At 44.3% G+C, this 61,965-nt stretch overlaps 2 protein-coding genes across 2 annotated transcripts in view; both read right to left on the bottom strand.

The window, feature by feature from the left end:
• Positions 1–3,705: 3,705 nt before the first annotated feature.
• On the bottom strand, positions 3,706–24,802 carry ctsz (cathepsin Z). The gene is made up of 6 exons (XM_033042018.1): positions 24,577–24,802; positions 15,902–16,065; positions 11,361–11,540; positions 9,792–9,942; positions 6,956–7,121; positions 3,706–4,286 (listed from the first exon to the last, which is right to left on the bottom strand). Exons 1-6 carry the CDS (start codon positions 24,678–24,680, stop codon positions 4,176–4,178), a joined length of 876 nt encoding a protein of 291 aa, XP_032897909.1. The 5' UTR covers positions 24,681–24,802; the 3' UTR covers positions 3,706–4,175.
• Positions 24,803–58,547: 33,745 nt separating this feature from the next.
• The window catches only part of sys1 (SYS1 golgi trafficking protein), an 18,174-nt gene continuing 14,756 nt past the window's right edge, over positions 58,548–61,965 (bottom strand). Inside the window, exon 4 of the mRNA XM_033042017.1 lies at positions 58,548–59,602. Within this exon, the coding sequence (XP_032897908.1) occupies positions 59,362–59,602 (241 nt within the window). The 3' untranslated portion in view covers positions 58,548–59,361. The remainder of the gene's footprint in view (positions 59,603–61,965) is intronic.

Below are 61,965 nucleotides of genomic sequence, written 5' to 3'. Positions count from 1 at the left end.
TCCCACTTGGCTCTTTATGTTCTGTGTTTGTAAAGTCATTGCTGCCCCTTCACTGCAGTCAAATAACTTACCCAGATCTTCAGATTTTTGTTTGTAACTAATAGACAGAGGAATTAAAAAAAGACAATCTGAATTTAATTTTAGGTCTCCATGTAGTTGTGAGAAGTAAATGTAATCGCTAATTCCTAGAGACTTCTGAATAACTTCAGGGTGTGGTCCGCTCAGTTGAAAATGACAGCTTCTGTCTCAATGGCGTGTGAATGACTTCCATGTAATACATGCAACCTGAACCTCACCACAAAAAGTTAAACTTCTGCGTTTCACCTAATGCCAAACTGACAAAATTTTCCAGCGGAAGTGAAACAGATTTTGCTGACAGCTGTGTTTAAATATAATTATGTCCAGGAAATAATGCTACTGGAAACCCCCATTCTTTGGCTCTTACCAATTAACTGACATCTTTAGCTTTTCAATTGCACTGTCTGGTTTCCTAAAGGGGAAGCTTCAAAACTCCATTCTGACAGGGGCCAATAATAGGTGCAGGAGTAGGCCATTCAGCCCAGCACCGCCATTTAATGTGATCATCCGCAATCAGTACCCCGTTCCTGTCTTCTCCACATATCTCCTGACTCCACTATCTTTAAGAGCCCTATCTAGCTCTCTCGTGAAAGCATCCAGAGAACCGGCCTCTGAGGCAGAGAATTCCACAGATTCACAACTCTCTGAGAGAAAAAGTGTTTCCTCGTCTCCGTTCGAAATGGCCAACCCCTTATTCTTAAACTGTGTGTGGCCCCTAGTTCTGGACTCCCCCAACATCGGGAACATGTTTCCTGCCTCTAGCGTGTCCAAACCCTTAGTGATCTTATATGTTTCAATAAGATTCCCGCTCATCCTTCTAAACTCCAGAGTGTACAAGCCCAGCCGCTCCATTCTCTCAGCATATGAGAGTCCCTCCATCCCAGGAATTAACCTCGTAAACCTACGCTGCACTCCCTCAATAATAGAATAATAAATAAGGAGGAAAAGCTGAAATATAAACTGAAAATGCTGGGAAAAGTTAGCAAGTCATTCAGCATCCGTGGAGGGAGAAACCATTCATGTCTAACCAGCAGAGGAGTTTGGATACTCTGTCTTTCTGTGTATCTGGGCTGCCACTTTGTTCTTGCCATTTCTCCCTCCCTTTTTCCTTCATTTGGATATTATGGCCTGCTGGATACATCCCATATGACCCGACTATGCAACATCACCCAGAATTCACAACATTAGCAACACACTACACAGGGAAGAGAGCTTAACATCTCACCCAAGATAGACACAAAAAGCTGGAATAACTCAGCGGGTCAGGCAGCATCTCTGGAGAGAAGGAATGGGTGACCTTTCAGGTCGAGACCCCTATCTTCGGTTTAAACCAGCATCTGCAGTTCCTTCTTACACTTAACATCTCACCCTATTGCCGACATTCCCCTTATTCTACCCATTGCCCTCCCCACCTTCTCTGCCACTTAGACTAACTTTCTTTCTTTCTGAAAAGCATATAAGCTACAGGAGTTGGAAATCTGTAATGAATAAAAGGGAAAATGCTGGAAATACTCGGCAGATGAGGCTGGAAATATTCAATGTGTTCCACAGATGAGACTGACCTGCTGAGTATTTCCGGCATTTTATTTTGATTTCTCTCTTTGTCACTTCATATGAAGAGTCTTTAACCTGGAACATTAGCTGTTTCTCTTTCCACAGATGCTGCCTGAGCTGCTTACTTTTTCATCATTTTCTGTTTGTATTGAGGGAGCTAGATAGACCTCTGTGACATCTCACCTTTATGGAAAGTGGGCAGGAAGTAATGTGGTAGAGGATGTCAAGAAGAGAGTGAGTCAGGAAGAATGCTAGAGGAGTTTCGAAGACTATGGAGGCAGTGGAAACTTTGGGGGATTGAGGGATGATCTGTAGCAACAGGCCTCAAAAATGCAGAGGTTTATGTAATTGGTCAATGCTCATAGTCCCATCTCTGGCCGACCATACATTGGTGCTGCAAGAGCTGACAATTACTTCAACTTGTGGTCTTAGATTCATAGAAAGATACAGTGTGGAAACAGGCCCTTCAACCCAACCTGCCCACACCGGCCAATATGTCCCAGCTACACTGGTCCCACCTGCCCGCATTTGGCCCATATCCCTCCAAATTGTCCATGTACCCGTCTAAATGTTTCTGAAACGTTCGGATAGTCCCTACTTCAACTATCATCTCTGGCAGCTTGTTTTGTACACCCACCACCCTTTGTCTTCTGATCTTTTCAGCAAATGGTCTTCCCACTAAACCTTTGAACCACTCTAAAGAATGGAATTGGTTACAAAGCAAAGGGGACTACAGAGGCATGAGGGAGGAGCTGGTCAAAGTTAACTGGAAAGAGACCCTAGAAGGGATGGTGGTGGAACAGCAATGGCAGGAATTTCTGGGAATAAACCGGAAGATGCAGGATCTTCTCAATAATTAAATTGACCCTTTCAATCCCCAAGGATTCAGGTCATAAGGAATAGGAGTAGAATCAGGCCATTTGGCCCATCAAGTCTACGCCATTCAATCATGGCTGTTCTATCTCTCCCTCCTAACCCCATTCTCCTGCCTTCTCCCCATAACCCCTGACACCTGTACTAATCAAGAATTTATCTATCTCTGCCTTAAAAATATCCACTGAATTGGCTTGCACAGATTCACCACGCTCTGACTAAATACATTTCTCTTCATCTCCTTCCGAAAAGAACATTCTTTAATTCTGAGGCTATGACCTCTATGTTCTAGACTCTCTCACTAATGGCCACATCCACTCATCCAAGCCTTTCACTATTCTGTATGTTTTGAAGTACCCCCTCATTCATCTAAACTCCAGCAAGCCCAGTGCATGCCCAGTGCCGACAAACGCTCATCATAGGTTAACCTACTCATTCCTGGGATCATTCTTGTAAACCTCCTCTGGACCCTCTCCAGAGCCAGCACATCCTTCCTCAGATATGGTGCCCAAAATTGCTCACAATATGCCAAATGCAGTCTTATCAACAGCCTCAACATTACATACCTGTTTTTGTATACAAGCCCTCTTGAAATAAATGCTACCAGAGTCAGGGGATATGGAGAGAAGGCAGGAACGGGGTACTGATTGGGGATGATCAGCCATTATCACATTGAATGTTGGTGCTGGCTTGAAGGGCCGAATGGCCTACTCCTGCACCTATTGTCTATCTATTGTCATTGAGTTTGCTTTCATTACTACTGATTTGACTTGCAGATTAACTTTTTGGGAATCCTGCACCAGCACTACTAAGTCCTTTTCCAACTCTGATTTCTGGATTCTCACCCCATTTAGAAAATAGTCTACGCTTTTATTCCTTCTACCAAAATGTATGGCTCCACACTTTTCTACACTATATTCCATCTGCCACTTCTCTGCCCACTCTCCCAACCTGTCCAAGCCCTTCTGCAGAGTCCCTGCTTTCACTACACTACCTGCCCCTCCACCTATTTTCATATCATCCACAAACTTTGCCACAACGCCTTCAATCCCCTCGTCCAAATCATTAATATACAACGCGAAGAGTGGCGGCCCCAGCACCGACCCTTGCGGAACAGTAATACTGTACAGGGGATGTTGTGTTGCTGTCATCTTTTCTGCAAGGTACATTGAGATTAAATACAAACGAGACGGACTCCACTTTAAAGGGTTGTTCTATTTTATAGAGTAGTTGTAGGATCTTTGAACCAAACATCATATTCTCATAGACACAAAAAGCTGGAGTAACTCAGCGGGACAGGCAGCATCCCTGGAGAGAAGGAATGGGTGACGTTTCGGGTTGCGTCTGATGAAGGGTCTCGACCCGAAACGTCACCCATTCCTTCTCTCCAGAGATGCTGCCTGTCCCGCTGAGTTACTCCAGCATTTTGTGTCTATCTTCGGTTTAAACCAGCATCTGCAGTTCCTTCTTACATCATATTCTCATAGTTTCCCTTTGTACTGTTTCATCTTTATTATTTAAAAATCACTCTGCACTCAATGCAGCTTGCATAGTACTAGCACAGCTTGGAAAATTATCTATACACCACATTTGATAATGACTGTAAAAATATATATTTAAAAGCAGTAGAGTAGTCGATTTGCAGTTTGTACCATGCCAAACCCACTCTGCTACAAAATAGCATCTCCATAGATGCAGTCCTCTTCTATTGCCAGGTTGTACAAGTTTCCTTTTCCTCCTTTGTAGGCGCTGGTGACGATCCGCAGCCAACCGCTCTCCCCCTGAAACAGTAACGAAACGTTAATCATAGTGGAGGACAGCTAGCACTCAACCTTACAACTGTATTTAGGAAATAGGTTAACTAGGGAGGCTCCCTAATGCTGACCAAACCTGCAGAATCCAAGTCAAACGACTGAGAAATTTATGCTGTAGGAAGGAACTGCAGATGCTGGTTTCAACCGAAGATAGACACAAAAAGCTGGAGTAACTCAGCGGGTCAGTCAGCATCTCTGGAGAAAAGTAATAGGTGGATGTTTCGGTTTGAGACACTTCTTCAGACTGAGAGCAAGGGGAAATTTATGCTACTGGCAGGTGCAAGGGTTAAATATGTGCACCAAAATGTAGCCTTTATGCAAACAGGGCAAAGTGAGGGTCAGAGCTGACAGCTTAAATATTCCATGATACAGGTGCGATGGGCAAGACAGAGGTGGAGGAAAGAGAAGAGTTGAAATTGCATTTTTGATTGAGGAGAAGATCATGGCAATAATCTGAAATGAAATTACTGAGGAATCATCCAGCAAGGCTTTATGGATGGAGCTGAGAGATAGGAGGGGAAGATCATTGTACTCTTGTACATAGTCAATGGGAATTAGAGAACTAATACACAGAGGGATTTCAGAGAGTTGCAAGAACAACAATATTGTCATGTTAGTGGATATTATTTTTGTAATGTAGACTGGGACTGCTGTAGTGTTCAGGGCTTAGATGGGATAGAATTTGGTGAATGTGTTCAGGAGAGTTCAGGCATTTTATTGAGGGACCTGAGGGAGAGGACAAAGTTTGACCGACTCTTGGGAAATAGGGCAAGTGACTGAGGTCTTAGTGGATGAGCACTTTGGGACCGGTGACCATAGTTCTATTAGTTTTAAGGTGGTTATAGAGCAGGATAGAACTGACACACTAAATAAAGTGCTATTTTGGGTGCATTTTGTGTATTTTGACGATTTTGGAGAGGAGTTTACAAAAGTTGGAGTTAGTTGTTTGTGAGCAGAAGGACGTCCAACAAGTGGGTGGCTTTTAAAAGTGTGACAGTGAGAGTTCAAGGTCTGAGTGTTACTGTTAGAGTGTAGTGCAAGGCTTGCAGCAACAGGGAACCCTAGATGATGGAATGTGGAGGCTCTAGGTCAAACACAAGCAGTGAATTCCAGGAGGACTATAGGGGATGTAGGAGTATGGGAAGGAAATCTAAAAGGGAGCAAGAGCCCTATCCAGCAGATGGGATTAAAGAGAATACAAAGAGATTTTACGTATATTAAGGGAAACAAATATCTGGGTGAGAATAGAGCCCCTCAAAGACTGTGTGTGGAGCTGCACATGGGCTAGGCCCTCAATGAACATTTCTCTTCAGCTTTTTTGTACCATGGAGAAATACATGAAGACCAGGGAAAGTTGGGATAGTCTGCATTACAGTTGAGGTGGTGCTGGTCAACTTAAAACATACAAAGATAGGTAAATTGCCAGGGCCTGTTCAGGTGTATCCAAGAACACTGTAGGAAGCTGGAGGCAAATAGGTGGAAGACCAGGCTGAGATAAATACATTACCATTAACCGTGGGTGAGCTGCCAGAAGAATAGAAACCCATCCAAGGCATGCACCTGTCTAAATGTTTCTTAAATGTTGCGATAGTACCTGCGTCAACTACCTCTTCTGCTCGTTCAATACACCTATCACCGTTTGTGTAAAAGTTAGCCCTCAGGTTCCCCCCCTCACCTTAAACCCATGTGTACTGGTTCTCAATTCCCCTACTCTGGGCAAGAGACTGTGCATTTACCTAGTCTATTCCTCTCATGATTTTGTACACCTCTATAAGATCACCCCTTATCCTCCTGCACTCTAAGGAATAAAGCCCTAGCCTGCTCAACCTCTCTCTGTAGCTCAGGTCCTCAAGTCCTTGCAACATCCTCATAAATCTTCTCTGCAGCCTTTCCAGCTTAACGACACATTTCTTGTAACACGGTGCCTCATCAACATCTTTTATTACTGCAACATGATCTTCCAATTTCTATACTCAACACTCTGGCTGATGAAGGCCAATATACAGAAAGCCTTTTTGACCACCCTATCTACCTGCAACACTACCTTCAAGGAACTATGTACCTGGACTCCTCGATCCCTCTGCTCTACAACACTGTTAGAGGAATATTGGCCAAATTGAACTTATTCAGATGGACATCTAGATCCAAGATATTGGGCCGAAGGATCCGTTTCTGTGTAGCACAACTCATATGAAGGGAGATGAATACCTGCACCTCGACATTTGTGTCCGTGGACCTGGGTCTGTGAGCTGCACCAGATTCACCACCTGAAATTTCCTCTTGCATCCAAACAGAAAGAACACTTTATTTTCCTGCACCGTGTCCACTTCACACCCTGCCCTCTCCACTGACTGTCTGGTCATAAGGTCATAAGGAGAAGAATTAGGCCACTCGGCCCATCAAGTCTACTCCGCCGATCATGGCTGATCTATCTCTCCCTTCTAACCCCATTCTCCTGCCTTCGCCCCATAACCCCGGACCCCCGTACTAATCAAGAATTTATCGATCCCTGCCTTAAAAATATCTACTGACTTGGCCTCCACAGAATCCCAGAATCAGATTCACCACCCTCTGACTAAAGAACCGACCAAAACAAACAAACCAAACCAGGGATGACGACTGTGGGCTGCACTTACCCACGGTGCACCCCAGGAATTGCGCACAATCCAGTATTCAGTTCCATCCTCGTCCACATCCCAGCCTGCCACCGACACAATGTGGTTTATGCTTGACTGCAAGTGGAACTCAGAGTACACTCCCCCGCTGTAGGCGTCCAGCTTTTCCGTAGCCATAATGCCACAGCTATAAGGAATTAAATGAAAATGTTCACCAAACATAGACAACTCAAACAGTCTGAACCCTTAAATAAACATAGGATAAAAATATACACGTATTAAACAGCAGGGCACAGCCACCAGGATAGCTGTGTGTTTAAGAAGGAACTGCAGATGCTGGAAAATCGAAGGTAGACAAAAGTGCTGGAGAAACTCAATGGGTGTGGCAGCATCCATGGAGTCTGAAGAAGGGTTTCAGCCCGAAACGTTGCCTATTCTCTTCGCTCCATAGATGCTGCCGCACCCGCTGACTTTGTCCAGCACTTTTGTCCACTAGGATAGCTAATTAGGTTTGTGTTAAAACTGTCTGTCTTCCAGGTGCCAAAGTGTGATGTCTTCAAGTCACTCCAGCGTCTCATTCTTAGTGATGCGAATTGGTTAGACTAACCAAAGTCATGCCTGCCCTCAAATAATTCTAAAATAACCCACGGCACACTCAAAATAAGTGTTTTTAACCTTAAGGAATAACCAAAAATCAGTTTGTTTTATTCCCTCATTAATTTTGCATTTACTGGGTGCACAGTGTCAGGTCATGTTACAACTGTGCAAGTTGTTGGTGAGACCACTTATGGAGTATTGCGTGCAGTTCTGCTCGCCCAACTAGAGGAAAGGTGTTTTTAAGATGGAAAGATTTACGTCATCGGGATTGCATGGTTTGCGTTTTAAGAGACTGGGACTTTTTTCCCTGAAACATGGGAATTTAAGGGATGACCTTATAGAGCTTTATAAAATAATGAGGGATATAGGTTGGGTGGATGGTCACATACTCTCTCACAGGGTGGGGAAGTCTGTATCTAAAGGGCATAGATTTAAGTTGAGAGGGGAAAGATTTAAAAGAGACCCGAGAGGCAACTTTTTCCACACAGGTCATAGGTACGTGCAATGAGCTGCCAGAAGCAGCTAAAGAGATGAGTACAATTACAATGTTTAAAAGTAATTTAGATAGGTACATGGATAATAAAAGTTTAGAGGGATATGCACCAAATGGAGTTGGCTCAGGTGGCCATCTTGGTCAGCAAAGCCAAGTTGGACCAAAGGGCCTATTTTGATGCTATATACATTTATGAATCAAATATAGTATATTCAACAGTCTTATAATGACCACAAATCAGAAGTGAAAAACACAAAGTGCTGGAGGAACTCAGTGGGTCAGGCAGCATTCCCTTTCTTTCGTACCCTTCCACCTACATCCCATCCTCTGGTCTCCCATATTTCATGCCTCTTCTCACAGCCTTGTGTCTCCTTTTCATTTCTGGCCTTTGATCACTCATCTACCAATCAACCCCTCTCACCTGTATCCACTTATCACTTGCCTGGCTTTCTTCTGCCCTCACCCCTCTTCCAGCTTTTGTCACCCCTCTTGTCACCTGTCCATGTCCTCCAGAGAAGCCTGCTGACTCGCTAAGTTCCTCCAGCATTGTGTGTTCTGCTCCAGACTCGGACATCTGTAGTTCCTTGTATCGACACATTAGAAGTAGATCTCTGCTTGTGCCACTTGGGCCATTGTGTTGTTATGTAGGGTTTAGCAAGCTGTAATGCTGAACTTTCTCTAAAGGAAGCAATATTCCTTGTTTCACTCAATAGATAAGATGTCAAAAACCCCCCATCAAAGATGTCTTCCAAAAGCAGACTGGGCGATCGTCTCGCGGAACACCTTCACTCAGCCCGCCTGAACCTACCTGATCCCCCAGTTGCCGGACACTTTAATTCTCCTTTCCATTCCTACACAGACCTTTCTGTCCTAGGTCTCCTCCATTGTCAGATTGAGGCTAAACGCAGACTGGAGGAACAGCATTTCATATTTCGCTTGGGCAGCTTACAGCCAGTGGTATGAATATTGATTTCTCTCACTTCAGGTAGCCCCGGCACTCCCTCTCTGTCCCCCCCCCACCCAAGTCGCACCAGCTTCTCGTTTTCACCCAACAAACAGCTAACAACGGCCTGTTTCCTTTATCCGTTACTTTTTCGCATATCTTTCATTCGTTGTTCTTTATCTCTCCATATCACCGTCTATATCTCTCGTTTCCCTTATCCCTAACCAGTCTGAAGAAGGGTCTCGACCTGAGACGTTACCCATTCCTTCTCTCCAGAGATGCTGCCTGTCCCGCTGAGTTACTCCAAATTTTTGCGCCTATCTTCGGTTTAAACCAGCATCTGCAGTTCCTTCTTACACATTGTACATGTTGGAGTTTAGAAAGAAGCAGACAATTACAAGATAGATGATCCTGGAGGGTCTTGACAGAATGAATGTGGAGAGATGTTTCCACTTGTGGGAAAAAACTAGGGTTCACTGAATAAAGAGACAATATTACCCATTTAAGGCAGAAACTAAGCTATTTTCTCAGGGGGTGTGAGTCTTTGAAACTCTCCCTCTCAGTCTTGGAATTTAAGTCAGTGAATATTTTTAAGGCAGAAGCAGATGAATTATTGATAATCGGGGGTGGAAGGGAAGGGGTGAAAGGATACTGGGATAAGGCTACAATCAGATCCACCATGATCGTATTGAATGGCAGGGCAGGCGTGGAGCTGAGTGGCCAACTTTGGGTATCGTTTATATCTGCTCACACATTCAGCAGTCTGCTGTTCTCCATTTTGATACCAGGATATTAAAAGATGAAGAGCCTTGCCAAATACACACCTGATTGGACCATTGGCATAGATCTCTGCCATCATCTTCTCTCGGCCATTGACAATGCCGTAGTCGCCCACCTTCCACATCGTGTAATTCTTGATTATATGGCAAGCTCCAAAAGTTGTACAAGTGCCGCACTGGTTAAATAGCAAGCAGCCTAAAAGACAAAAGGAAAATGTAATTGAATTGAATACTTTATTGTCACGTGTGAGAAGTCAGAGTGAAATTCTTTGCTTGTATACCCCTGGTATGCAAAGAGTCACCACGTAAAGGGCGCTTAAATTGTTACAGAATATTCCGCGTGTTCTCCCCCCCCCCCCTGTGCCAGGTCCTCCTTTGTTCCCGGTGGCGCAACTTCCGATTCCGTTCGACGTGCGGTCCGTCGACCCAGGCCCCGGCCATGGGACTCCGCTGCCTCCCGTGCGCGTTCGGCCGCCCTCGTTCCCGTCCGCTCTCTGACATTCCGAGCATTTTGACGGAGCCGAATTAGCTCGGAGCTTGGCAGGATTGGCCGTCGGCCGCGCCTTCAGGGCCTTCAGAGCGGCATCGAGATCGCGGCTTCTCAATACAGGCCTCTGGCCGCGCCCGGCAGGAAGCCCATCAAGCGTATCGACCACTTGCTCATTAAAGTTTTTCTTTCCTTGATGCCATGTTTATAGCAATTATTTCCAATTGTAGAAACAATGAAGTGGCAACTGTGAAGTGATTCATTATTTAAAGCAAATTAAGCAAGTGGCGGCAGTGATAAAAAAAAAAGGTAATAATGGTAAAAACCTCTCCTCTTGCGGCAAACTAAATACGATAAACCAGAGAGAAACTTCAACTGCAAGGCAATCTACAGATGTAAGGAGAATGGTTAAACACAAGATGGAGACCAGCTGAATGACAGTGAGATTGTTAAATGAAGAGAGGTTTGGGGAAGCTCAGGCACTGCATAAATACCAGCACAGATCAAGATGCCAATCACCCTTCATCTGTACTGCAGTTCTATAAGCTCCATACAAGTACTTCATGAAATGGGTTCATTAAGGCACCTAACATGGGTAAACTTAAAAACAAACCGCTAGAGGAACTCTGCAGGTCAAGCAGCATCTGTGGAAACAAACAGATCGTTGATGCTTCAGATTGGACTCTGTAGCAGGCTCTCTGTCTGAAATGTTGACCATGCCTCTCCCTCCACCAATGCTGATCGGCCCGCTGAGTTCTTCCAGTTTGTTTTTGCTCCCGATTCCAATATCTGCAGCCTCCATGGTTTCCACCTTAAAGAGGTGACATACTGTGTATTCTAGGACATCTCAGCTATCTGTAACAGAATGTCAAGGGGAGGAAGAAACTGCAGATGTTGGTTTATACTGAAGATAGACACAAAGTGCTGGAGTCAAAGTGGTCAAAGAGGTAGGAGTGAAAGTGTTCAAGAAGGAACTGCAGATGCTGGAAGATCGAAGGTACACAAAAATGCTGGAGAAACTCAGCAGGTGCAGCAGCATCTATGGAGCGAAGGAAATAGGCGACTTTTCGGGCCGAAACCCTTCTTCAGACTGATTAAGTGTAGTAGACTGTAGGAGTGAAAGTTACCTTGGTCCTTGGCCTGGTAATTATTGCAGGTCTCATCTGGGATTCCGTGCGTGTTGGCATATTTCCACACCCCATAGTGATCGCCACCCTCACAGGACCCAGCGTTGGCACAGTCGATGACATTCTGCACCGACAGGTAAGCTGATGGCCAGGCACCTTTGCGCTTTATATTAATCCTATCTGGAAAAGGAATCATCTGTTAGGCAGTCATGAACTGGTTGACGAGCCTTGTGCCTACCTGGTTCAGTCTGATGGACTTGAACTTACATCTACCAAGTGCAGAGGGATTTCACTTCAAGAGGTTTGCAGGAAATGGATTTAGACAGCAGCATGCAGTGTTCAGTTGCTGGCATCAATCCACACTACAAATGTGCCCCATCACAGCACCAAGCCATCTTTGCTCGCTACCAAACCCCGCAGAGCTTGAAGCACTGCTTGACCACAAGGCATCAATCTTCCACAGCTGGAAGGCAGTTGAGACCAAATTCTAAATTGGTCAACAGGCTGTAAATACCTAGCAGTACCAAACCGAGGGAAACAAATTGAAAAATGGGTGCTTGCTACCACAGGCTGCACAAGAGCCATCCAAAAGTAAACCTCATCCTCTATGCATCTCATAATTCGTGAAAATATCCTCAATAAATACCATATGTTTGATTCATAAAGATATTCTCTCTATCGTACAATTGTCATGGCCTGCGTTTGGGCCAGAGCGCAGGGGATAAAGCTCGCCGCTCAGTTGTTGACAACCTCCTGGAGAACTGTGACATACTATGTATGCAAGAGACATTCTTAGCGAAGCAAGACTTGGACAAACTCAATTCTCTCAATGACAACTTTCATGGGGCTGGGGAGTCTACAACTGACCTTGGCATGGGAATAGTCAGAGGTAGGATACCAGGTGGTGTGGCTATTCTATGGAACAAGAAGCTTGACTCATCAGTAAATGTGATTCGGCTTGATGTTGACTGGTGCATTGCCATACACTTTACTCACAACGACAAGGAATTTGTTATCCTGAATGTATATACACCCTATGAATGCCATCAGAATGAGGATGAATATTTAAATAGACTTGCTTTCATCTATTCTTTCATTCAAAACAATAATTATTGTAGTGTATATGTCATTGGGGATATGAATGCAGATATCTCAGATAGGAACTCATTATTTGCCAATCATATGGCTCAGTTCTGTCAAGATAATAATTTAATATTGTCAAGCAAAGTGCTTTTACCTACAGATAGATATGCTTATATTAGTGAGGCCTGGCACACCACATCATGGCTGGACCACTGTATTAGTACAGCTGATGCACATGCCTCATTGGGGTGTATGAGCATTCTGTACGGGGCAGCAATGACTGATCATATACCTGTTGCTATGACAATAAATGTTGAACACATACCTGTGGCATCCAGGGATAGAAATAGCTTTAATACAGAAAAACTGGTCAACGCTTACAAAGGAAGACATCCTAGCATATTATGCCCATACAGATAAATCCTTAAGCAATATTCATCTACCTAAAGATGCAATAATATGTAGTAATGTTAATTGTAAAGATATGAAGCATAGGAGAGATATCTGCTCCATGTATAATGATATAGTAAGCGCCTTATATCTAGGCAGTAAGCACTACTGCAAGCATAAAAATAAGATACATAACATCAGACCTGGCTGGAATAAGTATGTAGCTGAGTATCATACTGAAGCCCGTGAAGCCACCAAATCATGGGCTACGGCAGGTAGACCCAGACAGGGGCTTGTGTTTGAGCACAAGAAGCTCACTAGGTATAAGTATGCTGTTCGCTTCATCTGTAAAAATGAGCAAGCTATGAGGGCTGATTCCATGGCTAAGAAGCTGCTAAGTAACATTGTTACAGATTTTTGGAAGGAAGTGAGAGCTCTTAGCAGTTGCAAAACATCTCTACCATGACTGTAGATGGAATCTCCGGAATAGCTAATATCGCAGAGTTATGGCGACAACATTATAGCACTTTATTCAACTGTGTCCAAGGTGACTTGTATAGGGTGGACAATATTGAGAGTAATGACTCGATGGTGATTATGTCACATGAGGTGCATCATGCCATGAACAAGCTGTCCAACAACAAAGCAAGTGGCTTGGATCATATCTCTGCTGAACATCTTAAGTATGCGAGTATGAGGATAGCTCCTCTCCTAGCTACTTGTTTTACTGGCTTTATGATTCATGGCTTGTTACCAGACTCAATGTTGTCTGTCCTGTTAGTGCCGGTCATTAAGGACAAAGCTGGTAAAGTAGGCAGCCTAAATAATTACAGGCCCATAGCTTTAGCCAGCATATTGTCAAAAGCCTTAGAAAGAGTTCTGCTGGATAGAATAAATGAGTTTGTTAACTCCACAGATAACCAGTTTGGCTTTAAAGCTAAACATGGCACTGACTTATGCATATATGCCCTAAAGGAGATTGTAAACAAATATAGAGGCAAAAACTCTTCAATCCTTATATGCTTTATTGATGCTTCCAAAGCGTTTGACCGTGTTAATCACAGAAAGCTGTTTGGTAAAATGAGTCAAAGAGGGGTGCCTGAATACATTGTTAGAATTCTGGCCTACAGGCATGCCCACCAGACTATGCAAATAAAATGGGGCAATAGGATCTCAGCCCCATTTGGGGTTAGCAATGGTGTTAGACAAGGGGGATTAATCTATATATTGACGATCTGTCTAAACAATTGAAAGCCTGTAACACTGGGTGCGTGATTGGTAATATTTTAGTGAACCATATTATGTATGCAGATGATCTTGTGGTCTTTACTCCATCTAGCGCTGGTCTCCAGCAGCTCCTTACTATATGTTCTGTGTATGGTGTGGAACATGACATTAAATATAATGCTAGCAAGAGTGCTGTTATGGTCTGTAGAACCAAAGAGGATAAATGCCTAAAATATCCTGATTTTAAATTGTCTGACAACAATCTTAGTGTCTGTAATAAGATAAAATATCTAGGGCATATTATTACAGAACAAATGACAGATGATGAGGCTATTTATAGGCAACGACGCATGCTGTATGCACAGGCGAATATCCTCTTGCGTAAATTTGGTGCGTGCAGATGTGGTGAAGATGTCGCTATTTAGAGCATACTGCACACCACTCCACACTGCGCACCTGTGGTCGAACTATTTAAAGACAAGTATGCAGAGACTAAAGGTGGCATATAACTATGCCATGAGAACACTGCTGAGGCAACCTAGATGGTGTAGTGCCAGTAATATGTTTGTGGCTGCAGGAGTCAGTACTTTAGAAGCTATCGTAAGACACCACATGTATAAATTCATTTGCAGGATAAATGACTCTAAAAATGTGCTTATTGTGGCCTTGACAAACATAAGGGTTAGCACTACACGCTACGAATCCCAGCTGTGGAGACACCGGTATTGTTGTCTCGTTGTAGGACATTGATCATCTTTTAATCTGGATTTTTAACTTAACTATTGTGGGGTTTAAAAAATATATAAATTATGATGTTTTTATGTGATATACCATGATTTTATATATATTTATGATATTTGATATGCAATGCATTTTTAATGTAATGTTGCCCCTTGTCTGGACCTTGAGTCCATAATAAAGTTTATTTTAATTATCATTATTATTATATCATCTTTATCACATTTCAACAACCAGTTAATTTATTGGTCTTCAAAAATTGCAATACTTTGGTGTTCATTGATTTTAAAATATGAATAAACCATGAAGCACAAAGCCCACGCCATTAGTTGGGTCATGGCTAAGCCACATCTCTCTTCACACAACTGTAACCCTGTCACAAATTAATCTAGCTTCACAAAACAATATCATTTCTCAAGAGTTCCAATTATTTAAATGTTCCAGCCCCCCCCCCCCCCCCCCCCTCATTTTTATTAGATTACTGAATAGTCCTCTCATAAACCACGGGTGTAGTCCCAATCTACCTTGTGGTGGCCCTTGCACTTTTCTTTTGATCTGTACTTTCTCTGTAACTCCACTATGTATTGTACTTGTGTACCACACTCATGTTTAGGTATGATTTGACTGGCACACAAAGTTAATTATATCTTGGTCCGTGTGAAAATGATAGCCAATACCAAGCCAAATACCATCCAGCTGTGTAAATATATCGCCATTCCATCACCATCGTTGGGTCAACGTTCATCCTGGAACACTCGCTTACAACATTGTGGCCATTACACACCTCAAGGACCATTAGGAACAGGCAATTAAGTGCTGCTTCAGCCTATGAAGCTCATATTCCTTGGATGAATAAAACAGATATAATTCAGGAGGACAATAAATGGCATCTCGTGCATTTATTAAGCCTATGCTCAACTGTTTAAGATACTGGGAGTGGCAACTTTTCCTGCACAATGTCCTCTGAAATGCTTCCAGATATTTCACATTCCCAGTTTTCTCCACCCACGATTCCCACACTAGCATTAATCACTCGTTTCTATGGGACATTGACTCAGTATATTCAGGGATTGTTAGAGGGTGTTTCTGTACCCTTCATATACCTGCCATGGCACTGGTGCTCCCGTGAGCCCAGCAAGAGCCACAGTACTGTGGAATGTGCTGGTTTCTGGTGGTGCTGACAAAGTTTGTGCCATTGATGTTACGCCAGTCCCAGGCCTTTGGTAGTGCAGCGACAGGCAGGTGTTCATGAGGCCGAGGGTAAGATCTGCGGGAGAAGAACAAACAACAGCTCACAGATCTTTATTCATCAGTGCTGTAACCGGATAACATATTGCAAACCAACTTTGTCACAACAGATTCCCATAGGGAAAAGGAAATGCCATTGTTACCCAAAGAGACCAACAAATGTTCCAATAAATGCAGACTGGTTGAGGCCAGAGGCTACTACGATACGATGTGCAGGAAGGAACTGCAGTTGCTGGTTTGCACCGAAGATAGACTCAAAATACTGGAGTAACTCAGCATGACAGGCAGCATCTCTGGAGCGAAGGAATGGGTGACTTTTCAGGTCGAGAAAGTTCTTCCAGAGATATAGAAAGGTAAGGTGTGAAAACGAGAGATAAAAGGGGACGATGATCACGGACAATGTTTAATGTATCATTGTTAGATATGGGGAAGGTGGATCCGTTCTACATTTTCCTTGATCAGCATCCCCTTTGAGCTCACATTTTCATACCTTACCCTTCCATATCTCTATGTTTCCCTCTCCCCTGACAGTGAAGAAGGGTCTCAATCCAAAACGTCACCCATTCCTTCTCTCCAGAGATGCTGCCTGTCCCGCTGAGTTCCTACGGTACTATGACAACTGTATCCAATTGATGCTCTGAGACAGGTATCTTAGTTGATGAGAAGGGATGTTAAAGTCGTTCCTGGGGTGTGGTCTGGATTTGTTAAGCTTCCCGTTGCAAAATGCACAAGTTCAGGATAATTGTATCGTACAGCTACCCTGTACTAAGAAGTTCCCACATGGCTTCCAATCTCCAGTTGGTCACTTGTCAACAGTTCAACAGCTTCACTTTCAATGGCCGACCTCAGTTCAGAAGAAACAATTCTGGAACTTAAATTGAAAGGCCCTAACACAGTAGGGTCTTTCAACAAACGCAACCAGATCTCGGAGTTGAATCACCATGAATAAATGCAGAATCAGCAAAGGGAAAGGGGATGGGTGGGGGGAAAGAAGTTATATGATAGTGTGAAAAATATACATCTTCTAGATGCGCTGGGACACATCCTCAGTGATGTGATCTGGTGATGGGGTGTTTTGGGTCTCACAACATCAGACACCCTCGCCCAGGCGACTCAGCCGGGGTTGATCAGGCCCCGACTTGCGTCCCAGCAGCAACCGCCCATGGATCAGCCATCTTAATAACTACTCTGCAGGGGTTGGGAGATTCTAATAACAATCATTCTTGCCCTCCATCCAAAAAAACCCAACACCGTGCATGGTAAAAAGTGATACCAGTCAGCTAAAGCAGGGGTCCAGGGAGTTATCATTGGTTATTGAATTTGGACACAGCAATGAAGCAACGCTACAAATGAAAGCCCTGCCTGGTCCAGAGCCAAGTGACTGAATGAAAGTAGTTGTCAATTTCCTTCTATAATAGTGTAGTCAATTAACATGCAGTCAACAAAAAGATCCCTATGGCCATTCCAAATCTGGAAAGATTTATTTAGGAAAAAATATGGAAATACTCAGGTCTGACAGGATCATTGAAGGGAAGCAGAACCAAATCACAAGTCAGTAACCTTTAACATAACAAGGGTTTTTTATTTTAAACAAGCATGGTCATGCGGTCTTTTTCAGAGTACACTTAACGGCCAGCTCTTCAAGATTACCGAACTTGGTCCTATAAACAAAGCTGAAGACAAGCATCTTCATTTTAATCATTTCAAAATATTCAGTGTGCAGCTCTTCTGAAATTTGCCTTCTGACTACATATGGTGGGTGTCCATTATACCTTGTGTCTTTGACATTGAAACTTCTAGTTCTCATATGCAAACTCGGCAGAGGTTGTGAATTAGGTCGTGAAAGTGGGACAGGCCCTTAACATTTCCTCCTATACCTCAGTACATTAGTCCCCACACGACCATATTTTCCACCCAATGCCTCAATTATTGGATGGCAATCTTGATAATAGTTTGATTTTGCTATTATAAAAGATCAGCCCACCTTTGCTTCTTTAATGCACTAGAACATGAAAGGAGGCCGAGTAATAACCCCAGATTTACTCAGGTAAATGTGGTCTTCTGATATCTGACCTTATTTTCCCTGACATTTAAAATATTTTCCCACTTTTGGATTGACAATTCCATTGGATGGCTTCCAGTACATTCAAAGCAGCAATTCAGCATCACCTCAACCTGATTCTACTTTGGAACCAGAGCTTTAGCAACATATAAACTGTAGTTATCTTTGTCCTGTGCAGTGGATGACATTTTTTTTTAATTGCTCAATTTCATCTCAACATACTTCGGAATCTTGCAAACAAGATCATATGTTGGCTTGTGCATTTAATAACTTGCCTGGCCATACACAAAGGCACAGTGTCAGTGCAGATCTTTTTACAAGACACAGTTTTGTCTGACTTCTACTTCCAAGATCTAAATTGACTGAAATTTTCCACAGTTTATGATTGAAATAATCATGCAACTTGTATACCATTTCAATAATCACAACTTGTTTTGTATTCCATAGCAACAGATTCAACAAAATAAATTTGTTTCTGAATCCAGTTTGTTAGAAGAATGGTTTCCAAATTTTTGCACGTGGTATAATTTGAAGAGTCAGAGTCATACAGCATGGAATCAGGTCCTTCGGCCCAACCTGCCCATGCCCATCAAGATGCCCCAGGTAAACTAATCCCACTTGCCAGCATTTGGCCATATCCCTGTAGTCTTTTAAATGTTGTTATGCTACCTGGCTGAACAACCTCCTATAGCAGCACGTTCCGTATACCCACCACCCTCTGAATGAAAAGGTTGCTCCTCAGGTTCTTATTAAATCTTGCCCCTCTCACCAATTTCCATCATGTTGTTTGCTCTGAAAACATTTCCATGTGATCTATCTATAAATAGCATGCATCTGTCTGAAAATCTTTGTGGATATAACTAATAAATCTCCGCAAAGACCGCTCCCTCCGCAACTCCCTTGTCAATTCTTACCTTCCCTCCCGTACCACCCCCTCCCCGGGCACTTTCCGTTGCAACCGCAAGAAATGCAACACCTGTCCCTTCACCTCCCCCCTCGACTCCATTCAAGGACCCAAGCAGTCGTTCCAGGTGTGACAAAGGTTCACCTGTATCTCCTCCAACCTCATCTACTGCATCCGCTGCTCTAGATGTCAGCTGATTTACATCGGGGAGACTAAGCGGAGGTTGGGCGATCGTTTCGCCGAACACCTCCGCTCAGTCCGCAATAACCTACCTGAACTCCCGGTGGCTCAGCACTTCAACTCCCCCTCCCATTCCCAATCCGACCTCTCTGTCCTGGGTCTCCTCCATTGCCAGAGTGAGCAACACCGGAAATTGGAGGAACAGCACCTCATATTCCGCTTGGGTTGCTGGCGTCCGGATGGCATGAACGTTGAATTCTCGCAGTTTTGCTAGCCCTTGCTGTCTCCTCCCCTTCCTTAACCCTCGAGCTGTCTCCTCCCATCCCCCCGCCCTCGGGCTCCTCCTCCTCCCTTTTTCCTTCCTTCTCCCCCCCACCCCCCATCAGTCTGAAGAAGGGTTTCGGCCCAAAACGTCGCCTATTTCCTTCGCTCCATAGATGCTGCTGCACCCGCTGAGTTTCTCCAGCATTTTTGTGTACCTTCGATCTTCCAGCATCTGCAGTTCCTTCTGGAACACATTGTTGTTTGTCTAACTGCAATTGCTCAGAATAATCTTGCATGAGGCCTGATTTACATAACGAACTGTTCATTCATACTGAATTCCAGTCAATAACTACTTTTCCCCTGCCTCCACTATTCTATTCTTTTACACCCGCTGAAATGCATGTGCGCACTTGTGTGTTCTTTATTTCAAAATCGATAGTGAAATGTGTGTAAAAGAACTGATAGTAGGTGCAGAACAGATTTATTTAACACACAATTATGTCAATGTTATGTACATTGACACCAACAGTTAGCTCAAGAACCCATTCATGATTTCAATGATAGGTCATGAAGCCATTAGAATATAAAAGAGCTGCTATGATCAGCAATTAATACCGATCCCACACTACCCTTGGAAGGTGCTAAATTTGCTTTGAACCAAATAGACCCCCAACTAACAGCTTATTGGCCATTTTTAACTGCAGAATAGGCCCGATGTGTTCCTCCCCTACCCGCTGTCAGTGAAATAATTACATTCTTGTGCATTGAAACTAGCTTTTTATTTCAAGCTACTTTTATTAAAACCACTGAGTTCAAAGCCATTGTAACATTAACCATGGGAGCCTGTGGGACTTAACATCGTGGAGCTGGTGGTCCCTTTGCCAAGGATCAACCTCGGATGCTCCAACCGCGGGAGCCTGCGGGACTTAACATCGCGGAGCTCGTGGTCCCTGGTTAGGGACCGACTTCGGGAGCTTCAACCGCAAGAGCTTCGATCGCCCCGACTGCGGATGGTTCGACTGCCCCGACCGCGGGAGAATAAAGAGGGAAGAAGATTAAACTTTATTGCCTTCCATTATAGTGACGAATGTGGGGAATCCACTGTGGTGGATGTTTATGTTAACTTTTATGTAGTTGTGTGTCTTGTTGCATTTTTTAGTATGGCTGTATGGTAAATCGAATCTCACTGTACCTTAACCTTTGAACTAATTCATCAGTAAAGTCATGGATGTTAAACAATGCTGTCAAGCAGCACTTAATAGCTCTGTCTGCAGTTTGTTGGATGACTCGGAGATAGCTAGATTCTTGATTAGTACAGGTGTCAGGGGGTTATGGGGAGAAGGCAGGAGAATGGAGTTAGGAGGAAGAGATAGATCAGCCATGATTGAATGGCAGAGTAGACTTGATGGGCCTAATTCTACTCCTATTCCTCAAGACCTTATGACCATTCAAATCCACTCATTTATAGCCCTAGAGCCAAATTCCAGTTGAGGTGAGAGTAATTAATTTGACCAAGTATGGTGTCAAGTTGCCCAGGTTTAACTAAAGTCAACAGGAATGTTGGGACAATGCCTCAATAACTAGAGCCACGTGTTGCGCAAAGGAAGATGGCTGTAGTTGGATGTCGATTGCCCCGCTCACAAAGGCATCAGCACAAGAGTTCTTGTCCAAGCATCTGCAACTGCTTCAACGACCCTCCATCCAGCACAACGTACAAGCTCATTCACAGCTCAACAAGTGAAGCAGCCCACATCATCATGCAGCAAGACCCTGACAACATTCAGGCTGATAAGCGGCAAGTAATACAAGTGGCAATGGTCATCTACCAACATGGAGGAGTCTAAAATGTGCCTTGAACATTTAGTAGCATTATCACTGATATTGTGGAAGAAGCCATTGACTAGAAGCTTAACAAAACCAATCCCCTATCCAACACATTTGGAAAGAGTTAAAAATCTAATTCAAACATGAAAAACAATTATAATGGCAATAACATTATATTCATCTTTTTTTTTATTTTATTTTTTATTTATTTATTTATATAGCACATTTTTAGTCAACTTGCATTGACCCCAAAGTGCTTCACATAATTACATCCACTCTATGCTGATCATGTCATTGAATGCCATTCAATATACATGATCATACTAGATGTACTGACATAAAGATGAGGAGACAGGGATAATGTATCCTGCCTTTTACCTCTGTACACTGTGGAATTGCAGCTAACTTCAGTGCCATGTGTGGCCAGGGGCAAGATGAGCTGTTTCACCACCACAACCCTCCACACTGTGGCCAGCCAGTGGTTCTCTGTTGAACTGTTGGAGAGCAACGCAACCCAGTGCTTCTCTCGGCCATTGCTGGACACTGAGACAGCAGAGGTTGAGTGGATCAGATCCACCCACTTTCATAGCGAGACTTCCTCAACAATAACCTTAAAGTTTGTCAACTCCAAAACAGATAAATAAAAGAACGTGAAAGCCTGGAGTGTACTTTTAAGACAATCCAGGACTACCAGCTGGTGAGATCTGAAATCCAACTTCCCTTGACGACCATGTGTATTAACTTAGTGCAGTGGTGAACCCCCGAGAAATACATCTTCATGGTCCACATTCAATTAGCCCAAAGAGTCCAAATAGCAGACTAATGGGATCCTCAGCAAAGAGCAAAACTTTCCCCATACTCTTCAGCTTACACCAACTCTCCTCACCACAGTCCCCATCAATATAGTGCGTAAGAAAGAACTGCAGATTGAAGAAGGGTCTCAACCCGAAACATCGCCCATTCCTTCTCTCCAGAGATGCTGCCTCACCCACTGAGTTACTCCAGCATTTTGTGTCTACGGCATCAATATAGGTTCCCATCAATAATGGACAGGCAGATGGAATACAGTACAACTCCGTTAATCTGGCACCCTCGGGACATTTGGCAGTGCCACACAAGTACATTTTCCAAACCATTGGGTGTTAAACACAACTCTATTTTTGCCTTTTTTTTTTGTTGCAAATACCACAGAATAATTCCATTAATTTTCCAGTGAACTAGGGGAGTGTGGGAACGGCGGTCCCGATGAGTCAGACATAAAACCATTGAGACAATGGGTCATCAGATTATTGGAGGTTTACAGTTTAATACAGAAAAATATTAAGTGTTGCACTTTAAAAATGGCAGACTATTTCTTTATAAAATGGTGAGCGTTTGTATGGTGTTGATATCCAAAGGAACTTGAAGATAGGCACAAAAAGCTGGAGTAACTCAGTGGGTCAGACAGCATCACTGGAGAATAGGAATAGGTGACGTTTCGGGACAAACCCCTTCCCCAGGAACTTGAATGCACAAATCAGCAAAAGTTAATTGGAGCAAGCAATTCTCAAAGCAATAAATGCGTGAAGCTTTTCCTCAAAGGAATTTTAGTTACAAGAGTGAAGGCATCTTGCTGCAATTACTCACCTCTGATGAAACCCTCATATTACGTGCAGGTCTGGTCCCCCTACCCAAAGAAGCCAGGTAACGTGAATCTAGTAGTTGGGCTAAACACTAGTGAAGGTAGCTGAAGGTAGGTAGATCACCTGACCAAGGTGGGGTGCAGAGGGAAGGGAGGGCATTACAGAGGCTCTGCCTGTAATCTTCCGACCGTCATTGGACTCAGGTGGTGCCCATGGACTGGGGATTCCAGAGGGAACAGGTAAATCCAGTAACTAACTACACGCTGTGGTGGTGGAAACATTGTGAGAAAAGACCTAGAAATTATAACTGCAACATAATTAATCGAAATTTGGAAAAATGTGAAAGAAGGAACTGCAGATGCTGGGTCGGGTCTGAAGAAGGGTCTCGACCCGAAACGTCACCCATTCCTTCTCTCCAGAGATGCTGCCTGTCCCGCTGAGTTACTCCAGCTTTTTTTGTCTATCTTTGGGGAAATGTGGATTGATTAGGAAATACCACGGAAGATCGATAAGGGAAATGCAGTTGATCTCAAAGGGCATCCGATGTGGCACCACTTAATATGATTGTCATCGTTAAAGTATCGGAATTTTTTAAAAAGGGGCTTTAACTGTGAAAAAAAATCGCTATAGGAAATCGACTTTAACTTGGAAGACAGAACCAAAATGCTGGTGTAACTCAGCGGGTCTGGCAGCGTCTCTGGAGAGAAGGAATGGGTGAAGTTTCTTCAGAATTTGAACTTCATCGCTTCTCCCGACACTGCCCGGCCTGGTTAGTCGGTGAAGGTGCAGGGTTCAAATCGCTGACTGGTAAATTCAGGGGCCAGAGTTCAAAACCTACCCGGGCGTTTGTGAAATTTAAATTCATTAAAAAAAAAAAACTTGCATTAGTCGTCAGTAATGGCCGCAATAATTAAAAAAAATCAAACGACGTGGCTGTAGCGGAGTTTATGGCTGGAGTGGAAACGGGACGCGGGTCTCGACCCGAAACGTCACCCATTCCTTCTCTCCAGAGATGCTGCCTGTCCCGCTGAGTTACGCCAGCATTTTGTATCTGTTAAATCATCGGTTTAAACCAGCATCTGCAGTTCCTTCCCACACACTGGGCTGCGGGGACCGGGACACACTGTCTGGGTGGATGACCGCCGCCGATGGCCTGGCCTGGCCGACTGCCCCCAACACATTGCAAACGCACCCAGCCTTACTTAGTTACTGCTTCTCATGGGGATTTTCAACATCGCCAGACTTGTGTTTGCCCCCGATGCGGTCCTTGCCTGGGATTAAAAACTTGGAAGTTCCTGGCAGGTTGGGAGCAATCTCTTAATAGCTTGAGCTTGATAGCTCAAGGCTAACAAAATCAAGCATATGGGGAGAAAAGCAGGAACGGGGTACTGATTTTGGATGATCAGCTTTAATGGCGGTACAGGCTCGAAGGGCCGAATGGGTTGGTTACTCCTGCAATTGTTTTCTATGTTTCTAATCACTGCCCAGCAGCGGGGCCCTGGCCACGGCCCCGGCTCCAGGAGGGGAATCCTCCCCTGCGGCCTCTTCTCACCACAACAAACTAAACCCGTTTCTGTTGTGTGAGAGGCAACCAGCCAAGCCCGCTAACCGGCCGGCGGAGAGGATCCCGATCCCGGGGCTTGCCCTCGCACCTCACCCCTCGTGGTCTCTTACCTCACCCCTGGTGTCCGCTTGCCCGGCTTGTGGCAGGGCTGCCTGAGGTGGCGGGATGGCGAGACGCAGCCCAGGAGGCAGAGAGCGAGCAGCCAGCGAAGCATGGTCCCGGTCTGTCTGACCGACTGAACCGCAGTGGTTGCTACAGCGAGCGCTCGCCGATGGAGTGGAGGTGGAGCCGGATTAGAGGAAATGTTTCACCCGGGTCGTCCCTTCAGCTCACGTGAGGACGTCCAGTCCCAGTGGGAGTCTGAGTCAGTTGTTTGTCATATCTCCTGGTGAAGCCTGAGTCAGTTGTTTGCCCCGTTTCCTTTATCATCGTCACTTGATTTTTGCATTTCTTTCATTCATTTGTTCTATATCTCTCTACATCGCCGTCTATATATCTCGTTTCCCTTTCCCCTGACTCTAACGTCTGAAGAAGGGTCTCGACCCGAAACGCCACCTATTTCTTTTCTCCAGAGATGCTGCCTGTCCCGCTGATGTACTCCAGCTTTTTGGGTCTATATTCGGTTATTTGTCACAACTCCTGGCCAAGGGGAGGTGAGCCACATTGTCCACAACATGTGCTCAGCAAAGATCCTTGCTATAGGATCTTTGGTGCTCAGTTCCGTGACCTTTGGACAAACTCCTTGAGCATCCTCTCGTGGTCAAGAAGCAAAATAACTATTTTTCCTTCCCCCAATCTGTAAAAACAGGTGTTGTAACTCTGAAAATAGGCACAAAATGCTGGTGTAACTCAGCGGGTCGGGGACCATCTCTGGAGAAAAGGAATGGGTGATGTTTCGGGTCGAGACCCTTCTTCAGGCTCTGCAATGAGATTTGAAAGTGTTGGTAACACTCAGCAGTTGCCTGGTCCGTGGAAGTGGTCCCATCGTTTCTGTTTGTATCCAAGAATTCAATTATATGTAACCGCTGGTTAATTTTGACAATTAAACATTTTGCAAGAACCATTTCCTGGAATTCATACAGTCCCCACCCGAAACTCCACATCAAGAGGAGTCAGAAACTGGATCAACACAGGATTATGTCTTTTAAAACTGGAAGAGTAATTGCGACGCAGAAAGTAGGAAACACCCTGATCGTGCACAGAAGGCAGTGGAGGCCAATTCACTGGATGTTTTCAAGAGAGAGTTAGATTTAGCTCTAAGGGCTAACTGAATCAATGGATATGGGGTGGGGGGGGGGGGGGGGGGGGGTGGGAGCAGGAACAGGGTACCGATTCCGGATGATCAGCCATGATCATATTGAATGGCGGCGCTGGCTCGAAAGGCCTGCACCTATTTTCTATATTTCTATTATCCATTACACAACAGCAAGATGAAGCCATTCGGTCCTTCCAACTTCCACTACTATTCACTTCTTACACCCCCAATTCCCCTTGCTTTATCATCCTCAACACACTGGCAATCTGCAGGGCGATGTTGTATTATGGAGAAAGTACAAGATAGAGAATATAAACTAAAATAGTGACAACATCCACTCATGTTGCCTTTCACTTGCCCACCGTGGCCCGGCCAATGAGAGCTAGCCCCATCAGTTTGAGGTATGCAAATTACAGCTCAGCCAATGAGAATTGCAGGCGCTGCTGTTGCCTGACCAATGAGCATTGAGCACCATATTTAGTGGCGCATTGCTCCAGCCCTGACCAACGTCACTGGGAGGAGAGGAGAGGTCATGTCCATAAGTGACAGGGGCAGAATTAGGCCATTCAAGTCTACTCCGCCATTCAACCAAGGCTGATCTATCTCTCCCTCCTAACCCCATTCTCCTGCCTTCTCCCCATAACCCCTTGACACCCGTATTAATCAAGAATGTATCCATCTCTGCCTTAAAAATATCTACTGACTTGGCCACTCCAGCCTTCTGTGGCAAATAATTCCACAGATTCACCACCCTCTGACTAAAGAAATCCCCCCTCGTCCCCTTTCATTTGTTCACTTCACCACACTTGTCAATAATATTGGTTTCCAAAATAAACTCACGTCACGCACAATGCAAATTACTGCAGAACCACATTTGCAAACCTGGCAGATTTTATTCAAATGCTTCCCTTAGGCTAAGCGATGGTCAGAGCAGAGAGAAGCATAGGCGGATTGGAAAACAATGATTTCTACAGATAATTTCCTTTGAGCTTGAACGGTGATCACTTGGGGAGACTGAGGTTAAGAGAGTGGTTAAAAAATGACCTATGCACCCCAAAGACACAAGCTCCTTGCAATGGCTGTCAAAATTTCCACTTCAATGAGAATTCAGTCACGTATTTTAATTTAGTATAGTTTAAAAATACAGCATGGAAACAGGCCCTTCGGCCCACCGACCACTAGTTCTATGCTATCCACTAGGGGCAATTTACAGAAGCCAATTAAGCTACAAGCCTGCACATTTTTGGAATGTGGGAGGAAATGGGATACTTTTAATATATTGACCTTCATCAGTCAGAGTACTGAGTTTAGAAGTTGGGATGTTGCGTTACAGTTGTACAAGTTACTGGTGAGGCCACATTTGGAGAGTTGTCTATAGTTTTGGTCACCCTGTTATAGGAAATATGTTATTAAGCCGAAAAAGGTGTAGAGAAGATTTCGGGAATGTGACCAGGACTCAAGGGTCTGAGTTATGTGGAGGGGTTGAGCAGGCTAGGACTTTATTCCTTGGTGCGCAGGCGGATGACGGTTGATCATATGGAGGTGTGTAAGATCATGAGGGGTAAATGCCTTTATCCAGAGTAGGGGAATCTAGAAGGTTTAAGTTGAGTGGGGAACGATTTATTAGGGGCTTGAGCGGGATCTTTTTCACACAAAGGATGCTGGGTATATGGAATGAGCTGGCTGAGGAGGCGGTTGAAGCAGGTATTATCTCAACATTGTTGCAAGACATTTTGCACAGACACATGGATGAAAAGGAGGGGGGGGGGGAGAGAGAAGATGAAAAGTCAAAAGAAATGCAAATTCTGAAACCAGGGGAAGGAATATTGCTGGAAGGTGAGGGGGAAGAATGGCCAGATGTGATCCAGGAAAGAGATTGGGGGGGGGGGGGGGAGCAGTGCAGTAGGGGAGTGTGGGAGTGCCACTTTGGATGTGAAACTGCGAGAGTTGCAACAATGCCGTGTTTATACAGACGCCGGCAGTTCTGAAACCACAAAGATTCGGTGCATAGAAACCTGAACGCAGCAATTTTGACAGAAGACTAAGAGATGGAATGGAGTTATTTCTTTGAATGACCCAGATTGGGAAGAAAATTGTGTTTGACACCAGCTCCTTAAAGGGAAATGCCGATGATTCTACTGCAAGCAAGATTGTTGATTGTGCCTGTAGCTCATCATACTTGTACATATACACTCATATATACACTTGACAATACACGCAACTTGAATAAACAACAAGACAGTTAACAAGGGTCTCGACCCGAATCATCACCAATTCCTTCGCTCCATAGATGCTGCCTCACCCGCTGAGTTTCTCCAGCATTTTTGTCTACCTTAGACAGTTTCCCAAAAAGGGAGCATCACAATCGGACCCATTCTCAGAGTCCCCCAGTTAACAAAAACACCATGAAACTGATTTCCTAAAATGATCCTTCTAGTCATTCTGAGAACGTAGATGGCATGATTAGCAAGTTTGCAGATGATACAAAAGTGGGTGATATTGCTGATGGTTGTCAATAATTGCAACGGGATCTTGATCGGTTGGCAGGTGGGCTGAGGAAGCGTTGATGAAATTTAATACAGAGAAATGTGAGGTGTTGTATTTTGCAAAGTCAAACTAGGGCAGGACCTACACAGTGAATGGTACAGCTCTGGGGAGTGTAGTGGAGCAGAGGGATCTAGGAATGCTGTTACATAATTCCTTGAAAATGGCATTGCAGGTAGATAGGATGGGCAAAAAGGCCTTTGGCACTTTGGCCTTCATCAGTCAGGGTATTGACTATAGAAGGTAGACACAAAATGGAGTAACTCAGCGTGACAGGCAGCATCTCTGGAAAGAAGGAATGGGTGACGTTTCAGGTCAAGACCAAAACGTCACCCATTCCTTCTCTCCAGAGATGCTGCCTGTCCCACTGAGTTACTCCAGCATTTTGTGCCTACCTTCAATTTAAACCAGCATCCGCAGTTCTTTCCTACACATATTGAGTATAGAAGTTGAGTGGTCATGTTGCAGTTATATAGGACATTGGTAAGGCTACATCTTGAATATCATGTTCTGTTTTTGGCACCATGTTATAGGAAAGATGTTGTCAGCTGGGAAGCATGCAGTGAAGATTTACGAGGATGTTGCCAGGTCTCGAGGGCCTGAGCTATATGGAGCGGTTGAGCAGGCTAGGACTATTCATTGGAGCGCAGGAGGATGAGCGGTGATCTTATAGAAGTGTACGAAACATTGAGAGGATTAGATTAATGCACAGTCTCTTGACCAGAGAAGGGGAATTGAAAACCAGAGGATATAGGCTTAAGGTGAAGGAGAAATATGTAATAAGGGTAACTGAGGGGTAATGTTTTTAAACAAAATGTGGTGGGTATATGGAACGATAGATAGATAGATAGATAGATAGCCTTTTATTGTCATTCAGACCGAAGTCTGAACGAAATTGAAGCAGTCATACATACAATACAATACAATAAAAAACAACAATAAACACATATTAACATCCACCACAGTGAGTCCACCCAACATCTCCTCACTGTGATGGAGGCAAAAGTCTTAGGTCTCCAGTCTCTTCCCTCCTCTTCTCCCTCTGCGCTGAGGCGATACCCCCCGGGCGATGTTACAACTGTCCCGCGGCTCAAACACCGCGCCCCGGGGTGGTCGAAGCTGCCGCCCACCAGTCCTGCTGACGCAGCCGCTGGCCTGCGGCCGAACCCCGGACTCAGGCCACCGCCGCCAGAACACCGTCCCAGCCACCGGAGCACCGTTCCAGCCCCGAGCCGGATCGCCCTCACGTGAGTGCCGTTACCGTCTCAGCCTCGCGCCAGGCCGCCCCGACTGGGCCCTGCTCCTCCCTCGGGCTGGGCCGCCCCGACTGGGCGCCGCTCCTCCCTCGGGCTGGGAACGCCGTACCTCCCCGAGCTCGGCCACTCCGACGGGAGCACCGTTCCTTCCTCGGGCCGGCCGTCCTCACGGGAGCGTCACAGCCCCTCACGGAAGCCCTGTTCCAGCCCCGAGCCAGGCCGCCCTCACGGGAGCGAGCTCAGTGCGAGTCCTGGCTCCTGAGCCTCGAGGTCGCCAGCTCCGCCATTAGGCCTCAGCGCAGACGGAGGCAGAGAAGGGGAATACGACAAAAAAGTCGCATTCCCCCGCAGGGAGAGACAGCAAGCCCCGTTTCAACCCCCCCCCCCAAACAGAAACTAAAAACCAAAACTAGACTAACCAAAACGAAAATAAACAACCCAAAAAACACAAAACAAACAGGACTGCCGGAGAGCCGCTGCAGCCAGAGCCGCGCCGCCACTAGGAGCTGCTGGATAAGGTAGCTGCTGGATAAGGTAGTTGAGGCAGGTACTATCAAAACATTTAAGAAAATTTAGACAGGAACATGGACAGGATAGGTTTACAGGGATACGAGCCAAATGCAGGCAGGTGGGACGAGTGTAGATGGGACATGTTGGTCAGTGTGGGCAAGTGGTACCGATGGGCCTGACCATGACTATGACTAGTCCAGCCACGGATTTCAGCTTTCTATTATCCTTCCAAGGTCTCATGTTAAAAGTTAATTTTCTTTATTGAGGGTTCTACCAACAAGGAAATAGGGAAAACAGAAACTATCAACTGATTTAATCATCTTAAATTTGTCAATGTAATCATCCATTAATCACCTCTGTCTGCCTCCCCTTCCTTCAGACAGTGTTCACATTCAACCTCTGAACACGTGTAGGAAGGAAGACAAAAATGCTGGAGAAACTCAGCGGGTGCAGCAGCATCTGTGGACTGAAGGAAATAGGCAACATTTCGGGCCAAAACCCTTCTTCAGACTGGACAAGGGTTTCGGCCCAAAACGTTGCCTATTTCCTTCACTCCATAGATGCTGCTGCACCCGCTGAGTTTCTCCAGCATTTTTGTCTACCTTCGATTTTCCAGCATCTGCAGTTCCTTCTTAAACATGTGTAGGAAGGAACTGGTTTAAACCAAAGATTGACACCAAAAGCTGGAGTAACTAAGCAGGTTAGACAGCATCTCTGGAGAAAAAGAATGGGTGTGGTTTTGGGACAAGACCCTTCTTCGACCTGAAACATTACCTATTCCTTTTCAACCTCTGAACGTGTTTGATTTCCCACCTCCTTCTCTTGTCACCATTTATACCTCACGCTGCCTCGACAAGGCCAGCAGCACAATCAAGGATGAGTTGCACCCTGGCCACTCCCTCTTCTCCCTTCTCCCATCAGGCAGAAGGTGTAGAAGTGTGAAAACACACACCACCATATTCAGGAACAGATTCTTCACAGCTGTTATGAGGCAACTGAATCATCCTACCACAACCAGAGAGCAGCGCTGAACTACTATCTACCTCTTTGGTGACCCTCGAACTTTGTTGGCTTTACCTTGCACTAGATGTTATTTCCTTATCATGTATCTACACATTGTAAAAGGATCAATTGTAATCATGTATTGTCTTTCTGCTGACTGGTTAGCACGCAACTAAAGCTTTTCACGTGACAATAAACTAAACTGAAAATAACAGTCAAAGTTGTCAACTTGTTTATACAACATCACCTCCATTACCTGCATTTATTCACAAAGATATCTGGTTGCTGGGTGCAGTCTTTCATATATAAATATTTTCTTGGCATAAGATTGTGCTTTGCCATGAGTCAGTGGCATCAAGGAAGGTGATCTTTAGTTTAAATTGCATTGTTCAAATATTCACCCAATCAACCCTCATGACTTCATGTTTAGACCTGCCGACAATTAAACAAAACTCTACTTGTTATTTCATACTATGTCAAAAATGTCAAACAACAGGAACAAGACATAGTACGTTTTATGGAGACTATATCGCGCATATGGTTACAAGTCATGGAAACTAGTTCACCTACATACTGTAGCTATAAAACCAGATAAAGTACAAACTTGTTAAGGTCACAGCTGAATTGACCTCTCTGTTTGCACCTCAAATTGTAGGTCAGGTTCTAAAAGCCCTATTGGCCACCTTATCCATTCCAACTAAGTCGGTATACTGGGGTGTTTCCATTGCCAGCATTTGGCCCAGAGCCATCTAAACCTTTCCTTTTCAAATATCTGTCCAAATGTCTTTTAAGAGTTATAATTATATCCACTTTCACTGCTTCTGCTAGAATCCTACTAGACTAAGTGGGACCTGTTGGGCCCCCCAATGCAACCCATTCCCCAGTGCAATATTCCATCACTCACCCATGGCCCCCTAACTGCGCAGGCGCGTCTGACGGGTTCCCATTACGATGCCCCTGATCCCCCATCTCCCCTGATCCCCCCACTTGCCCCCCCCCCCCCCGCACTCATTCCATCCCCCTCAACCACCCCATATCCACTCTTAGCGGCTCTTCAGCAGCGCAGCCATTCCCGCCCATTGGGTTCCCATTGTGAAGTAGAACACGCAAGTATTACTGCGCAGGCGCAACTGATGGGCACGGTAAATGGAAAAAGGATTTATTAAAGCTTAAAATATGAATAACTCTTAAAATATAACACTTTAAACGTTAAAGATGAATTTTATTCAGTCCTTTCGTTCTTGTTGCATTCTGCAGCCAGGGAAGGGGGACGGCTTCAGGCGGGGTCAGTCGGGGGGTGGGGGAGCGTCTTGCAGCTGGGGACGGCTTCAGGCGGGGACCGGCAGGAGCATCCTGCAGCCTGGGGAGGGGGATGGCTTCAGGTGTGGGCTGTCGGGGGCCAGTGGGAGTAGGGGGGGAGCATCTGCACTCACCCCATCCCCCCCCTTAACCCCCCTACCATCCACTCTTCGTGGCTCTCTGGCGGTGCAGCTATTCCCGCCCAATGGGTTCCCATTGTGACATAGAACACACAGGTATTACTGCACAGGTGCAGCTGATGGGCACGGCAAGTGGAAAAGGGATTTATTAAAGCTTAATATGTGAGTAACTCTTAAAATAAACGTAAACGTAAAGGGAGATGGCTTCAGGCAGAGCCTGTCAGGGGCCGGTGGGAGGGGAGGGGGGGGGGCGGGGGGAGCGCTGCCATGGCCTACTGCTGCCATGGCCTACCACTGTGTGGCGGGGTGGGTGTGTGGTGGCGAAATCTCCCGCGCCGGGCCGGGCCGTTTCCGGTCCCTCCGAAAATTGTGTCCGGTTGGAAACTTTCGCCGGCCATCCTCAGCTCCCGTAAAGACGCGATGGCGCAGGAAGGGGCGGACCATCCCACAGAGTGACAGGAAAAAAGACCAATCCACGCGGCGCTGAACGGCAGGAGAGGAGATCGATCTGCGCATGCGCGGTTTTTAAGATTTTTAAACCTCGCTGACTTTTACATTAGACCACCGATCGGAACACAACTTGGAGCAATCGCAGCACGGGAGAACGGTGAGTAAGCTGGCGAAAAATTGTAGCACTATCGCATACCGTTTTTGCGCAAATAGAAAGACCGCGCAAACCAGAAGATAACAAGATCAGAGCTTTAGTTATGTATAGATAGAAGATAGATAGATAAATCTTTGGAAAAAGACTGAGTGTTCACTTTAGCCCCTTATGATCAGGCACACCTCACCAAGGTCACCCCTCAGTCTTCGACCAAACGGATCCAGATTCAGTTGTAAACCTAGATATCTTTCCTCACTATCTACTATTCCACCAATTTTGGAGTCATCTGCAAATTTACCAACAATGTTAATTGCATTGTCATCCAGATCATTAATGTATATAATATACATCAGTGAACCAAGTACTAACACCTGCTGCACTCCACAATGCTGAATGGCTGCTTCAACTTAGATTCCAGGCAATCCAGGAAGAAGAAGCCATCACTGCCGGCCCGCGGCCAACTTCTACCGCGGGTGCGGCATGGACTTACCATCACCCCTGGAGGGGAGCTTCGACCGCCGGCCCTGCAGTCTACGGTGCTTCTGGCTGCGGCGGGGACTTTAAATCTCGACCGCCGGCCTGCGACCTACAACAATCTAAAGCCGCGGTCTCCGGTGAGGAAGAGCCGATCCTAGACTGACTGGACTCTGGTCCTGTACACGGGGGGGAAATGGAGGAGGACTGGCAAAATTTTTGTGCCTTCCACCACAGTGATGAATGCTGTGGTGGATGTTTGTGTTACAGTTTTATTGTGTGTTCTTTATTATTGTACTGCTGCTGACAACCCAAATTTCCACCAACCCTGGTTGTGTGGCAATAAATTATATCTATCTATCTATCTATCTATCTATCTATCTATCTATCTATCTATCTATCTATCTATCTATCTATCTATCTATCTATCTATCTATCTATCTCTATCTATATCTATCTATATCTATCTATCTATTTAACCTTCCTGACTAGCCTAACATGCAGGATCTTGTCAAAGGTCTTGCAAAAGTTCATATGAACAACTTTCACTGTCCTCCCCACAATCACCTCCATCAACCTTCCCACCACTGTTGTCAGGCTCACCTGCCTGTAGTTCCCTGGCTTGTCCTTGATTCCCTTCTTAAATAATGATATAACATTAGTCACCCTCCAATCTTCCAGAACTTCACCTGTAGCTGAAGATGATGCAAAAATATCTGCAAGAGCCTCTGCAATTTCTTCACTCACTTATAACTCACTCTCTCCAATGATGAATTTGGTTGGGACCTGCAGATGTATCCACTTTAATGCACTTAAAATGAGAGGTATAGATCGGGTAGTTGCACAGTCTCTTTCCCAGACTAAGTGAATAGAGGACCAGGGGACATAGGTTTAAGATGAAGAGGAAAAGATTTAATAGGAATCTGAGGGGTATCTTTTTCACACAAAGGGTGATGGGTGTATTCAAAAAGCTGCCAGAGGAGGTAATTATAGGCAGGGACTATCCCAATATTTAAAAAAAACAGTTAGACAGGTACATGGATAGGACATATTTGCAGGGATATGGACCAAATGCAAGCAGGTGGGACCAGTGTAGCTGGCACATGTTGGATGGTGTGGGCAAGTTGGGCCGAAGGACCCGTTTCCACACTGTATCACTCTATGACTCCTAAACCACCAACATCTCCCAATATCTCCTCTTTGGTAATCCAGTTCACTAAGCCTGTTCACATTTCCCCCCTGGGTAAAAATGTTAGGGCTATCTACCCTTTCTATGCCTCTCATTATTTTATACTCCTCTGTAAAGTCTGATATTCCAGATAAAACAATCCAAGATTGTCCAATCTCTCTTTATAGGTAATACCCTCTAATTTAGCCAGCATTCTGCACTCTCTCCAAAGCCTCACATCCTCCCTGTCATTAGGCGACTATAACTGCACACAGCACTTAAAATCCGGCCTAACCCAAGTCCTATAAAGCTGCAACATTGTTTCCTGATTTTGATACACAAGAACTCTCTCATGTATCAAAATCAGAAAACAATGTTGCAGCTTTATAGGTCTGTGGTAATGTGGATAGTCACAATCAAAGATCCTCTAGTATCTTTGGTCACAATCTGAGCGGTAATTTCTTTATGCATATGGTATAATTTACATTATGGAAATATGGATTATACTATCTATATACAGTAAGATGGGAACTATCTTTCAGAGGAAGAGGTAGAGGCAGGTACAATTAAAACATTTAAAAGACGTTTGGCTGGATGTGTAGATGGGAAGGATTGAGAGGGATATGGCCACATTCAGGTAAAGGGGACTAGCTGAGGAAGTCACCTTAGTCAGCATGGATGAGTGGGGCAAAGGCCTGTTTTTGTGCTGTATGACCCTATAGGGGGAAAAGGAAGGGAAATGGAAAGAAAGTGTGTGACTCTTTCAGAAGCCACAAGACACACTTTAATCTACATAGTTTCACATAATGACCATGTCATAAAGCCATAGAGGGATATAGTGTGGAAACAGGCCCTTTGGCCCAACTCGCCCACACCGGCCAACATGTCCCAACTACACTAGGTCCACTTGCCGACAATTGGTCCATATTCCTCCAAACAAATCCTATTCATGTACCTGCCTAACTGTTTCTTAAATGTTGGGATGGTCCCTGCCTGAACTACCTCTTCTGACAGCTCGTTCCATACATCTACCACCCTTTGTATGAAAATGTTACCCCTCAGATTCCTATTAAATCTTTTCCCCTTCACCTTGAACCTATGTCCTCTGCTCCTCGATTCACCTACTCTGGGCAAGAAATTCTGTGTATCTACCCGATCTATTCCTCCATTGATCTCATACCCAAAAAGATGAAAAAAACACTCATCTCTCGTTTCCTGATTTATGTCATCATGTGATTATTTGATAAGATATTTATAATAAGACATCACGTGGTTCACATGGCCAAAGAGTCTGTTGGTTAACTGATTGGAATTTCCCCAACTAAGTCAGCTGTTCTGGGAGGAACTGTAGAAAAAGAACATTGTTTCGATCAGTCACAAGAATAACATCCAGATGATGTCACCCGGGTAAAAGAACTACATTTAATTTTAAACAACAGGATTGCTTGAAGAACAGAATTTGACTTCAGAATTTGGTGGCGGCGCGACTCGTTGCAGCGGCTCCTACAGCCTGTCTGTCTTTTTTTTATTTTTGTCTAGTTAAATGTAGTGTTTGTGTTTTTTTTAAGCTTGGTTTTAAATGTGTATATGTGGGGGGCGGGGGGGGGGAGGGGGAAACCGTTTTAAATCTCTTCCCTGTTCGGGAGACCCGACCTTTTCCCTGTCGGATCTCCGTTGTCGTTGGGGCCTAGCACCGTGGAGCGGCCTCCAACCTGAACGACCCGGGGGCTCGGGAGACTGCGAGCTGCGGACTACTCACCATCGTGGGGCTGGCCGGCCTCGGAGCGTGGGGAGCGGTGGTGACTCGCTGCTGTGACTCGACTCCTGGGGCTCGGAGGCTCCAGCAACGCAGCCGCAGGTCCGGTGGACTGGGACATCGGGAGCTCGCGGGTCCGGGGGGAGAGAGAGACCGCTTCCCGGAGCTCCCGCAACGCGACTTCTCCAGCCCGTGTCGCGGGGTTGGAACGACCCGGACCGGGACCGTACATCATCTGGCGCGGCTTCATGGCCGTGGGACTCACCATCGCACGCTGGGGCTCCGACCTTGTACTTTCAGACCGGGAGCGGGGCCGTAAATCGCCCCGCGCGGCCTAAAATGGCCGTGGGACTTATCATCACCCGCCTGGAGCTTGGACATCGGGAGAGAAATTGAGAGCAGGGGAGAGAAAAGACTTTGCCTTCCATCACAGTGGGTTCACTGTGATGGATGTTTGTGTGAACTTAATTGTGTGTATGTCTGTAGGACATTGTTTTTGTTTGTATGGCCGTGGAAACAAAATTTCGTTTGAGTCTCATTGGGGCTCAAATGACAATAAATTTGTATTGTAAATTTGTATTGTATAGAATGGTAACCGCACAGACCAAACCCCCTCAATTCCCAGAAACAGCTGAAACACTTAACACGCTGTCGGTAATGTTTTGGAGTGGGCTCCTGGAGTCATTCTGGGGGCAGCACAGTGGCGCAGCGGTAGAGTTGCAGCCTTACAGCGCCAGAGATCCAGGTTCGATCCTGACTACGGGGTCTGTCTGTATGGAGTTTGTACGTTTTCCCTGCGGTCTTCTCTGGGTACTCCAGTTTCCTCCCACACTATAATGATGTGCAGGTTTGTAGGTCAATTGGCTTTTGTAAAAATTCTCCCTTAGCGTGTAGGTCAGAACGAATGTATGGGTGATTGCTGGTCAGCGTGGACTCGGTGGCCCAAAGGGCTAGTTCGCACACTGTATCTCTAAACTAATTCAAAGTGCTAAGTGCCATTTTTACCAATAATTACTGCTGTGTGAACCAAGCATGATGTTTGAGGTGATGGACTCTGCATTACTGATGTGCCATAACCTGTTCTCCACTGTTATTTAGCCCTTTGCATCTGTTCGTTCACCCACTTTGAACATTGATTGACCTGATTTAAGCACATAAAGTTATGAGAGGCATCAATAGAGTATCGAAGTCAAAAGCTTTTCTCCATACTAGGGTTATCAAAAATCAATTGCATAGATTTAACATAACAGGAAAGGTTTTAAAGGGGATCTGAGGGGATATGGATTTTACACAGAGTGTGACTGAAACTCTATGGTCAGATATCTGGAACTCTATGGTCAGAGGAGGTATCAGATACAAGCACAAGATAGACACATAAAGCTGGAATAACTCAGCGGGTCAGACAGCATCTCTGGAGAAAAGGAATTGGTGACGTTTCAGGTTGAAACCCTTCTTCAGATACAAGCACTATATTTAAAAGGTATTTAGACAGACACAGAATCATCAAAGCAAAGAAGGGTGCAGTTCTAATGAGGGCAAATGGAATTAGAGAAGATGGGGGGAAAAGGTCAACATGAACATGGTGGGTTGAAGGGCCTGTCTCTGTGCTGTCCAACTCTAGACATTTGTTTCTTTTAGAGCTTGAGTTCCAAATGTGGAGCATTCAGATTGCATAAAACAGCTACTCACTGCCAGCAGGAGAGGCAGTTCCTGGCAAGAGAATCAGAATTTATGCTGATGTTAACAGAACAATGTTTTTTATGCAGTGATCAGCCATAACCTTGTATCATAACAACACAGAAAGAGCCACTTAGCCCATCAGGTCGATGTCTGCTCTGAATGGAGTAATTCCATCAGTCCCATCCCCCCCCTATACTTATTGCCCTGAGTGTATGCAGCTTTCTCTCTTCCTATTCGATGGCATGGTGGCACAGCGGTAGAGTTGTTGCCTTACAGCGCTTGCAGCGCCCGAGACCTGGGTTCGATCCCGATCACGGGTGCTGTTTGTACGGAGTTTGTACGTTCTCGCTGTGACCTGCGTGGGTTTTCCCTGATATCTTCAGTTTCCTCCCACAGTCTAAAGACATACAGGTATGTAGGTTAATTGGCTTGGTGTTTGTGCAAATTGTCCCTAGTGTGTTTAGGATAGTGTTAATGTGTGCGGGGATCGCTGGTCAGTGCGGACTCAGTGGACCAAAGGGCCTGATTCCATGCTGTATCTCTAAACTAAACTAAATTAAATTCAAGGGGAACTGACAGGCAACTTTCTCTCTTGCCTATTAGCTCCCCTTGGATTCCTTTGGCTCTTGCATACACCAAATAACATTTTACAGTGGCCAATGTACCTACTGCACACCTTTGGGATGTGGAAGGTAATGGAAGAACCTGGAGGAATCCCTTGCAAATCACAAAGAGAATGTGTGAACTCCAGACAGATAGCACCAGAGGTCAAGATCAAATCCAGGTCACTGTAGTTATGAGGCAGCAGCACTAACTGCTGCACCACCATGCTTTCCCTGACAAGATATTTCTAAACAATAGTTGAAAGCACTTTCAGAAATAACCTTCAACAGGGAGTTTCGATAAATACTTTTAGAGAAACTAATTTGCAGATCTTTGAGGGAATGACAAGAGTGAAATTAGTTGAATTTCTCCGTCAGAAAGCTGGCTCTGGCTGTATATTTTGAGGGCAGGGGGTGAGGTCACTACCGTGGGGACAATCTTTGGTCTTCCCCTATTCTGCTCATCCAGTTTCCATTCTTTTCCTGATCAGAAAAGCCTCCGGGAATATTCTGCCCAACAGTTGCTGGCAAGGAATCAGAAGCAACATCAGTCGACCACAATGACAAGGAGAACTATTTTTGTACAGTGAGTCATCATGATCTAGATTACTTCCAGAAAGGGAAGTAAGTTTGTCTTTATTTTTAATTCCCAGCATATTATGTTTTTTGTTTTTTTTAACTTTTCAACAGTATTAATAATTGTCTGGACAAGCAATTTCAAAGGGGAATTCTGCATAGTTCTGAGAAAATTAATTCACGGTATTAGGCACTTAGCAAAGATAAAACTGACGATAGACACAAAATGCTGGAGTAACTCAATGGGTCAGGCAGCATCTCTGGAGAAAAGGAATAGGTGACGTTTCAGGTTGAGACCCTTCTTCAGACTGAGAGTCAGGGGAAAGGGAGACAAGAGATATAACTGTGTTGAAGTAATCAATTATCTATCTATCTATCCATCCATCCATCTTCTATATATCCATCTATCTTCTATCTATCATCTTCCTATCTTCCTACCTACCTACCTTCCTATATCTATCCATCCATCCATCCATATACGTAACTAAAGCTCTGATCTAGTGCTCTTCCAGTTTGCGTGGTTTTTCTATTTGTGCAAAAACGGTACGCGATAGTGCTATGATTTTTCGCCAGCTCACTCACCGTTCTCCTATCCCCAGAGTGCACCAAGTTTTATTCCAATCGGTGGTCTATTGTAAAAGTTAGCGAGGTTTAAAAATCTTTAAAAATCGATCTCCCATCCTGCCAGTCAGCTCCACGTGGATTGGTCTCTTCTCCTGTCACTCCGTGCGACGGTCTGCCCCTTCCTGTGCCCTCGCGTCTTTACTGGAGCTGAGGTTGGCTGGAGGAGATTTCCAACAAGACACAATTTTCGTAGGGGCCAGAAGTGGCCCGCCGCGGGAGATGTCGCCAAACGGAAAATCTGATCCCGGCGGAGGAGAACGTCCAGCGCCCACTATGAGTCCCAAACACACCACTATCACAATGCCCCGCAGCACCAACCCCTTCCCCTCTGGTCCCCCTCGCTGGCTCCTGCCCCTCCCCCGTGATACCCCCATCTTTTCTCCGAGCTTCCCCCCCCCCCTCCTCCACGCTGGCGTGGCTTTAGCTGCTGGTGCTTCCGGGCCGAGCCGAGGATCCGCGCCGATGGCTGATGCACCTCTGGGGCAAGAAGGGAGAGGAGCGGCAACATCGAGATCCTGAGGAGGGAGAGTGGGGGGGGGGGGGGCAAGAGGGGATAGAGGGAGAAGAGGGGAGAGGAGTTATGGATGGAGGGAGTGACTGGTAGGGGAAAGGCGATGGAGAGAGAGGCGAGGGAGGGATTGGGGGAGGGGCAGAGAGTGCTATGGATGAGGGGAAATGAGCTGCGCCTGTACAGTTGGGGGCTATGGGTGAGTGGTGGAATATTGCGTTGAAGGACCAAGCCTCCTGAGTGACAGGGACCCAACGGGTCCCACTTAGTCGAGTAGTTTATGAAATTGAAAGCTTCACCCAAGACATAGTGGGTCTATAATGGAAAATAACTCAGTTAATCATGCTGCCCATTGAAGAGCCACTGGTACTCAGCTGTGAATATAGTTAGTGCAATCAACATTGATTTGACAACTAGTATTCCCAACGCTCCCACCAGTCAACAGTTCTTCAGACCTGAATGAGACCAAGGATAAGAGAGAAGCAAGTTTCCCTGTCAAACAATTTAAACTAAATACTTGAATCTATTACAGTGCATTTTCAGTATGAAGCCGATACGATACCAAAATTTATCAGATATTTACACAGACATATAAATAGGCAGAGAATAGAAAGATGAAATCAATTACATTGGTACCATAGTCAGTACAAACATGATGGGCTGAAGGGGCAGGTCCTGTGCTTCATTGTTCTATGTTCTATGTTAACATTGCCAAAGAGTGTTATACCATGGAAACAGAGCTTTTAGCTCACTGTCCATGTCTACCACCAAACCCAATTTACAGTATTACTAGACTGTTTCCACTTCAGTCTCCCCATCAACTCACCCATGATTCACATGAGCGTGGAGAGGCATCAGCCATTGAGGAGGCTCCCAGGCAAGATAAGATGCTGCAGCTTCTGAAGCAGGTGATTGAGAGAGGATGGAGGACCACACATCCAAGTTGGTCAGATACATACTCAAGGTGACCTTTTCTTCAGAGGCGAAAGGCCAATTGTTCCTGAGTTACATGGGTACAACATCAATAAATGCATTCAGATTCTCATTTGGGAGTGAACAGTGGACTGGGAGGATCTCCTGACTAGGGATGAATAAAGAGGGATAATGTGCAAGGTGGATTAGGGTGCCACAATGGCACAGCTGTTGGAGCTGCTGCCTCACAGCACTAGAGACCCGGGTGTGATCTAGACCTGGGGCACTGTGTAGATTTTGCACGATCTCCCTGTGAATGTGTACGATTTCTCCCAAGTGCTCAGGATTTCTCCTACATCCTAAAGGTATGTGGGTTTGTAGGTTACTTGGCCTCTGATAATTACACCGAGTGTGTTGGGATTGGATGCAAAAGTGGGATAACATAGAACCAATGTGAACGGGTGATTGATAATTGGCATAGACTCCATGGGCTGAAGGGCCCGTTTCATTGAAACATATAAACATATTTTAGAAACTTCGAGCCAGAACCGCCATTCAATATGATTATGGCTGATCATCCAAAATTAGTGCCCCGTTCTGGCTTTCCCCCCCCCCCATATCCCTTGATTCCCTTAGCCCTAAGAGCTGAATCTAACTCTTTCTTGAACACATCCAGTGAAATGGCCTCCACTGCCTTCTGTGGCAGAGAATTCCACAGATTCACAACTGGGTGAAAAGGTTTTTCCTCATCTCAGTCCTAAATGGCCTACCCCTTATTCTTAAACTGTGACCCCTGGTTCTGGACTCCCCCAACATCGGGAACATTTTTCCTGCATCTACCATGTCCAATCCCCTAAGAATGTTATATGTTTCTATAAGATATCCTCTCATCCTTCTAAATTCCAGCGAATACAAGCCCAGTCGACCCTTTCTTTCATCATACATCAGTCCCGCCATCCCGGGAATTAACCTGCTGAACCTACGCTCAATAGCAATAATGTCCTTCCTCAATTTAAGAGACCAAAATTGTATACAATACTCCAGGTGTGGTCTCACCAGGGCCCTGCACAACTGCAGTAGGACCTCCTTGCTCCTAAACTCAAATCCTCTCGCAATGAAGGCAAACATGCCATTGGCTTTCTTCACTGCCTGCTGTACCTACATGCTTAATTTCAGTGACTGATGTACAAGCACACCCAGGTCTCGTTGCACCTCCCCTTCTCATAATGACACCATTCAGATAATAATCTGCCTTCCTGTTCTTGCACCAAAGTGGACAACCTCACATTTATCCACATTATACTGCATCTTCCATACTTCTGCCCACTCGCCCAATCTATCCAAATCACCCTGCAGCCTCATAGCATCCTCCTCATAGCTCACACTACCACCCAGTATTGTGTTATCTGCAAACATAGAGATGTTACATTCAATTCCCTTTACCTAAATCGTTAATATATATTATAAATAACTGGGGTCCCAGCACCGAGCCTTGCGGCACCCCAATAGTCACTGCCTGCCATTCTGAAAAGGACCCGTTAATTCCTACTCTTTGCTTCCTGTCTGCCAACCAGTTCTCTATCCATGTCAATACCCTACTCCCAATACCATGTGCTCTAATTTTGCACACTAATCTCTTGTGTGAGACTTTGTCAAGGCTTTTTGAAAGTCCAGATACACCACATGCACTGGCTCTCCCTTATCCATTCTACTTGTTACATCCTCAAAAAATTCCAAAAGATTAGTTAAGCATGATTTCCCCTTCATAATCCATGCTGATTTAGACCGATCCCTTCTCTGCTTTCTGTGCACTGCTATAACATCTTTAATAATTGACTCCAGCATCTTCCCCGCTACCGATGTAAGGCTAACTGATCCATAATTCCCCATTTTCTCTCTCCCTCCTTTCTTAAAAAGTGGCTACCCTCCAGTCCACATGAACTGAACGAGAGTCGAGAGAACATTGGAAAATGATCACCAATGCATCCACGATTTCTAGGTCCACCTCCTTGAGTGCTCTGGGATGTAGACCATCAGGCCTTGGAGATTTATCTGCCTTTAGTCCCAACAGTTTACCAAACTTCATTTTCTGACTAATGTGGATTCCCTTCAATTCCTCCCTCCCACTAGATGATCAGTTCCCTAATATTTCCGGAAGATTGTTTGTTTCTTCCTTAATGAAGACGGAAAAAGAGAACTCATTTAACTGTTCTGCCATTTCCTTGTTTCATAGAAACATATAAAATAGGTGCAGGAGTAGGCCTTTCAGCCCTTCGAGCCTGCACCGCCATTCAATATGATCATGGCTGATCATCCAACTCAGTATCCTGTACCTGCCTTCTCTCCATACCCCCTGATCCCTTTAGCCACAAGGGCCACATCATTATTTAGTAAGGGAATAGAGGACAAGCCAGGGAACTACAGGCAGGTGAGCCTGACAGTGGTGGGGAGGTTGATGGAGGTGATTGAAGGTAGACAAAAGTTCTGGAGAAACTCAGCGGGTGCAGCAGCATCTATGGAGCGAAGGAAATAGGCAACGTTTCGGGCCAAAACCCTTTTTCAGACTGATCAGAGGTGATTGTGTGGAGAGCAATGAAAGTTGTTCATATCAACCTTTGCAATACCTTTGACAAGGTCCTGCATTGTAGGCTAGTCAGGAAGGTTAAATTGCATGGAATCCAAGTTGAAGCAGCCAACTGGATTCACCATTGCCTTGGAGGTAACTGTACCTGCCTCTACCTCTTTATAACATCATAAGATCATAAGTGATAGGTGTATTACTTGATTCGAGCCATTCGACCCATCAAGTCTATTCAATCACTGCTGATCTACCTCTCCCTCCAAACCCCATTCTCCTATCTTCTCCCCATAACCTTTGACACCCGCCATCTGGCAGCTCATTCCACACACCCACTTCTCTGTGTGAAAACTTGCAACTCAGGTCCCCTTCAAATCTTTCCTCTCACACTCGTGTGGCATCATTTCAGAATAAGGGGTCATTCATTTGAGATTCAGTACAGGAGGAATTTATACTGTTGGAGCATAGCAACACTCTGGAATTCACCAACAATGGAGTCAGTCACTGAATGTTTCAAAGGTCAAAATCTCTACAAGTCTCATGCTCCAAGTCATGATGTGACCCCACTTAGCGATTCTGGTTGCCTAGCTATAGGAAAGACGTTACTAAACTGGAAGGCGTGCGGAAAAGATTCAAAAGGATTTGAGGGGGATTGGAAAGCTTGGCTCATAAAGAGAGGCAGGATGGGCTGGGACTGTGTCCACTGGTGCATAGCAGGTTGAGGGGTGACCATATAGAGGCTTATAAAACAATGATGGACGTAGATAACTTGGATGGGCACAGATCTTTTGCCAGGATAGAGGAGCCTAAAACTTGAGGGCATAGATTTAAGGTGAGAGGGGAAGGATTTGGAAGGAACCTGAGGAGCAGCCTTTTCACACAGAAGGTATAGTGTGTATGGGATGAGCTGCCAGAGGAAGTGGTAATGGCGGGTACAATTACATTGGACAGGTACATGGAGAGAAAAGGTTTATAGGCATATGGACCAAATGGGAAGTATCTTAGATATACATCTTGGTTGGCACGAATGAGTTGGGGTGACGGACTGTTTTCATGATGAGTAACTCTGACTCTAGAAGGGATTTAGGGTGTATGGGAGAGCAAGGGAAAATGGTGCTGAAGCCAAGATTGGATCCAACAATTCATGATCTTATTGCTCGAGAGACCAAGTCACCTACTGCTGCTCCTGATGTTGGCCTGCAACGCTGTGAAGGACACAGAGAAATGTTGAAGAAGGCTTAAGTCAACACTGTGAGACATATATTTGTACAGACACAAAGAACTGCACAGGGTAGAAACATGATTGGCAGGGGGGTGTGATCTTGTGCAGGACAGAGGCATGTGAGAGGTTAGATGTTGGTATGGAGGGTGGTGAGGGAAAGGTTAGTGGACAGAATAAACAAGTGAAAGGCGGAGAGTGAGGAAGGAGGGTTGGTTTAAACTGCACGTATTTTAATGCAAGGGGCCTGATGGGTAAGGCAGATGAGCTTAGGGCTTGGATAGGTACGAGCAACTGGGACGTTGTAGCCGTGACTGAAACCTGGTTAAGGGAGGGGCAGGACTGGCAGCTCAATGTTCTGCGGTACAGGAGCTTCAGGAGAGACAGGGGTGAGGGAAAAAGAGGAGGGAGTGTTGCATTGTTGGTTAAGGAGGATGTCACGGCTGTGTTCAGAGGTGACATTACTGACGGTTCGTCTAGTGAGGCTATAGGTGGGGCTGAGGAACAAGAAAGGGATGATCACCTTGTTGGGGGTGTACTACAGACCCCCGAATAGTCAACGGGAATTAGAAGACCAAATGTGCCGGGAGATTACAGACAGCTGCAGGTCAAATAAGTTTGTTGTAGTAGCGGATTTTAACTTTCCCAATAAAGACTGGGGAAATCATCGCGTGAAGGGTTTAGATGAGGAGCAATTCCTCAAAAGTTTTCAGGAGAGTTTGCAGTTGTTGCTGCAGATGGGAGCTCCGCCTAGTGGACGTCACTCAGCACTACACCCGCATTCAGCAATTTACATTTACCAGATCAAATCCAGTTCCCACATTTCCATTAAGGCAGACTTGTTTATATCAAACTACATTCATTATACAAACTTTTCTAATTTCAGAAAATGTTGCATTCAAAGGAACAGATAATTACATTATTATCATTGCAGTAAATTTATATAATCACTGATAGAACTGCAATTTTCATAAAATAGCTCTTTTAAAAACCTAACTGAGCTAAATAGAACAGGAACAAGCTGTTTGGTCCACATTGTCTATGCCAAACATGATGCCAAGATAAACTAATCTAATCTGAGCGCACATGATCCATATTCCTCCCATTCACTGCATATCCATGTGGCCATCGAATAGCCTCAAATGCCACTATCGTATCTGCCTCGACCATCAGCAGCGGCAGCACTTTCCAGGCACCCATTTCTCTCTGTGAAAAAAACGTTCCCTACCTGTCTCCTTTAAATTTGCCCAACTCATCTTAAAGGGCCTGTCCCAGTTGGGCGTCATCTGCGCGTCACGCAGATGGCGCTCGAAGTGAGATTTTGAGATGTCGCGTAAATGACGCGCAAATGACGCCCAAGTGGGACAGGCCCTTAAAGCTACGCTCTCTCAGTTCTCCGATCAATCTCCGGCATCCCAGAGAAAACAATCCAAATTGGTCCGACCTCTTATTGCATCCCATATCCCATATTCCAGGCAGCATTCAGGTAACAGAATCAGATTCAAACTTTATTGTCATTGTGCAGTGTACACTAGAGACGCAGAGTTCTGCACCTTCTCCACATCCTCCCTGTAATGGGGTGACCAGAAAGGCATGCAATTCTCAAAATAGTCTTAAGAAATAGTGTCAAGAGTTCACAATTCCTTCAGCGAGCTAAAAATAAAATAATATTAGATTACAGTTTACAAAGAGAATTTGTGCAACTATCTATCTCTCTATGTATTGAAATTCATCCCATTCCTTGTGAGATGTTGCTGTTCCTTGTTTGGGTTATTTTAATGTTCATATTATGTAACTGGCAAAAGCAAGCCAGCTCAAGCAGGAAAGACAACACATTTCTCCAACAGTCTTTTTTTTAAATTTTATATAATATAATCAGAACCAACAGGATATATGTGGTTTAGCATTGAATCATGAACCAGAATTAATGTCTAACGGTAGAGATTTTGTTTGGGTTTGAGGGGAAAAAATAGTCAAAGGTTTATATTACAGGGGGCGCTGTCCTGTGCACGGCTGCCCAGCCAGCAGCTGTCTGTCTCTTCATCTTTTTATTTTTTATTTTAGTTAGTTAAGTGTTTTGTTGGAGGTCTAGACTTTTTTTATGTGGGGGGGGGGGGGGGGGGGGGGGGGGGGGGAGGGGGAAACTACCTTTCAGGGTCCCTACCTGGTCGGAGAGGCAGCTTTTCTCCGGGCTGCAGCTTCGACCCGTCCTCGCGGCCTACCAGCGGGCCTGGAGCGGCGTTTCCTGTCGGGGACCGCCCAGAACCACGGCTTCGGCGGCGGCACAGCGCTGGAGCGCTATCGTGGAGCGGGCGATGCCTTGCCTGGGTCGCCGCGCTGGAACTCCAGTGAGCTGAGACCGCCGGGTAAAACATCGCGGAGCTGCGGGACTGTGGAGCGACCAGCTGTGGGCGGCGGCGCTGAACTTAACATCGGGAGTCTGGGATCTCGCGACGAGATCGCCAGTTGTGGAGCTCCAACCGGCGCGGCCTTGTTGGCTTCGGAAGCCGCGGCCTCCAGTACGGAGGCGGCCGTTCCAGGGTTCCCATGCCGCTGTGAGGACTCTCCTGACGCCGGAGCAACATCACCCGGCGAGAACGGCCAGGAACATCGGGCCTCTGTAGAGGCAACTGTGGAGGCCTCAATAGTCCCGACTATGGGTGAACTGGGGTTGGGGACTGGACTTTGTGCCTTCCCTCATGGTGGGAGCCATTGTGGGGGGATGTTCTATGTGTTTAAGACTCTCATTGGTGTTATGTCTGTATTCTTTTTTTGTGTGCTGCAAAATAACAAAAAGCATTTCACTTCACTACACCTGGGTGTATGTGAATGTGACTAATAAAATATCTTTGATACCTTTTGATACATTTAAATAAGATAACTTTCACAAGATTTTAAACTGTTAAACAATGGGAAATACTTAAGTCTTTTGTACAATACTAGCTAGTATATTCTTCTAAAAGGCAAATGATCTATTGTGTAATTAGATCATTGTTACCAAAACATGAAAGAGACAAATAAACTCAGGGAAAAGGTTTGAACATCTCTGGTGAATCAAACAGGGGAGCTGTGGAAAGCAAGAAAGAAATTATGAGATGTTTGGAAAACATGAACATTTGCACTGGTTATCAAATCTGATAGCAAATGCATTTTTATTAAGTACATTGACAAAAGCAGTATTATATTTTGGCTATGTCAAAACTAGGTGTGCCAAGACAATAATGTACAATGTAGAAATAGGAAATAGTATCTTGCTAAATTAATTTACATGTCAAAAACTGTCAAATGGGAAGAACCCAAATAGTTAATAATTAAAAGTTTGGGAAATTCTGATGGGCTCCACCTCGTGACAGAAATAGGTGAAGAGTTTTCCAAAGGACACTGGATTTGTGTCCTTCAAAAGGGTTGAAATGGTGCCAGAACAACAAGCTTGCTCTGAACGTTGGTAGACAAAAGTGCTGGAGAAACTCAGCGGGTGCAGCAGCATCTATGGAGCGAAGGAAATAGGCAACGTTTCGGGCCGAAATCCTTCTTCAGACAAGAAGAGTTTGGGAAGGATTTCGGCCCGAAACGTTGCCTATTTCCTTCGCTCCATAGATGCTGCTGCACCCGCTGAGTTTCTCCAGCACTTTTGTCCATCTTCGATTTTCCAGCATCTGCAATTCCTTCTTAAACACAATTGCTCTGAACGTTAACAAGACGAAGGAGCTGATTAATGACTTCAGGAAGGGAAACCTGGGAATCCCTGATCCTGTCTTCATCAGCAGGATGGTGGTGGAGTCAACGGCTTCAGGTTCCTGGGTGTGCACATCTCTGAAGATCTGTCCTGGGCCCAGCTCATTGATGCAATCAAACAAAAACAAAAAACTCATCAATGCCTCTCCTTCCTTGGAAGATGGAGGAGATTTGGGATGTTCCTGAATACACTATAAACTTCAATTGGTGTACTGTAGAGCATACTGACTAGTTGAATCACGACCTGGTTCAGGAACTTGAATGCCCAGGAATAGGGCTGCAGAAAACGGTTGACATTGTCTGGCTCCTCACGGGTACTGACCTCCCCACCATCGAAGGGATCTACAGGAGGCGCTGTCTCTAAAGGCAGCTACTGTCACGTACCCTGGTCACACTTTCATCTCTCTGTTACCATCAGGAAGAAGGTACTAGAGGATGAAAACTGTAACCTCCAGGTTCAAGAACTGCTTCTTCCCAGCAACCATCAAGCTCTTGAATACTGCACATTCCTAACTACAACCCTACCTCAGCATCTATGATCTACTTTGGACTTTGTTTTGTTGCACTATATATTTTGGTTTGCATTTTTATGGTCTGGTTACCTGGTATTACTGATTATTATTTAATTGTATTATTGACTATTATATATTTATTATTGTGGTTATTATAATAGGCTTATATAGCTGCAGCACGTAAAAGTTTCATTGTTCTGTTGTTGGTACATATGACGATTAAACATTCTTGACTTGACTCTTGATGTACTATTAATTTTAGAAATGAGGACAGAATCAGGTAGAGACCACAGACCTGTCAGTTTAACGCAACTCCACTCTTCGAGATGCAGTCTGCCTGGAGTTACTCCAGCTTTGTGTCTATCTTCAGTTTAAACCAGCATCTGCAGATCCTTCCCCCACTCTTTCAGCTTTCTTTTCTTACCACCCCTGCAATCAGTCTGAAAATGGGTCCCGATCTGAACCGTCACTTGTCCATGTATAGGAAGGAACTGCAGATGCTGGTTTAAACTGAAGATAGACGCAAAAAGCTGGAGTAACTAAGCAGGTCAGACAGCATCTCTAGAGAAAAGGAACAGGTGATGGAAAATAAAAAGAAAGGTGAAAATGAGTAGTAGCCTTCTTTCGACCGAAGGGTCTTGAAATGAAACATCGCCCATTCCTTTTCTCCATAGATGCTGTCTGACCCACCGAGTTACTCCAACTTTGTGCCTATCAATACTTATCCATGTTCTCTGGGGATGAAGCCTGACTTGCTGAATTACACCAGCATTGTCTCTCTTTCTTAGTTTAATGCCAACTGTTGACAGGTGGGTGGAGGCAAGAGGGGAAATAATGATACGTTGTTGAATTGAGAAGAACAGGACCTGAAACTGTATGACTCGGAGCAACAGCATAGATACACACGGTGTTTATAAAGGCAAAGGCGTCTATGCTTTTATTAACCCAGGCATAGAACACGAGCACAAGGAGGTTATGAACAGAATTCAATGTTGGTTAGGTCACAACTTCACTACTTTTACCGTTTTGGTCACTTCATTGCAAAAAAAAAAAAAAAAAAAAAAAAAAAAAGATGTGACTGTAGAAGAGAAAGAGCAACAATTCACTTTTTTTTCCTGTTTGAAGGAGATCAGGCCTGCTGGACATGTCCCTCTAGGACAGACTGGACAATGTTAACAAACATCACACAAAGCTTAATCGGTTCTTAACTGCCCCATCTGGTCTCACCACATCAGAGATATTCCCTTAATTCCACCTGCCAAAGTTCGTTTCTTAAAAAGCAGTGAGCAACAAAAACTGTTAAAGGTAAACCATGGCAATCTTTAATTGATTCGTCAGACGGGTGTGTCAAAGATCTACAATGAGCACAAACGTTGCTCAGGGCTTCTCGCGCTCCACTCACAGAACAAAGGAAAGTTAGCACAATTATACATTTTTCGTATCAGTAAAACACTCCTACCAAGTCTGAATATGGCATGACTGAAAGATTCTGTAGCCTTTCAGAATATAAGAAAAGCTGGGCCCAAATCAAGCTCATCCAATAACAAGTTATTACTTATCTCTGGAGCGTCAGTTTTTTTTTTTTCAATCTAGGCTTCTTTATGGCCTTGAAAAGAAGCACGTTATTACTGCAAGACTCCATCTTAATTTCTTTATTAAAAAGACAATCATATTGTCCTCCATATTGTGTTCCATATAATTTACAAAGTCATTCAGACTTGGCACCGAGCCATTCTTTTGTTCTACTAGATCATGCTTTTGTAGAAGAACAACTCCATTTGAGATTTGACTATTAGATTTAACTAATAGCTCTTTCATTCCCTCCTTTTTATCAAACATGATAACATTCACAGTCCTCAGTAGGTACACACAATGGTCGCAAGTATTAGAGCAATGATTAGCAGAATGATAGCCATAATGTATCACAGTTCCCCAAAGTACACCAAACCAAAGGTATGGCAACCAGTTCTCACTCTCTTCATTGACAACCATCCCGATGAAGCTTGTTTAGGGTCGATGGATGGGGGCAAGGTCTTTCACGCACCTCTTCATGCTGCTCTTTTATGTGTTTCTTAAATCCGTCAACTCCTCTATAAACAGCACAGCAATCCTTATACTGACATCGAGACATGGTGGGGAAATCTTCCCTTTCCAAGTTTGACTTTGGTTTCCAGCCACGTTTTTGACCAGATTGTTTTGTACTTCTTAACTGGTAACTTACTCTTCTTCTTCCAATATGGTTGAAAAGACTCATCTGAAGAGCCACTCTTAACTTTTGTTTCTCTGTCATCTTCACTTGATAAATACCTTTCAGAAAGACCACTGGACTCCAATCCATCCACAACATAATTTCTTATAGAACAAGATGCTTCATTGCAGTTAACTGTTTTTTCTCCACATTTAATGGTTGAGTTGCATCTTGTACCAGAACTTTTTCCCAAGAGCACTCTGTATATTCAGGATCTGAGCGCAAGGACATATCCTTCTTCAATGCGGATTCCGAGTTGTCCACATCCACCGACCGCGAAGTGGCTCCACTGTGTGTACAAGGCTGAAAGTCTGCTAACACTGGGACAGGTTGATGCTTCACAAACATTATCACCCTCACCATTTGTCAGTCACTGTTCCATTCTGAGGTGAAAGGGTTATGACCCATCCAGAACTTCCTCCATTGAGTTCTTATTTCTACTGGATGGGCACTGTCCCTCATTCAAATCAACGCTGTGACTTGAATGCATGTCCAGGATGTAACTGTGGCAAAGTGGAATCCTGCCTCACCACAACATCAACTAGCTTCTTCCCCTCTGTTATCAGAGTTCTGAACAGTCTTTCTAATTGCTAGGATTCTGCCTGATTCACCTCTATCCCATTGCAGATATTGGACTTTGTCTCTGGAACTGGTTTGCTACAATGCTCAGAACTATGTTCTCCACACTAACCTTTTCTTTGCTCTACCTATTTTAGGTGAGCCTGGCTTGATTGCATTTATTCATGTTAATCCTTTGTGTCTTGCTGACATTGAAAAAGGGTGCAAGATTCTTTAGACTCATCATTTAGTTGTTGAATAACTATTAACTGGGTTCCTGCGTCATTAATGTTTCTATACTTAGCTGACTTGATTCAATTTCAATAGGTTTGTTTTTATCTGTATTCTGGGTCAAGGGATGAACCATGGACATGTGAACATTCAAATTGTGAGCCTTCTCGAACAGCTTCTCACATTGGTCACAAGCAAATTCAAGTTCAGCTTCTGCCTTGTGCCTGGTCATATGGCATTTCAAGGATGCTCTTTGCCTGCACTGGAAACCACAAACTTCACACTGCAAAGGTTTTGCTCCAGTATGGGGCAGTTGGTGAACTGACAGTTGTTTCCGCTGTTTGAAAGTCTGTCCACATTCATCACAAATGTAGTTTCTTTTCACAAATCAGGTCGTTCTTTCTCCCAAACCGTCCATCAGCGTGTGAAACCAGCATTCATCATCCTTCTCCATCAATGCCAACTGGCTGTCTGATCCATCCCAACTCAGCTCTTCACTTTGATCCCGGCTGGGATTTATCTCAATCCAGTTCTGTAACTGAGATGCAGTACAAAATCAAGGTTTTCAACTCCACAACCTGGTTGCTCTCCTTCAGCTGCTGTGTGATGGAAGCGAGATGGTCATTTTCAGATTGGGCATTGGTGAGCACATTTTTCATCTGTTTCAGCTCTGTCTGTAGCTCCGGGGTAAGCTGCCACCTTTTTCTGGTTACTTCAAGAACCTGTGGTAATGGATCCATCTTGGTCAGTGTTATAAACGTAAGGACAGTTGTCAGCCTTATTCAGGACATTCTTGGTGCAGGGGCATTTCCCCAAGTCCAGCCCATCAGGGCCAACCACAGGATAAAAAGTAGGGTCAATAGCCTCATTGTCCTTTCTTGGTTCTCCTCAATTTACAGTCAATCGTATCAGATGTCTCCAACGGGAGTAATCTTCAATCTTCACGACGGTTGGTGTAGTAGTAGCACCTGGTACAGTCCCCTCCAACACAGTCCCAATTTTGTCCGATCCCAGTAGTATGGACTGTGTCTGTGTTCAACTGGCAGTGGCTTCTGCATTTTCAACCCCTGTGAATGCAAGACTAACAAGGCTGTGCATAATTGCTGTGCGTATGTAATTACTTCATTGCTGTGGGCCTGTAGGTCATAACTAACTTCCACTCTTTAGTGCCCTATTCATTCCCTCCACTAATCCAGAATTCTATGGATAGTGGGGGATGTGAGATCACTCTTTAACTACCTATAAAGGCAGACCCTTTAAAAATAGATCATTATTTATTTATTTATTTTTAATATTCACAATTGTTCTAATCTATCTCCCCAAATTTACAATTTCAAATTAACAGATTTTGTTTTGAGATAAAGGCATCTGCAATCTAACATATCTACCAGAATGCCAAGTGGCCATCATGGAATTCAGGTCTCTATTTGAGCTCAATTCAAAAGGTAAGAAATAAGAATTTTTTTTTTTTAAAGTTAAGAGAAAACAAAGAATAAACAACTAATTTTCGTAATTGCAAGCTCATTCAATGATATCCTATTTCATCTGACGGACCATTTCATCAAAAGGGGCATATATATGAATATATAAATATAGCCTGGGACTGGATGTCAAGTATCCCGGTAGGCTCTGGGAGAAATGAAACAGACAGTGAAATCCTGAACACAGTAGGATAGAGCTACCATTATCTTGGCATCATAGCCTTGAAAAGAACACTGAACACTAATGTCTCTCTGTATTAACTTTACATTTCCCTCTCTTGTCTGATAAAATAATCTTTGTTTCTGTGGGGGCCAATTTCAAGTCAAGAGAGTTTATTGTCATGTGTCCCAGATAGGACAATGAAATTCTTGCTTGCTGCAGCACAACAGAATATTGTAAGCCATAAATACAGAACAGTTCAGTGTGTCTATATAGCATATACCATATATACACACACACACACACACACATAAATAAACAGATAAAGTGCAATAGGCTGCTATAGTTCAGAGTTTGTTTGATGGCAAGTTTAATAGCCTGATGGCTGTGGGGAAGAAGTTGTTCCTGAACGTGGATGTACCAGATTTCAGGCTCCTGTACCTTCTACCTGATTGCAGCGGAGAGATGAGTGTGTGGCCAGGATTGTGTGCGTCCTTGATGACGTTAGCATCCTTTTTGAGGCAGTGACTGCGATAGATCCCTTCGATGGCGGGGAGGTCAGAGCTGATGATGGACTGGGCAGTGGTCTCAACTTTCTGCATTTTTTTCCGCTGCTGGATGCTCAAGTTGCCGAACCAGGCCACGATGCAACCATTCAGCATGCTCTCTACTGTGCATCTGTAGAAGTTCGAGAGAGTCCCCTTTGACATACCGACTCTCCGTAATCTTCTCAGGAAGTAGAGGCGGAATTGATGCAGAATTAGCAAGCTAGGAAATTCCCCTGGGACTTTGTGAACTGGGACTGGGAAGGTTTGTAAAAGTCGTCTTCTGTTGGAGTGAGAATTTAAAATGAACAATGGGAGTAGTTTAATGTAATGGTGGGTGGGCTAATGTTCAAAATAGGAGTGGGCTGAGCTGTGATTGGACAGTGATCCAGATTGTGATTTGCCACCTCCCCCTTCTTCTATAGACATTGCCAGTCATAGGGTCTCGAGAGGACTTACTGGTACCGGCTTTGTTCTCCAAACTCTTATCAGCGCTTTCTTTCTCTGCCTTAGCCCTTATGTCCTATTCCTCTGACCACTGGCATTCCATCTGAAGTACTGTCATCTTTTAATAGTTCTGTCTTTATTCCACAATTCAATTTCTCTTTTACAAGCATTATCCATCCAACTCCTATCTCATTTCTCCACCCAGTTATTTTCTGCCTCTCTCTCTCTCTGCCTTCAATAGTCTCCACATTCCATATTCCTCCTGCTGGTCAAGACACATTACTCAAACGTTTGGTCAATTTATAATTCAATATTCTATAATCCTTGTTGTTCTTATGAAACAAATAACACATGTGTTGTACAGCCGTCGTTCCGTGACTCTTATCCAAATTATTTTCATGTCTATCCAATCTCCAAATCACTTCTTAGTACACAAATTGTAACAAACATTTTCAGCCTGTAAAGCCCAATCCTTTATTAGTAACAAACCTTTCCAGTCTGTAAAGCCCAATCTGGCTACTCTATCTGGTAGCAAATTCACAAGTCTTTTCCCCCAATACACTTCTTTTCAAGACACCCCATCTTTCCAATACACATTAGTGACAAAAACGTTGTAGTCTGCCGTGTCCAATCCTTTAATTGTGACAAAACCTCTTTAGTCTACCGTGCCCAATCTTTTATACATTTCCAATACACAGGCCAATCCTTTACACAAGTGGGCTTACCTTCGCTGTCTGCTTCTAAGGATCTTGTCTGGAACCAGGCCAAATTCAGACTGAGGGACCTTAGGTTTTTACCGGGAGCTTCTTTGGGAGGTTGGACTCAAAGGGTCCGACTAGAGCTCAGTTTTCTTCCCTTCAGATCCCGGCCAACTGCACCATCCTACTCAGTCATCTGTTGCTGGTCCCAGCGAGATCCCTGCTGACTACAGCCAAATGTCAAAGTTTGTTTCTTAAAAAGCAGACAGGAACAAAAACGATTATAGGTAAACCATGGCAATCTTTAATTGATTCGTCAGACGAGAGTGTCAAAGATCTACAATGAGCACAAACGTTGCTCAGTGCTTCTCGGGCTCCATTCACAGAACAAAGGAAAGTTAGCACAATTATACATTTTTCTTATCAGTAAAACACTCCTACCAAGTCTGAATGTGGCATGACTGAAAGATTCTGTAGCCTTTCAGAATATAAGAAAAGCTGGATCCAAATCAAGCTCATCCAATAACAAGTTATTACTTATTTCTGGAGCTTCAGGTTTTTTTTTTTCAATCTTGGTTTCTTTATGGCCTTGAAAAGAAGCACATGTTATTACTGCAAGATTCCATCTTAATTTCTTTATTAAAAAGACAACCTGTCCTCCATATTGTGTTCCATATAATTTACAAAGTCATTCAGACTTGGCACTGAGCCATTCTTTTGTTCTACTAGATCCTGCGTTTGTAGAAGAATGACTCAATTTTAGATTTGACTATTAGCTCTTTCACAATCTTGTCCCTGCTCCACATTCTATGTTACCCAAATTCATTTGACTCCCTTTCTCCAGCTCTGATGAACAGCTCCAGACCAGATGTGTTAACTCTGTCTTTCCACAGATGCTGCCCAGCCTACTGGGTTTTCAGCATTTACCGTTGTGATTTCAGATTTTCAGCATTTGTGTTTTTAAACACAAATCATTTACTGTTGTCCTTGATCAAATCTTAAATACATTGTTCACTTTAGACATGGAACCATTGTAAAGATGCACAGATCTTGAAATGGATGCCAAGCACATTGACCAGAATGGCATCGGGTCATAGAGGTGTCCATAATAAGAGAACAAAAAGATATTTATATAATCTTAAACTTTCCTCTGGTGGGAAAAACTAAAACTTGGGGTTCAATCAAAATTAAATTTAAGACTGTCAGGAGATAAATCTAGAAATATTTTTTTAGATTAGAGATTAAATTGTTTAGGTTAGATTAGAAAACCCAATTTGGAGGAACCTGGATCACTTTGAAATATCAGTTATGCTGGGGTCATTGAAATTTAGGAGCTATTGGTATTGGAGACACACATTAGCCACCATCTGAAGGATGGATAGAAAGGGCTTGTGCAGTTGAATGTTCTTTTCCCATTCCATCTTTAAAATTCTCTATTTTATTGTTGATATTACTGGGCATTCTAATTTTGGTTTCACCTTACTATGTACATGATCACATAATTCAGTTCCAATGCATAATATTTTAGAAATTAAATGGCGGGTGTAGTGGTAGAGATACATGCATCATGGTTAGTCCAGGACGAGGTGCAACAAGACTGGAAGGCAGTCACTGTGCCTTTTGTAAAAGGGCTGCAAAGAGATGCCTGTGAACTATAGACCAGTAAGTGTGACATCTACTGGAGGAGATTCTGAGAGATAGGATACACATGATGTGTTGGGTGCAGAGGCTGGTGGGGTGAAAGCTGAGGATTAAGAGAATGTTATTCTTATTCAATCTCGAGGGAGGGAGAGCGAGTTAGAGCAGAACTGTGGGACTGGATGAGGGCTCCACCCTCAACAGCAGGGGGGAAACTGTGTTTACACAAGAGGATATTTCAGATGTCTAAGAGTGGAAAGCCTTATGTTGGGAGTAGATGTGATGGAAATGGAGAAATTGAGAGTAGGGGATGGAGCCCTTGCAAGAGGCACGGAGGCGAGGTCAAGGCGACTGCGGTTAGTGGATTTAAAGTAGACATCACTCGATGGTCTGTCCTCGGTGATGGAGACAGATTAAGAAAGGGGAGAGATACAAGTAGTCCAAATGTATTTGCGGGCAAGTGGAAGGAGCTTTGGTGGGAGATGGCATCTTATTTGGCTTGGAGGAGTTGAGCCAAAGGGCCTGTTTCCATGCTGTGTTACTGTCAAAGAGATTAGGATTTTCATATTAATTTCAGCAACATCAAAATGACTAACCTCAAGGTGTGACTCATTATGTGGAGATCCTTGAGAAGCAGTCATGTATCAGTGAGCATCTCTTTATTTAACACAACAGATGCAAGAACCATGAAGACTGATGGATGCCAAACTTGCAAGACCACAATTGTACAGCACAAAGCCAAAGTATTCAAACTGCATCAAATATTTTGAATTTAGGAACTATTATTCATGTTTAACTGCCTGGGATTAATTCAGCAAATGCATCACTGATCAGGTGCAAGACCCAACTTGAACAGCTCTTGAACACTGTTTATCCTTGTGTTGTGAACCCGACATGCCAGAGTGTTGCCGTCACCATAACAAACAGATTCAGGCTGAGGGAGGTGGAAATGGATGGGCGGCAGATGACTCATTATGTGGAGTGTCTTGAGAAATATTAACATATCAGCGAGCTTCTCCTTATTTCACGCAACAGATGCAAGATCCATGAAGAAGACTGGGATGCCAAACGTGCAAGACTACAATTGTAAGAAATTTGAATCAATAAATAAAATGTTTATATTTAAGCACTGCAATAGATTTATTCCTTATTGTCTTTTAAACAAAATAGAGATCAAGCTGTATACCATGCCAGTTAAACATGGCACTAGAGTCTGGACTGTACATAGCTTTCAGTCCTCATATCCAGGACCAGCCTTTAGTTTCAAAGTGCTTTTACCATTTAGTTAAAAGTATTTTACACCAATTCGGAGATACATGTCCATATCAAAATGAGAGGTGCTTAATTTTTGCTTATGTATGCAATGCCAGACACATCCAGTGTTACAATAGATCCAGGACAGGATTCATTTGATGAGACACAGCATTCCTTTTCCAAATAACAAATGGATTATTTGACACAGGTTTCTAGTTTGCACACACTCGGTATGTATACACTTTTAACATCAAATGGAAAAGGGCATTGAGATTAGAAAACAAACAAAATCAGTGAAGAATTTGGGAACAGTCTTGTATGCGAGGTTTCATCACTCTTCACTCGAGATGCAAAAAGCAGTAAATAAGACTGGAGGTGAAATCCCATTGAATTTGCACCTAGATTGGTGTAGACACCTATACACGTCCCTTGCTTGTGAACTGAGACTAACCACCAACTCCGTCCACTGAAACACAGAAGAGTTACAGGTGTAGAAAGCTTTTCATATCTTTGCATTTTCACTTTTTTTTTTTGCAACAGGGCATATATGGTGGGCAAAAGAAATTAAATATCTGTATTCTGTGCACGCAGTCTTGGAACATTGAAAAGTTGTAACAATCCATTTTAACACTGGTTGCTGCAGCAGTTGCTGTCGATACTGGACAATGCGAGATGTTGTGCTCACAGGTTGGACTTGGGGCCAGTGTTCACAGGAATGGCTCTCAGCTCTGTCCGCATGCACAGGTACTCCCCGATCACGGCCATCAGGGCAATGCACACAATGTTCACCAGCCACCAGCTTAGCGCTGTGGGAAAGTGCAAATTGTAGATCCAACAGCCCATAAAGTGGAAGATATGGACGGTCACGGTAAAATCCAAACACTGCTTTCCTCTTCGGATAAAATACCATAAGCCAAGTGCGCTGGTAAGGAAAACAAAAATAAAAGTTAGATTTTTATGCAGGAGATGGAAAGCGATGATTTGTGATTAAGTCTTGACCTGAAACATCACCCATTCCTTCTCTCCAGAGATGCTGCCTGTCCTGCTGATTTACTCCGGCATTTTGTGTCTGTCTTTAGTGATTTTAGATTGTTTGGCACTCACCACCATAAATATCTGCCCCCAGACTGTGGTTAATGTATCATCTACAACATGCACTGCAGTATTTAACCAATGCTACTTTGATAGGAGATCTCAAATCTGCAACCTCTACTACGCAGGAAGGCAAGTATGTAGGCAAATGGGAATACCAGCAACTTCAGCTTCTCTTCCAAACCATCTTGATTTGGACTCGAATGCTATTCCTCTATGCTGCCAGAATTCAAAGCCCCAAATACCACGCCCAACATCAACGTGGAAGTAATTTCACTGAGGATTACATGTCACCGCAGCCTTCAAGGGTAATTAAAGATGACAATAAATACAGTCTTTGCCAGCAACACCCACATCTTGCAAATATAACTCATTTGATACTGCAGTGCCAATGGAAGAAAGGCTGCTGCAGCAATGGATCAAATATTAAACTCAATTCCCAGCACCACAGCTGTAAAGAAAAAAATCCCATGGCACTATTTTACAAAAGGATCAAGGGATCCTCTTGTACTGTCCAACATAATCCTTCAATTATCACATCTAGGAAAAGGCAGTGCATAGCAAGCTCCCATGAACAGCACTGTGACGTCTCTCTGACAATTTGACTGGGGTATTTTTCCACTGTCACAAGACTACAAAGATAATTAATTGGCTTTAATGCATTTTGGCCAGTCCTGAAGTGTTGAACAAATGCAAGTCTTTCCTTCCTTACCAGGGGACACGATTATTAAATCTTGGGAATGGAGTTGTTCTACCGATAGAAACCATAATCCAAGTGGTATGCCAAACCAAGATACATTGCTACACTAAAGCTTTCAGCTTGGGAGAGGCAATAAGTCAGTTGCCCTCTGGCAACTCAGTCAGATTCAGATGGATCCAACCCAAGAACGCAGCTGTCGGGGTAAAATCATTTTACATACGATTACTAGAAACTAGTGAAAATAAAGGTTTTTTTTAAATGGTCTAATTTGGTTTCAACATAGTTAGTCAGAGATGAAAGGGAAAATTCTCATCTCAAATGCCCCACCATTCCCTTTTTCATAGCACTGAATCAGTATATTGCAAATGATCATAGCATTATAAGATCAAGAAGCCTTCCTGTGCTTCTAAATGCATACAGTCCTGCCTATTTTACAAAATAAACCATGCAAAGCATGGGCAGAAATAAAAGAGCAGAAATTAGGCACTTCAAGGAAAAAAAGTGTTTGTTTGATTTTTTACTCCATTTGTTTGGTTTATTTAAGTATGAGTTGAGAAGTGCGAGTATAAGATGGATGACAGGCAAAAATAGAAAAGGGAGTAGGCAGCGAGTGTACAAATCCCCAATGTCCATTCTCGTTGAAAATACATACAGCATTTTGGATACTGTTTGGGGGTGGGGGGGGGGGGGGGGGGGTTGGATGAAGCAGCAGTAGCCAGCTCTGTGGCACCAGGTCCAGCTCCAAGGCACAGCAATGTTGGGTGAAGTCTGCCAGTGCTATAGTGATAATTAGGGCGACAGACAGGAGGTTCTGTGGCCATACAGGACTCTCGGATGGTGCGTTACCATCCTAGAATCCTGCCTTGGAGCTGTTGCATAATATTCTCAAGGGGGAGAGGGAGCAGCCGGAAATCATTGTGCACATTAACCCTCTTTGCAAGAGAGCTGCATTTGAACTGGAGGGGAACTAAAATCCTGGAAGGGAGATTAGGGCAGGAAAGGGAATGAGATCCTGCAGAGTGAATACAGGAAGTTAGGCAAAAAGGTTAAAAAGCAGGACCTTTGTGGTAATCTCAGGATTACTCCCAGGGCCACGTGCTAGTGAAGGCAGGAATAGAGAAATCGGCCAGATGAATATGTGGCTGAGGAGCTGGTGTAAGGATCAAAGAACCATGCAAATTATTATCTGAATTGTGTCAGATTAGGAAAAGGAGAGGTGCTACGAGATCTAGGTGTACATTAGTCACTGAAAGTAAGCTTGCAGGTACAGCAGACAGTGAAGTAAGCTCATGGCATGTTAGCCTTCATAGCGAGAGGATTTGAGTATAGGAGCAAGGAGGTCCTACTGCAGTTGCACGGTTTCCCTGGTGAGACCGCACCTGGAGTATTGTGTGCAGTTGTGATCTCTTAATTCGAGGAAGGACATTCTTGCTATTGAGGGAGTGCAGCGTAGGTACACCAGGTTAATTCCCAGAATGGCAGGACTGGCATAT

The sequence above is a fragment of the Amblyraja radiata genome, chromosome 23, assembly GCF_010909765.2.
Source record: "Amblyraja radiata isolate CabotCenter1 chromosome 23, sAmbRad1.1.pri, whole genome shotgun sequence".
In the NCBI taxonomy this organism is placed as follows: domain Eukaryota; kingdom Metazoa; phylum Chordata; class Chondrichthyes; order Rajiformes; family Rajidae; genus Amblyraja; species Amblyraja radiata.
The sequence above is the reverse complement of the archived record's forward strand: the minus strand, read 5'-3'. Positions and strand labels throughout refer to the sequence as shown.

Coding starts and splice junctions, on each gene's coding strand:
- ctsz (XM_033042018.1), bottom strand. CDS start 24,680: ATGCTTCGCTGGCTGCTCGCTCTCTGCCTCCTGGGCTGCGTCTCGCCA. Junction 11,541..15,901: donor GAGCACCAGTGCCATGGCAG/GTATATGAAGGG, acceptor TTCCTTTTCCAG/ATAGGATTAATATAAAGCGC. Junction 9,943..11,360: donor TTACCAGGCCAAGGACCAAG/GTAACTTTCACT, acceptor TTTGTCTTTTAG/GCTGCTTGCTATTTAACCAG.